Raw genomic sequence first — 51,983 nt, 5'->3', positions numbered from 1 at the left:
AGGCTTAGTTGCTCTGCGGCATGTGGGATCTTCCCGGACCAGGGCTCGAACCCGTGTGCCCTGCATTGGCAGGCGGATTCTTAACCACTGCGCCACCAGGGAAGCCCTGAATAGCTTTTAATGTCCCTGTCATCTGTGATCCACCCTTGACCGCTCCAAAAGGATGCTGGGCAAAGGTTCTCATTGGTATGTGACCATCACAGAAACAACAGAAGAGGTGAGAACAGCACCAGCCTTTTCTAGTCATTAACAAAGAATACAGTGTCACTGTGTTCTAACCTTACAATCTGCTATTGGATGTGGGAGGTGTGCATTTTGGTCACTAATCAAAGGACGCTGGTTATTGAAATATCAGAAGAAGCCTGTCAGAAAAGCCCCACAGTACTGGACTTGAAGGCAAGGTTTTGATGCATTAGTTCCATGGCTATGGAATCCAGATAGCAGACTCGTTACAAAAGCTTTCAGAGCAAAAGTATATTATACGAGGCACTGAGACTATAGAATCAATTAAGGCAGATTTGGTTTCTGCCTCATGGAGCTTACAGTCCAGCAGGAACAAGAATTATTGAATGAGTAACTTGAAGTGTGATGAGTCTTTGGAATGGGAAATGCCAGGGGGTATAAGAGGATATTACTGGGGAGTCCAACATAGCCTCAATGTTCCGGAAAGGCTCCCGTGAAGAAATGGTGTTAAACTGAGACCCAAAAGATGAGTAGTTGCTAGCCAGGCAAAGAGGACAGGGAAAAGTGTTCTAGACGGAAGAAACGGCATACACAACGCAAGGCCTATGGCTGGAGAGAACCTGACCTATTTAAGGAACTCAAAAGAAACCCAGAATAGCTGGAACAAAGAGAGGTCTTGGGAAGGTAGTGAAAGAGGGATGTGGAGAGGTAGGCAAGGCCCAGACTAGGGAGGGACTTAGGTCACGTTGAAGATTCTAAACTTCAGCTAAAGGACAATGGGAAACCATCAGTTTCCTTATCTGTAAAGTGAGAAGTAATAATCTCAGACTTACCAGGAAACAAAATGAGAAGAATGCAAGTGAAAGCTCTTGTAAGTTATAAAGCATGATAGGAATATTACTAACATTATGATATTAGTAGTAGTAATAAGCAGTGCTGCTTTCTTAAGTAACAGAAGTAACAGTTCAAATCTTCTAAGTGCAAATATGAAATTGTCTTTTTTTTTTTCTGACCGTGCCATGCAGCTTGCAGGATCTTAGTTCCCCGACCAGGGATCAAACCCGTGCCCCCTGCAGTGGAAGTGAGGAGTCTCAACCACTGGACCGCCAGTGAAGTCCCTGAAATAGTCTATAACATATAAAACTCTGACTTAAAGGAACTGATGGAAAGGTCAGAAGTTTATTTCAGTTGAAACTTCCAGTGTGAGGTTCATGAAGCCAGGCATGAGCTGAGCTGTTTGGATCAGGGTCATGCCATTTATGGCCACATGTATTTCTCAACTCCGCACTGACTCCTCAATGCCACTTCCAGGAAAGATCAGTGTTCTGCCTCCTTCTCAAACCCACCAGAGCACAACAGCTGACACATTCTTTCCCCTTCATTTCTTCCAGCCACAGCTGGGGCCCAGCATCTCCTAGGTCAGCTTTTGTAGAAGCTGTTCCCAAAACATTACACTCTTCTGAGCTCTTCACGGCAAGATAATTATCCCAGTAAGCACCTGCATTATATTTTACGAGAAATTCCTTTACGAGAACACCTTTTCAAATCTGTGATGTTTTATTCTTACAGCGGTTCTGTGAAGTAGGCACAAACGAATCTCACAGAAATGATGCAAAACTGGGGGCCCTCCTCTCCTGTCTGACCGGCACAGATATGCTACCAGGAGAACTTAACTACCATAAATGCTCCACAGTACCACACACCAGAGGTTGCAAACTTGTATTTTGTCTTTGACTTATACAATGCCTTTTACATCTTTTTGAAAATTTAAATGCCAGCTTTAAAAAATCATGATATTTCACATAAAAATCCAGATTTCCAGCTTTTCTTTTTTTAAAAAAATTTTTTATTGGAGCATAGTTGACTTATGATGTTGTGTTAGTTTCAGGTGTATCTAGTTTTTCTTGAAAAATCAGAAGATCTGACATCAATGTCTGGAGCTGAGTACAGACTTATGACCAGCATACTCTACCACAGTCCCCACTCTGACTAGATCCTTTATGAAGGTCCCATGACAGGCCCGGAATATCTGAGTTTGTGCACCCACCCCTGTACAGACCAGGTATCATGAATACCGAATCCCTCCTTTGTGACCCTTTCATATGCACAGAGCTTACTCTGTTTGAATGCAACTTTGGGAATGTTTTGGAGACCTTTATGTAGATGAGAAAACAAGCCTTGGCCACTCCAGTCCATCTCTGGTGGATCTTAATTATTTGCAGCTACTTCCCGAGGGTAAAGGTAAAAAGCTTTTTTCTACCAGACTTCTCATAGGCCACTCCCTTCTGTTGTCTCCTCTGTTCCATTCTGGCCCCTTTGTTCGTTCATTAGAAATTCAGAACTTTTTTTTTTTTTAATACTTATGAAGGTGCTGGGACAGTGGCCTCAAATCATTTTTGGAATGAGATGGAGAATTTAAAAAATGCATTACTGGAATCCCACTTCCAAGTATATATCCAAAAGAACTGAAAGCAAGATCTCAAGGAGATGCGTGTATAGCCATGCTCAGAGCAGCATTATTCGTAATAGCTAAAAGGTGGAAGCAACCCAAGTGTCCTCTGATGGAAGAATGGATAAACAAAATGTGCTACAAACAATGTAATACTGTTCAGCCTTAAGGGAGGAAATGTATCAACCTCGAGGACATATGCTAAGTGAAATGACAATCACAAAGAGACACATACTGTGTGACTCCACTTACAGAAGGTATCTACAGTACTCAAATTCATAGAGACAGAAAGTAGAATGGTGGTTGCCAGGGGCATGGGTGAGGGGAAAGTAGAGAGTTGTTGTTCAATGGATATAAAGTTTCAGTTTTGCAAGATGAGTAAGTTCTAGAGATTTGTTACACAACCATGTGACTATACTTAACACTACTGAACTATACACTTAAAAATGGTTGATGGTAATTTTTTTTAACCAGTTTTTAAAAAAGTATTTTAATGCATCACTGGGTGTTAGGAGACCTGAGTTCTGCTAGAGGCTCCAACGCTGACTTGTGCGACCTTCGGCAAGGCACTCTCTGGAACTCAGGTCGTCTGCAAAATGCGAGGGTAGAAGAGAGAATACTAAAAACACCAACCTCAGTATGGGGCAGACGGATGTGACAGTGCTGTGTGAGCAACGGAACGCTCTGCAAGTATTAGATGTGGTCATCAACTCAAACTGTGGTCTCTTGTGGTGACTTAAAATTAGATTAAAAAAAAAAAAAAGTCGAAGGTCTGTGTCAAGTGCCAGAACCTTACAGAGGAAAGAACGAGAGCCTGCCCTCAAACTGCTCACTAGTGGAAAAAATAAAAACAGAACTAGAAAAAAATTTACAATATAATGTGTCACAGGTCAGCCTAACATATGCCAGATTCAAATACATACAACTTAACTTCCCTATTTAATGGGATGAAGGTTGGGTATACACTACATGTTGTTTGGGTAAATCAAAAGTCTCAAATTAGTTAGAACACAAGTTTAAAGCCTGATAATCTTTTCAAGGTGTTTAGTCTAAAAAAGAAAAAAAATGTGTGTGTGTATTGCTTAGACTCATTTTTTACTGATATTTTAATTCAACAATTAATTTAATCTATTAATGTATTAATTTACTAATTGAATTTAATTAACTTAACTCCCATTTAAATGAAAGAAGCCCTGGGTAGTTGGAACAAAGAGCACTCCTGCTGGCCGGAATGCAGTCTACAAGGAGGAAAGCCCATAAGTGCTGGGGTTGGTGGAGATCAACATCCATGCTCTGTTGACACAATTACGCCTCCATAAATATTATCCACAGCCAAGCTAGTCTACTATGATTAAGCTTTGTTTCTTTCTCAGTTTTTTAAAACATTTTTTTCCTGGAGTTAATCATTAATTCAAAACAAAACAGAACAAAAAAATTTTTTTTTTGCTTAGTTTTCCATGTCCCTATAATGAATTTATTCTCCACCATCACCAGAGGTGTAAATTTTTCCTCTATTCATTTCATCTGATTTCTTGGAGACGTCCCTTCTGTCCTCCTGCCCCAGTCCTGATTACTCTCAAAGGCCGGCAGCCAGGTTATGTCACCCTGGGATTTCCTTTCATCATCATCTTGAAGATTCTCTTCATTTCTCACCTCTGTTGAATATCCTGTTTCCAGGATCACGTCTTCCTGTTTCTTGGTTTATTCTCATTTTGGTGTACCACATCCTCCAGACGTTTCCTGAGAAAGGGCATATGGGTAGGAAGCAAAATTTTTTAAGATTTCACGCATCTGAAAATATGCTTACTTTACTGAATTCACAATTTGGCTAATTCATAAAGTTATAGGTCATAAATAATTCGAAAGCATTCCTCCACCACCTTCCAGCATGGCTGATGGGAAGCATGGTACCATTCTGACGGCTGTTCCTTTGAATGTTAACCACTTTTTCTCTCGGAAGTTTTTAGTAACCTTCCTCTATTTACTCGATGACCTGAAATTTCTGATTTCTTTTCCATCCATTATGTTGGGAACTCAGTGGGCTTCTCATTCTGGAGATGTAGGCCATTTAGTTTTGATTTGATTTTTTGAATTATTCCTTCAATGACTGCTTCCCCTCCACTTTTCTCTATTTCTCTGTAACTCCTCTTAGTTGAATGTTAATCCTCCTGGGCTACTTCTAGCTTTCAAAAATCTTTTCATGCCAATTTTCCAGGTTATTTTTTCGGGGAGGGCCAGTCTGCGCAGCCTGTGGAATCTTAGTTTCCCGACCAGGGATCGAACCCGGGCCCTTGGCAGTGAAAGCGCAGTCCTAACCACTGGACCGCCAGGGAATTCCCCAGCGTTTTTTTTAAAAAAGGATATATTCTCAATTTTATCTTCCAACCCTTTGATTGAAGTTATTGGTTATCATATTCTTAAGCTCTGTCTTATTCCTTTTTTTTTTTTTTTAGGAATTCCTTTATTTTTATTATTTATTTATTTATTTCTACCTGTGTTGGGTCTTCGTTCCTGTGCAAGGGCTTTCTTTCTCTAGTTGCGGCAAGCGGGGGCCACTCTTCATCACGGTGCACAGGCCTCTCACTATCGCGACCTCTTGTTGCGGAGCACAGGCTCCAGACGCGCAGGCTCAGCAGTTGTGGCTCACGGGCCCAGTTGCTCCGCGGCATGTGGGATCTTCCCAGACCAGAGCTCGAACCCACGTCCCCTGCATTGGCAGGCAGATTCTCAACCACTGCGCCACCAGGGAAGCCCCTATTTATCTTTTTATAAATTTATTTTTATTTATTTATTTTGGCTGTGCTGGGTCTTCGCTGTGGCATATGGGCTTTTCATTATGGTGTGTGGGCTAAGTTGCGGTATGTGGGATCTTAGTTCCCCAACCGGGGATCGAACCCGGGCCCCCTGCATTGGAAATGTGGAGTCTTAGCCACTGGACCACCAGGGAAGTACCTATCATCTTTTTTTTTTCTCAATATTTACTTATTTTTGGCTGCACTGGGTCTTAGTTGCAGCATGCAAACTCTTACTTGTGGCATGCATGTGGGATCTAGTTCCCTGACCAGGGATTGAACCCAGGCCCCCTGCATTAGGAGCTCAGAGTCTTAGCCACTGGACCACCAGGGAAGTCCCCTCTTTTTTTTTTTTTTTTTTTTTAATTATAGGGACAGGAGATGGATCAGCAGGGGTGAGAAGAGGGTGTTTTAATTAATTTATTTATTTATTTATGGCTGTGTTGGGTCTTCGTTTCTGTGCGAGGGCTTCCTCTAGTTGTGGCAAGCGGGGGCCACTCTTCATCGCGGTGCGTGGGCCTCTTCACTATCGCGGCCTCCCTTGTTGCGGAGCGCAGGCTCCAGACACGCAGGCTCAGTAATTGTGGCTCACGGGCCCAGTCGCTTCGCAGCATGTGGGATCTTCCCAGACCAGGGCTCAAACCCGTGTCCCCTGCATTGGCAGGCGGATTCTTAACCACTGCGCCACCAGGGAAGCGCCCCCCCCCACCCCATCATCTTTTTAAGTTATACTTTGTTTTGTTCTGGTCTCTGTGCTGTTTCTGTATCCTCTAAGTTCCTTTGTTCTTGTTTATTTGTTTGGTCTTTGTCTTTCATGTTAGAGATTTTCTTCAACTACCTGGTAATCTTTGACAGTCCATTCATGTTTAAGACTGAGGCACTAAAGTTTTCTGGAAGCTCTGTGTTCTGAGACAGAGCTTCGCAGTTGGACATTACTATAGCGAGCTGACTTTCACTTGGGACTCTCAGCTCTTAGTGGGTTGAATAGTGTCCCCACCAAAAGATATATCCACATCCTAATCCCCATAATCTGTGAATGTGACCTGATTTGGAAAAAGGGTCTTTGCAAGTGTAACTAAGTTAAGGATTTTGAGATAAGACCACCCTGGATTATTGGGTGGGCCCCAAACCCAATAACAAGTGTCCATAAGAGATACACAGAGGAGAGACAGCGAGAAGAGGAGAAAGTGATGTGAAGGTGGAGGCAGACTGGAGTGATGATGTTACATGCCAAGGAACACCTGGAGCCACCAGCAGCTGGAAAAGGCAAAGAAAGCAATGCTTCCTAGAGGCTCCAGAGGCGATGTGGCCCTGCCGACATGTTTTCAGACTTGATGGATTTCAGACTTCTGACTTCCAGAACTGAGAGAGAATCAACTTATTTTGTTTTAAGCTACCAAGATTTTGGTAATTTGTTATAACAGCCCTAGGAGACTAATACAGTATCTATAGGTATTTCTTCTTGAGCTGGTCAGTTTTCCCAAAGGATCCTCCAATCTACTGATTGTAGGGTGTTAGCCTGGCTAGGAGAATCTTAGGGCCAAGTGTGACAAGGGGGCCAGGTCGCACCATCTGTCATGTAGGTTTGTTTCAGCTATGCTTAGCATCCCAGAGTTCAGATTCTTTCTAGATTAGTTTAACCTTTCTTTCCTTCTTCTTTTTTATAAATTTATTTATTTACTTCTGGCTGCGTTGGGTCTTCGTTGCTGCACGCGGGCTTTCTCTAGTTGCGGCGAGCTGGGGCTACTCTTTGTTGTGGTGCGCGGGCTTCTCATTGCAGTGGCTTCTCTTGTTGTGGAGCACAGGCTCTAGGCATGCAGGCTTCAGTAGTTGTGGCACGCGGCCTCAGTAGTTGTGGCGCACGGGCTTAATTGCTCTGCGGCATGTGGGATCTTCCTGGACCAGGGCTCGAACCTGTGTCCCCTGCATTGGTGGATTCTTAACCACTGCACCACCAGGAAAGTCCCTAGATTAACCTTTCAACAAGGTGTATTAATCGTGTTTTCAAAAATTTTCTGTATTTGACATCTTGACATCTTGGGGCTTTGCTAGCCCTGGACAGACTAGCCCTCCCAACACTAGCCAATTCTTAGAGATAGTAAACCATTCTCCTGCCAGTGCACCTTTTATGTATAAACCAACCGATCCAAAACCCTTACTCCAACCACCTACTTTACCAGGCTCTCACAATCAGAGTCACTATTCCTCTGCCCTATCAACCCAGGGCCAGATACCAGACAACTAGAGACAGTCCCTATGCCCACTGAAATTATTAAACTAGCCAATCCTAAGCCTGCTTACCCAGCTTCACCTGTTCCTGCCTGTGGAAACCAAAATAAAGGCTCTGGCCAAGCTGTATATCCATGCAATGGAATACAATGAAAAGGAATGAACTATTGCTATGTGCAACAATGCTGATGAATCTCAAAAAATAAATAAATAAATAAAACACTGAGCAAAGGAAGCTAGGCACAAAAGAGTATATGCTGCATGATTTTATTTATAGCTTTTTTTTTTTTTTGGCTACGCTGAGCGGCACGTGGGATTTTAGTTCCCTGACCAGGGATCAAACCCGTGCCCCCTGCGTTGGAAGCATGGAGTCTTAACTACTGGACCACCAGGGAAGTCCCTAGAATCCTTTAAAAATGCAAAAGAAAGATGGCAGAAAGCAGACTGTGGTTGTAAGATGGAGGGTTGACTGCAAAGGGGCATAAGCTGTGGTACTGGTAAACTGGTTCTAAAAAAATTTTTTAAAGCCCTGATTTGTGGCGCTTTACCAATTTTTGTGGTGTAAATATTCCCACCATGGTCAATTTTTTTTTAAATAAATTTATTTATTCATTTATTTAATTTTTGGCTGCATTGGGTCTTCGCTGCTGCACGTGGGCTTTCTCTAGTTGCAGCGAGCGGGGGCTACTCTTTGTTGCGAGGCGCAGGCTTCTCATTGTGGTGGCTTCTCTTGTTGCAGAGCACAGGCTCTAGGCGCGCGGGCTTCAGTAGTTGTGGCACACAGGCTTCAGTAGTTGTGACTCGTGGGCGCTAGAGTGCAGGCTCAGCAGTTGCGGCACACGGGCTTAGTTGTTCCGCAGCATGTGGGATCTTCCCGGAACAGGGCTCGAACCCATGTCCCCTGCATTGGCAGGTGGATTCTTAACCACTGCGCCACCAGGGAAGCCCACCACCATGGTCAATTTTGAGCTACTAATGTGATATCACTAAATGTAGATTTGAGAAGAGATGTACATAAAATTGGTTCTCCTGAGCTGGTACTAGGGTACTAGCCACCTTCAGCAGGCCACTACAGAAAGAAACAAAGGCGATGAAAATGTCCCGTATCTTGTTTTGGTCATAGCATGGGTTTATACCTTTGTCAAAATTTATCAAACTATACCCTTAAAATGGATGCACGTTATTGTCTGTAAATTATACTTTAAAAATTGATTATAATGTTTCAAATGAAATATCCGCAATAATCAAAATGCCCAGTAAGAAGGGACTGGTCATGTTATTATCTGTCTTCTTGACAGAATATGATGCAGCCATTCAAACAACTGATAAAATTTTAGCAACATGGCAAAATGCGTTGCTATATTATGTTTTGTGAAAACGGCAGAATAGAAAATTTCATTTTTACCATGTGTTTGCCTATGCAAATTCTGTGGGCAGAGGGACAATGTTCGGCTGTTTTTTTCTTTTGGCCACGTGGCATGCGGGATCCTAGTTTCCTGACCAGGGACTGAACCCTTGCTCCCTACAGTGGGAGCGAGGAATCCTAACCACTGGACCGCTAGGGAATTCCACCCCCCCTTTTTTTTTTCTTTTTTTTTAATGAGTTAATTTTTTTCTTTGTATTTATAAGCAGTAGATAGCAAAATGGTTGAGAGCCCAGAATCTGCAGCTGGACTGCCTGGGTTAGGCAAATCCCAGGTGTTACTTCCCAGGTGGGTGACCTTGAACAACTTACCTAACCTCTTTTGAGTCTTAGTTTCTTGACTATAAAAAGGGCATAATAATAGTACCTATCTCATAGGGTTGTTGTGAAGATTAAATGAGTTAATATATGTAACGAGCTTAGAACAGTACAAAGAGTAAGGGCTTTATAAATATTAGCTATTATTCTTATGAGGCAATGATACTGTTTGGACAATAAACTAACTATGTGGAACATAGGAATTTATAAAACATCTGACCTCAAGGAGCAGTGGTTCTCAACTGCAGGAGTAGGAGAGTGATTTTTGCCACGAGGGGAAAATTAGCAAGGTCTGGAGAGATTTTTCTGGGTTTGAGGGGGTGTGCTATTGGCAAGGATGCTGCTAAAGAATCCTGCAGTGCACAGGACAGCTCCCCACAACAAAGAATTATTTGGTCCAAAATACTAATGGCACCAAGGTTGAGAAACCTTGAGTTATAGCCTAATAGGGGACAAAAGATACGTGTATACAAAATGTACAAATGTGAGATAACAGAAAAAACATATATATATTAATCTCTGCCCCCGGTTCCTGGCACATTTACCCCATCCCTGACACAGGGCTCCTGAAACCCTTGTAAATTTCAAGTGCTAATACTAGGAGCATCTTTTGTTCTAATAAGGTGACTCTGGCTGGGCTCCTGGATGGCAGCTGGTCACCAGAAAGACCAAGCCATAATTAGAAGCTTGGAATTTTCAGCCCTGCCTCTTACCCCCAGCTTCTCTAAAGAGGGCAGAGGGGCTGGAAATGGAGTTAATAATTGATCATGCCTACATGAGGAAACCCCTATAAAAATCCTAATAGTACGGGGTTCGGGAGCTTCCAGGTGAGTGAACACCTGGGGGGTGATGCACCCCAACTCCATGGGGACAGCAGCTCCTGTGCTCAGAGCCTCCCAGACTTCACCTTATGTATGTATCTCTTCATCTGGCTGTTCATCTGTATCCTTTATCATATCCTTTAATAAACTGGTAAATGTGTTTCCCTGAGTTTTGTGAGCCACTCCAGCAAATAAATAGACCCCAAGGAGGAGGTCATGGAGGCCTCAGATTTGTAGCCAAGTCAGACAGAAGTTCTGGGTCACCTGGGGGCCTGCTACTTATAATTGGCATCTGAAGTGGGGGGCAGTCTCATGGGACTGCGCCCTTAACTTATGGGATCTATCTCCAGGTAGACAGCGTCAGAATTGAGTTAAATTGACCCTCAGTATCAGAGAATTGCTTGGTGGGGGAAAATCCTCATATATCTGATGTCAGAAACTGTTGTGAGAATAAAGGAGACACACAACAGGAAGAGAGCTGGGTTTTCCCCAAAACAACAAAGCAGGTAATCAAAATTGAGTATGTACTCAATTAAATAAAGAAAAAAAGAACAGAAGATTAGAGGAGCGCTGGCCCAGAACACAGGATTCCCTGTAACACCTGGCCAGGAAAAGAGGCCTCAGTGATCCTCAGGGTTTGTGATCCACTGGGCGTACTTCAATGATTTTCAATTTTTACCTTATTCTACTGGTACTTTTTAAAAAGCTTAAGTCAACGTTAAAAGGCTTCACTTACTTCTCCATTGCGCTACCAGTATGAAAACCCATTCAGAGCCGGTCCAAATATGTTTAGTTCATACTAATTTTTAACGCAACCTGACAATGAGCTGAACCAATTTAAAATTCTTGAAAGTACATTTTTTTTTTTGGGGGGGTTGACAAAAATGTTACATAGTAATACTTCAATTTTCATTTAAAATTGAACTACGTTGAGAACTATGCCAGTATTTCAGTGGTGGATGTAATTTGGGATTACAGGTGATTTCTGCTTAACTCTTCATGCTTTTCAAACTTCTCCAGTGAGAAGCATGTATTACTTTGATAATTAGAAAAAGAACAAAGGAAAAAAATAAAGGAGGACTGAATAAATGAAAGGAGAAAACGGCTGAGGGTGTCTGGTCTGTCTCCAGACTCTTTGGCAAACACAGAAGGGGGCAGGGGTAAGACTAGACAATCTGCTCCACTTCCTTCGCATCTCTTGGAGGCCCTCCTAACTCAGGATCCAGGAAGCTTTTATCTCTATATTGCCTTTTTTCTTCTTCTTCTTCCTTCTCTCTCTGTCCCCAGTACTGAGTGCCTTTCTGCTTTGGGGTGGGGGGGATACAATTTTTAAAAAAATCACCTATTGGGACTTCCCTGGCAGTCCGGTGGTTAAGACTCCGCGCTTCCAATGCAGGGGGCGAGGATTCGATCCCGTGTCGGGGAACTAAGATCCCACATGCCATGCGGCATGCCCCCAGTACCCCCGCCAAAATAAAATCACCTATTTTCAGAGAATTGTTTATAGAGGCTTGGTTGTGCCAGGTGCTGCAGGGCCCTTGCCCTTGAGCTTGCAAATCCTTCTCCAGACTTTCTCCTTACCCCTTTCCCTTGATTTTTAAAAACTAATTTTTTAAATATATTTTTTGATCAAAAAAGTAATACTTGTTCGCTGAAGAAAAATCGGAATGTACAGAGAAGAACAAAAAATGAATATAAAAATCATCTGTAATCCTACCACCCACAGACAGCCATTATTAACATTTGGTTTATACATTCCCAGTCTTTTCCCTATTCATGAATACACAGGTATAATACATGATTCCCTTCTTTGAACCAAACAGGACATCTATGTGCAATCTGCAAAACTTTTTGAGGTATACCATACATACAGTCAGTGCAAAAAATGCATGACTCTTAGGTGTACCTCTTGATGAAATTTTCACATAAGTACCTACAATATTTTAACTTGTTTTCTGTACTTGGCAAGCTACTATGAACACTTCCCACACGATTAAATTATCTTCTACAGCATAATTTTTAATGGCTAACTACAATTATAACAGTCCATCACACTAATGTATTGTAACTTATTTAACCAATCCATCACTGTTAGGTATTTAGGTTGTTTTCAGTTGTTAACCACTGCAGTAGTTTCCTATCACTACTGTAACAAATTACTACAATCTTAGTGCTTAGAGCAACACAAATTTATTCTCTTACAGTTCTGAAAGAAGTCTAAAATGGGTCAGCAGAACTGTGTTCCTTCTGGAAGCCCTAAGGCAGAATCTGTTCCTTGCCTCTTCCAGCTTCCAGAGGCTGCCAACATTCCCTGGCTCATGGCCCCACATCACTCAGGCTTTTACCTCTGCCATCACATCTCCCTTTCTGACTCTCATCCTCCTGTCTCCTTCTTCTAAGGACCTTTGTGTACACCGGGTCCACCCAGACAATCCAGGATAATCTCCCCACCGCAAAATCCTTAATTTAACCACAGCTGCAAAGGCCCTTTTGCCAGGTAAAGTAACATATTCTTGGGTTCCAGGGATTAGCACGTGGATATCTTTTGGGGAACATTATTCAGACCACCACAGCTATGAACAGTCCACTCTCCCACTTCTTTTTCTACCTCTGCTGTTCCTTCTTTTCTCCCTCTCACTTTTAGTGTCTACTAGTTTGTAACCCCATTTCCAGTTCCAAAATCTTTTGCTTTTCTTTCTCTCTTTATAGAATGTTAAGACATAATTTATCCTTGGGAGCTCAGTGATTGTTTCTGATCTATTGACTTCTAACTTCTTCTTTCCCAAGCACCAGCCTTTCTCCCAAATCCCAATCAAGAATGTAGTTTCTGGGAATTCCCTGGTGGTCCAGTGGTTAGGACCCAGAGCTTCCACTGCCGGGGGCCCAGGTTCAATCCCTGGTCAGGGAACTAAGATCCCTCAAGCTGGGCGGCCCAGCCAAAAAAAAAAAAAAAGTACAGTTTCCCTTGATTGTCCCCTTATGACCTGAAAGACTAAATGTTTCTAAAACTGGATACACACGACCCCTCCCCCAACCTCTACCCCACCTTTCTGCACCAACTCAGCTCCTATACATGGTCTTGTTTTTAAAATGATTACTCTCAAAAATACTCAAGGCTGTGAGGATCCTGTCAGAAGAACTGATGTAGAAAGTATATGCATATGGGCTTACTTTATTCAAGTTAACGTCAAGGGCCAAGAACCAGGACTGCAGCTCAGGTCGTGCTTAATATGGAATGAAAATCGAACCAGAGGTAGAAGGGTGTATCATCTGCCTGGTTCAGTGCAAAGCAACAACCACTGCTTAAGCATTTTCACCGTGAGCCAGGCACTGTGCTAGGCACTGGAGATGTAAAGGTGAGCAAGACATATCTCTGTTCTTCACGACTTCTCATTCAGACGGAGTCCTTTTTTCCCGTCATGTACTCTGTGTAGCGGCCTTATATGTACTGGAAAATATTTTTTAGGGTTTATTTGAAACTGTGTAGATGAAGTCTTGAACAAAAATAGCAAGGTCTCTGACTTCAGTAAAAGGTTTTGGTGTTCCTTTAGACAAAGTGGAAATTTCCCATTTCCTGGTGAAATTTCTTAAGAAGTGGCATTTTCTTATTTAATCCATTTGAAGTAGGTACCTTCCCTTTATTATTCCAAATTCTTAAAATTATACTTTTTATAAATTGTACAGTAGTTAACATTTGGTAGTATTTGTCTTTTTAAGGTTACTAGTGTACATGTAAGAAAATTATAGCTTATTAAAAACTTTATGAAAGAGTTAAAAAAAAAAAACAAAAAAAAACTCAAGGCTGGAGACCTAGGACTCACCTTTCATTCTTCTCTCTCCTCTGTCTCTAATCAGCCACTAAATCCCATCAATTATTTTGTGACTTAGCATTCCTCTAATATTCACCTAATATCTTGGCTGTTGCTAGAGTGTGTAATCAGAGGATTTTCTCCCCATCCAAACCATACTGGTTGTATGGGGGTGGATTATCCTCTCCTCCAGGAAGCCCTCTTTGACTGCCCCTTCCTGGGATACCATCTCCTCCTTCTAGAAAAAAAAACCCATAATTAAGTGTCCACTATGTGCTCAGCTTTTCAACCATCTTAAAATTTAATCTTTAAAGTATGGTTTTAATGTTTACAAATGAGGAAACTGAGAAGCTAAGTAACTTATGCAAAGTAACAGAGCTAGTAGATGGCAGAACTTGAACCCCAGCCTGACCAACTCCAATGCCAAGCTTTTTGCCTCTATTCCACATGACCTCCCTGGAGTTAACGCCCGTGGTTTAAAAGTTGCCTGTTCATTAAAATCACCTGGCGCGGGGGGGGGACTTCCCTGGTGGTCCAGTGGTTAAGACTTCGCCTTCCAGTGCAGGGGGTGCGGGTTTGATCCTTGGTCGGAGAGCTAAGATCCCACGTGCCTTGTGACCAAAAAACCAAAACATAAAACAGAAGCAATATTGTAACAAATTCAATAAAGACTTTAAAAATGGTCCACATCAGAAAAAATAAATAAATAAATAAAATCACCTGGGGGACTGATTCTGAAGCCCCACACCAGAGCTACTAAGATTCTCTGAAGGTGGAGCCCAAAAATCTACTTTTAAAAATTTCTATACTCATCATATGACATATTTCATTATTTATTACTGATCAGTATGCTTAAAATACATGCTTTATTCCACCAACTAGGGGAGGAGGTACTGTCCTATTCATCTTTGTGACCCATCCAGTACCTTTATAGAACAGGCACTCAAAAATATCTGTTGGTTATTTAAATGCTAAATAAACTATGAGGTATACTGTGAGCTACACTGTAATAAGAGTTCAGAGGATAATAACAATAATAACAGCTAGCACTTACTGAACCCTCATCATATGCCAGGCCCTCACTGTTCTAAGAAATTTACATGTATTAACTTCTTAGGACTTTGCAATAATCCTACAAGGCAAGAACAGGACACAATTTGCAGGACCCCTTGTTCAAAAATTATTAAGAATTTCAACATGGTGACAGCAGAGCATTAAACCAAGTGAGGGGCCAGCATTTCTAAGCACCTGTGTGACTGTATAGGTCTCACACCTATAAGCCAACTCTGGCTAAAACTATTACCTCCATTTTACAGCTGAGGAAACTGAGACACAAAGATATCAAATAAGCATTCCCAAGATCACACTGTTAGTAAGTGAAGATATAAATGTGCACTACCTTAGTTACAGAAGGCTTCATTGCAAACTCTATATTTACATAGTTCTCCAATCCTTCAAGGTTCAGCTCAAAGCCCCCTTGTCTACTAAGTACTCTCACAAGCCAGGAAAAAAATCTCTCCTCCTCCTCCTCTATTTTAGCTCCATGACAGCATTTGGTTTGAACCTTTCTTATGGACTTTATCACATCCCCATGTTATACCTGAAATAACCTGGGAGGTGGGGGTACATCTAATAAATTCATGTAGTTGAATGAATGAACAAAGAAACAAACTTGTGCATGACTTGAAGACTGGGAGAGACGAGGAGGGAACCTAGGCAGGGGACAGGCCTAGGATAGTGCTGAGCACTCATGCAGGATGAAATGATATGACTGGCTTGATCTGACCAATGGTACACATGGGCGCTAGTGTGGATAACACTGGAAAAGACGGTGAAGTTAAGTTTTAAAGCGGCTTTTACAAAGCTAGACCATCACTTCTCACGGGCCATAAGGAGGAGTTGCATGTACCCCTCTGAGGTCAGCCAGCTTTGCTCAGGAGGAAAAGGCATCAGGTCATAGCGTGATTGCTTCTCCCCTCGCAGACAGTCTCCTCACACATAAGCACCATGGGTTAGTGGGGGGACTGAGCTGGAGAATGCCATCTGATCTCATCCATTCACCAATTCATTGTTCAACAGATAGTGGTGAACAACTCCCGGCATAAGACACTTGCACCCGAGCACTTTCACAACTCCCATTCATGCTCAGATCACCCAATGGTGTGGCAGAGATTCTCCCATTTCACAAGACTAAGAGGTTAAGTAACTTGCTCAGGCTCAGACAGCAGGAAGTGGCAGAGTAAGACTGAAATCCACTTTCTCTCTTTAATTTCAGAATTTGTTCATTGGACATGAATATTCCTGTTATAGAGAATAGCATGTTAAAACCCATGGACTCCATACACAGCTCAAGAAATACAACCTGAAGCCCCAGGGTACCTCTCCACATTCACTAAACCACATGGCCTCCAATTCCTCCTACTTGGGAAACACTGCAAATGGCATCACCATCTGGAAATCTAGCAGGCACCAGTGACACCTCCCTCTCCTCCAATCAATTACCAAGTTCAATACCTATCTCAATTTCCACTCTTCCTTCTACCTTTCTGCTTTCTACAAGTATCAGCTCATATCTGGATTACTGCAATGGCCTCCTAACTGGTTTCCTTGCATCTGCTCTTCCCTCGTTCCAGTCTTAATCTTCACATTGCAACCAACGACCTTTTTAAAACCTTTGAGTAGCTGCCCTCTGGTCTTAGGATACAGACAAAAGCATCTGCATGGCATGCGAGGCTCTCACATGGTCTTTCCCTTACTCAACACTCTAGCTTTATCTCAATCCCTTGTTCCCTGTATTTTGGGTGTGCTGGCTTTCTTGCAAGTTTCTTATAATCCCCGAGCTCCCTCCCACCACAGGGCCTTTGCACATGTTTGTTCGTCCCTTCTCCACCTGAATAACTCTTCCCTTTCTCAAGTACGTTTTCCCTGAGCCTCCTGGCTGGGTCATTCTTTGGTGGCTCTCACTTTTACAACTTTACATCTGTTTGTGAGATTAATTGATTAAAGTCTTTCTTCCCTAATAGGCCAAGGGCCAAGAACCACTCGCTTCGTACAAACTACATGCTAAATAGATAATAGCCAATGTATATACAACATATACAAGATGCCAGGCAGTGTTACTAGCTCTTAACATGTATCAACTCACTAAGACCTCCTAAAAGTTGTGTATGAGACAGGTACAATTATTAGCCCCACTTTACATAAAGCAAAGAAAATCACACAAGCTAAGAAGTGGCAGAGTTGGGTTATGAACTCAGGCAGTCAGTTTCTGGAATCTGAGTGCTAAGCACTCACATTATAGCGCCCAGTAGCATCTGCTGAATGCATGACAGTGTTGGCTGTTTTTGATAGGGACTACATAGCACCTATCTTACTTAGCTCAACTAAAAAATCATTTTAGTTGGCTGTGGTGAGGACCTTATGTTTGACTAGAACTTTGCTGCAAAACATTTATCTTCCCAGCATTTTATTCCAGCTACTTTAAAAATCCATTTCCCCTCACTGGTAGTATCATGACTGATGTTGAGCAGAGGAGGTGTCTCAGCAAACTGATAAGAGGACAGGAGAAACTTGGCTTGGAGTGAAACAGACTTGCGGATCATCTGTAGTATGGGTAATCCTCATAAAGACAATACAAAGATTTTGATGGACGTCATCTCACTTAACCTTCATTGATTCCTAATAAAGTTACACACACAGGGCAGTTCTTCATCAGCTGATAGATGAAGCAAAAGGCTGAGATTAAAAGGACTGCTAAACCACAGGAAATCAACTAGTCACAGGATGGGTAAGGAACGGTGTCCCCACACTTCCAGCTTTAGAACTCCAGATATTTCTGGCAGAGAAAGATCTCGTCTTCCTTTAAGGAATAAAGGTAGGTGGCCAACCTTTCCTAATTCTTTTTTTGTGTGTGCGCTGCGTGGCTGGCAGAATATCAGTTCCCCAGCCAGGGATTGAACCCAGGCCACGGCAGTGAAAGCGCGCAATCCTAACCACTAGACCACCAGGAAACTTCCTAACTTGGTTGGAACTTCTCAGCAAGGACAGAGTTGCTCTTAGGCTTTCCCAGTATGGCTAGAGTAGGGCAATTTTTCCACAAGCTGAAGCTATACAGTAAAGAGCTCTATAAGCTAGCTGCATCCAATTAACCCTAGATCAATATGGTGAAAATGTAACAATTCTGGAAATTCTTCACCTGGAGCCCCTGTACCAATGCAAGGGGAAGTCAAGAAACTGTACGCACATTTTCTTTATGTGCACTTTGCTAAGGAAAAGCTTTCATTAGTTTCTTTGAGGGCTTATAACTAAAAAAGGCTAAGAACCACGATCCTTTATGCCTGTACACACATTATTTCTGGTTCACGGTTGCGCCTTTATAAAAGGGCCACCTTCGCAGGATGAAACATTTCTATTCTTTCAAGTACCTGATAGCTAAGAATGAGGGTGTAAGAGGAATCCAATTGTCCAAACCACATAAGTTAGACCTAATAACAGCACAGGCCTCAAACTATAAATAGGTCTAAAGGAACTGCATTAGCATTCACCTCCTTGGAGGAGATGCGTGTAAGGCCAAGAGCAGTCAGGAGCGCTTGAGTCCAGTCCCAATAAGGCCACTAACCGGCTGAGTAACCTTGGACAAGGTGCATACCCTCTCTCGGCTTCAGTTTCCACATCTGCAAATTGGAAGTTGAACCGCATGGTCTTCAAGGTCCTTCCCAGCCGAGAGCCTGGTACCAAGTAGGCCTAGCCAATAAAGCAGCTTCCTGTGGGCGCGGTGCAGGGTTTTAACGGTCCCCCTCCCCCGCTCGAGCCCGCGAAACCCTCTTCAACACGCCCCTCGGAGTGACGGCGCTTTCCCAACCGCAGCCCGGACACGGCTCCGCCCCTTCCCGGGGGCGTCCCGTCGTGCACTGCGCCGGGCTTCCAAAGCGGCGGGGCACCTCCCGCCTTTCCGACGCCTCGACCCCAAACTCCTCTCCCCAGTATTTTAGGGTGCCCTATCCTATCAACGTCTAGTATCCCAGCCAATCACACGGGTCCGGAGTCTTGCCTTCGGTCCACTCTCCTCCCAGCGCCCAGACAGCCTCAGCTCAACGGCCCTTACCAGGCCAATCCAATCAGCGGCCGGCTCTGGCCGGCCTCACCCCAATCTCCCGCCCCTCGGCCAATCCGCGCCCCCATCCCGCTGCCCGCCCAGCCAACCCCGGGCCTTGAAACCAGTGGGCGAATGGGCGCAGGGCGGCCCTTCAACGCTGACCGCCTGGCCAATTGGGGATTCCGCGTGGCCACAGCGGCAGCCAATCGACATGTAGCGCGGTGCCGCCGCGGAGAGGTCCGGCCCGAATATCCCTCCGCCTTCCTCCCTCCCCCTCTCTCCCTCCCTGAGAGCCGCCGTTCACTCACCGCCTCCCTTTCCTTCTTTCTCCCTCCGCCACCCGAGCACCAGCCGCGCTCTGAGCTGCCCCCGGGGTACCTCCCCCGCCGTCAGAGGAGCAGCTGCCGCCGCCGCCAGTAGCAAATTAGGAGGGAGGAAAGACGGAAAGGAGGAAGGAAGGGGAGCTGGAGCGACTACCAAGAGGGAGCCGGTGAATGGGCTTGTGGTGACCCCCGCCCCCCACCCCACCCTCCCTTCCCACCCGACCCCCAACCCCCATCCCCAGTTAGAGCCGCCGCCCGAGAGGCCGGGCCGTCGTCTTAAGAGGAGTCGCCGCCACCACCTCCGCCATGGAGCTGATCACCATCCTCGAGAAGACCGTGTCTCCCGGTAGGACGCGGGGGCCGGGGGTCGAACTGAGGTGATTGGGTGGGGGGAGGGGAATCCCTGGCCCTTCTGACCCTGTCCCCTTTCCCACTTTCCTTCCCCCCAGATCGGCTGGAATTGGAAGCGGCGCAGAAGTTCCTGGAGCGTGCGGCCGTGGAGAACCTGGTGCGTGCCACCCCGCCGTCCCCCATCCCGCCGTCTCCCCATCCCCTGCATGCGGGCCTTCCCGCCCTCCCGGAGGCCCAGGCCTCTGGAACCCACCCCGCCCCATCCCGTCCCCCTCCCCCCCGTGCAACCTAACCCCGCCGTCGGGAAGCCGGTGGGTGTGTCCCGCCCCGGGCCCGGCAGCTGGCCAATGGCGCGGCGCGCCGGGGTGACTACCACCCAATCGGCGTGCAGCCTGAGGGCGGCGGTGCAGCAGGAGGGAGAAAGAGGGAGGGAGGGGAGGTTAGGTTGCGCGGCGCTGCGTGTTCAGCAAGGGTGGGGGTGGGGGAGCCGGGCCTAGGGGCCATGTGGAAGCTACGAACCCCGCTGCCCGCCTTGTTCGTACCGGGGCCGGCTTCTCCTTCCTGTCCCATGGCCCCTGTGATTGTCCGCCTACTTCCCAGAGCTCTATCGTTTCCAGTCTCCCTTGGTCTGTGCTCATGGCCAGGCCTGCACCCGAATGCCTCTTAACCCATTTCCGGCAGTGTTTCTCTCTTTCTTGACTGGGTATTTCTCACCCGGGTTTTTGTATTTACCCCCCTCGCCCCCCCGGATCAGTAGAGACTAAATCTGCACCCAGATAACAGGCTGAGGCTCATCCTTGAGATCGGGCCTGTTTCCAGAGGAAAGTTCCTCGTTTTTCATATTTTCAAATTTAAAGGGTTCAGAAGAAGTGAATGTGAAGTCCCCTAGAGACTGGACCTCTGTATAAAATCGTGAGATGTATTGGTTGAAACAACCTATGTGCCAGTAATGTTTCTCTTTGGATTCCCTCCTGTTGGGGGGATGGGGAGCAGAGAGAAGGGTGAATGATACTAGATATCTTTTAAAGGTAATAGTTCTAAATAACACTGTAACCAGATGTGTTCTTTTGTGTTACCTAGGCAAAATAACGCAAGGAAAAAAAGTGACAAGGCGTATTTTTATTTTATCCAAACTGCCTTTGAATGGTTTTTGGGTTTTTTGTGTTTTGTGGAGTTTCGTGTTTTTTGTTGTTGTTGTTTTTTTGCCTTTCCATGTGAACACATTTTGCCTTTCCATGTGAACACATATTTTTATCCTTAACTTTCCATAGAAAAGAATTTTATCCACTAGTATAGACTGATAATATTTCCACTTGGTATATATTCCTCTTTTCTTCTTTTGCTAAACTTGCAAGGAGCCTTTTCTCTTATTTCTAACATTTTATCTTATTCCCAACATTCCTAACATTCTTTAGTGGTACATAATTAATAAAACTTTTAAGAATTATTTTCCACTGTGATTGCAGAACTTGTTAGTGGTAAACTATCTGCTTTTAGTTTTTCCTGTTAGCTTTTCCACTGGAGAGAGCTTTTTGCAGGGAAGACTAATGTGTGTTAAAATTTTTAAACCAAATTTTTAAACCAAATTTTTAAACCAAACTGAGGACCTGAGCAGTACAAAAGATTGAGTATACTTTTCAAGAATCTACAGTAATGTTTAAATAACCCAAGAATAGGAACAACTCAAGGAATAGGAACCTTCAGTGTGTTAACTGTTGCTTACTAAACATGAAGTCATTTTCCTTGACATTTTTATCTTTTAGTTGCCCCCTGTTTCTAAATATTTGTTATCACTTTTTCCTTATAAATCTTTTTTCACTGTTACCATTTTGCTGAAACACTGAAAACTAAACTAGAGAACACTAGCCTCCTAAGTCTATGTTTTACATTTAGAAGGACTTCCCTCTCTTATACATGCTTCCGTGAGATCAAAAGCCACCCTGGGTATCGTTCTTTTTGGACTAAGATTTTTTTAATGTAAATTTTAAAAGTAACAATTTTACTTTCTACCCTGTCATAACATATTCATGTAACAAATATAATTTACTGAGTACCAGGTTTTGTTCTAGGTATGAAGAAGAATCCTCTACCAGATTGTCAAGCTTGCTTTAATTCTGGGGGACCTAATGTGAAGATTTGGGCACTCTTAGTTGATGTTGATAGGAAAATCTGTAACTCCTTGTTAAATGCTGAGTCTGTGTGAGAAGATGGATGACTTCCTCATGTACCAAATAACATTTTTATAGGAATCTTGAAGTAGATGTTTTGGCATTTTCCGAAATATTATGATATGTCCTAAAAATTTCAGGTTTTCCCCAGTTTTTTGGTGCTATTCTCAATTGGTGAAATTCCTAAGAGGTATTTTCATTCACATCTTAACAGCCCACTTTCCTTGTGGAACTGTCCAGAGTGCTGGCAAATCCAGGAAACAGTCAGGTTGCCAGAGTTGCAGCTGGTCTACAAATCAAGAATTCTTTGACATCTAAAGATCCAGATATCAAGACACAGTATCAGCAGAGGTGGCTTGCTATTGATGCTAATGCTCGACGGGAAGTCAAAAATTATGTAAGTAGCTTTCATCTCCTTTTGGTCATACTAGCCTGGGGAATGTCAGTTCTTTTGTCGTCTACATGGGAAAGAGCTGATAGTGCAATAGATGTCTGGGATCTAAACTTAACTTGAAGGTATAAAATGTGTTTGATATAAGTCTTCTTTCTCAAACTGTCTTTCTCCAAGTGATTCTTCCTTAGTTAACTAGCACTTAGCTCTTGCTGAACTTCTGCTGTAGATAGTTCTCATTGTTTGGTGATTTAAGCATGGCACTGTGTGGAGTCAGAAGGGGAATTAAATGATCTCCTGGGCTTTCAAGCCCAAAGAGTTTGTGAAATAAGATTATGACATTAATCGTGTTTTTATCTACTTAGCAAATAATGAGAAACTTCTAGAAACATCTGGCTTTTTGTCAAGGTGTTTATAAAGTGAGCTGATGGATTTTTAGTTTTTATTTATTTATTTTTTTGAGGAAAATTGAATGTCACTTGTTGCACTGCATTATGGAGTTCTTGTGATTTGCTTGCTGAATTAGAAATCCATAATTCTTGCTGCAGCAAAGAACTCAGAATATATGGACATATATGGTTGTTTTTTTTTTTTTTAAATTGGGTTCTTTAGTGGCCTTTGTTACATGGATAAGGCACAGAGGGTAGTAAGTCAAACATGTGTGCAGTCATCAGCTGGTCCTTGGTATTTGAGGAGAAACCAGTGGGGGGATTCCTGCGTCTGTACTTGTGCTAGTCGTGGTTCTGCACATCAATCTTCTGTTTCCTGGTTCTGGGTGTCAGCATTAGGTAAATTAGTGCTCTTTATGGCAGTAACTTCTCTTTCTAATTATGTACCTCCTTCCCTCTTCGCTCTTGCATGGAGGAACTCATGACAGGAAACTAGGTTACAAAAGCCAACTTATTTTGAATCTTCTTTGGAATATGTAGAGCTATTTCTATCCACATTGGGTTTCCTTATATAATAACATTTTAATTCTCCTTTCAGTAATTTGATATAAATGAAGTTTATTCCATTAATCACTGGAAATCTTTTGTTGTTTGTTTGTTTGTTTTTGTTTTTTTTGGCCGTGTGGCGTGCGGCATCTTAGTTCCCCACCCAGGGATTGAATCCATGCCCCCTGCAGTGGAAGGGTGGAGTCTTAACCACTGGACCACCAGGGAAGTCCCATAATCACTGGAAGTCTTGATACTTAACTGTATTCATTCAATTTCTCGTTTTCCTCAAATTACACAATAGTAAATGAGAGAAGACATGATTGGAACTAGTTGACTTTGGAGGGGGGCACATCAATCTTAACATCAAATTTTTTTAAATTTTTGAGTAAGAATTTGTATAGGCATTATTGAGCTTTCATGCATGAAAAAAAATAGCAGTTATCTTGGGCTTTTTTCCCTTTCATAGCACATCTGGTAATACTTTCTCAGTGCTGGTGGTTATTTTTTTAAATGTGGGTCTGGACACAGTTGAGAGCTAATTTCTTACTCCTCTTATTTCTGATAATTGACAGTTATCATTAGGATCACCCCTAGTTTTAAAAAAATAACTTTCAGTACTCAGGATTTAGACATTTGTAGTCTCTAAGTCACCTCAAGTAATATTAATTAATGGTCTTCTAGAAGCAATTTAAAGGAGAAAAGCTAAAGATAGAATGGGATTCACTGTGGCCATGTATGTACTAGGAGATGGTGCAATATAGTATAAAGGCACCCTGGATTTCTTAGTCAGGCTTGGATTAATACCTGTTCAGCCCCTGCCCTTTTGGACAATTCATCTCATCCCTGCTCCCTGCCCCCTTCCCCATAACAGTTTTTGTTAAAGTCCAGTCTAGCTCTGGTAGCCCTAGGGAGCAAAACCTTCATTTAGAATCAATCAGAACTGTTATTGGGTAGAGCTGTTGGGAGTGGGCAGGGATGATGATATACCCTATAAGGGGGAAGGATGGGGATTTCATTATTATTAGCTACAAAGCAGGATACTAAGTGACCTGACCTAGTCAGCAGAGCTGGCCTGAATATCTGGCAGCTACTCTTTGTCCTGTGTTCATGCCAGGAACAGTTAACTGTTTGCCTTTTGAGTGGACTGGTGATTCTTAGTGAGTTCATTGACTGAATTAGCTGATCATGGTAATGATTAACCCAGGGTCAGTTGTGGCTTCATTCTTTATCTGTACCTATGCTTTTGCTACTTTCTTACCTTGTGGTGAACACTGAGGTGAGGTATCTGGCTTTGGAGATTCCATTTGGAAGTAGGAGATAATTGGTTTCATTTCTAGGCTCTGGGGCAGTGTTGATTGTGCTGCTGTTGGTATTCAGGCTGGCTGTTTTCCCAACAGGTGGCCTATACTGCATATGCCTTTTCCTACTTTTCTGTATTATAGAAAATTCAGAGACTGATGTAAGAGGTATGCTGGTAGGCAAAATATATTCAAGTAGTATTAAAATTGGTATCTTTTGTCTTTTTGTGTGTGTACCTGCGTACAGGTTTTGCAGACTTTGGGCACAGAAACTTACCGGCCTAGTTCTGCCTCGCAGTGTGTGGCTGGTATTGCTTGTGCAGAGATCCCAGTGAACCAATGGCCAGAACTCATTCCTCAGCTGGTGGCCAATGTCACAAACCCCAACAGCACAGAGCACATGAAAGAGTCGACATTGGAAGCTATTGGTTACATTTGCCAAGATATAGTAAGTGCTGTATCTAACTTATATACCTCTGATTCCCTCTAGTTGTAACATGCATGGTATTAGAATTATTCTTTATCGTCATGAAAAAAACCAAGCTATTGCAGAGTGTTTTGAAAGTAGGGCTGCTTTATTTGTTATTTTAGACTTCTGTATTTAGATAGTTAATTTATTCTCATATTGCTAAGCATGCCCTAAAGGAAAGAGACTCAAGGTTTACAAACTCAAGATGGAAATCCCTGTATGGAGGGGCATAGATATTCTCTCCTCTCCTTGATCTGATCACTTTCTGTAGATCCTCAGTGTACCAAGGATGCTGTGTTACTTTTTCAGTTACTATTTTACAGAAACAGTTTGCCAGCTTTTGCTGTAGTGGTTTAACCACTGGAGCCACAACACAGTATGTTAAATGCAGCCCTCCTAGGACTGTTGTTGCTGCTGAGGTTACTACTCTTGGTGTCTGTTTTGATATACAGATTTGATGAAGCAAAGAAGTCCACAGCACTTGACCTGGACTTAGACTCCATAGATGTGCCCAGGTGTTGATCCTTGGTCCTCAGATGTTCTGAAGCTTTACTTCAGTTGGTACAGATGGCCTGGAAAAACACACCAGACTGCCATCTCCATTTGCACAGAAGGGGAAAAAAAAAAGCCAGCATTACTTCATGCCCAGAGTCATTATGCTAAGAAGCAGAGATGAAGTTGATGAGTTTAACTTGTTTCAGTTCAATTTTGGACTACCAGACCCTGGGATATTTTGCAGGTGGTTTGTCCCTAAATGGAAGTGTGTGGGAAAAGATCAGGAAAGTCTCATGATACTCTCTCAAATAGATTTTACAGTTGAAAGGACTGCTGATTAGTCATGAGCTCAATTATTATATTCACTGCACTTCTCTGCTGTTTCAGGACCCAGAGCAGCTACAGGATAAATCCAATGAGATTCTGACTGCCATAATCCAGGGGATGAGGAAAGAAGAGCCTAGTAATAATGTGAAGCTAGCGGCTACTAATGCACTCCTGAACTCACTGGAGTTCACCAAAGCAAACTTTGACAAAGAGGTAAGTGTCTCTTGATTAAAAGGTGTAGGTTCAGAGGGTGAGGCGTGAGAGTTAAATAAAAGTTTTGTTTTGTTTTGTTTTAAGTTTATGACTTAGAAAGTACCATCTTGTTTAGAAAGCATTTGTTTCCCATCTAGTTAAGATGTGTGTTGTGTGAAACGGCCATGGAGTAGGTGTTTGTCATTTCTCATCAGGCTTTTGGGAATAATGTGATCTAAAATGTTTCTAGGTTTAGGTTTTCCCTTTTGCAGTCCAAAGTGTGAGTATGCTTTGGGATTTTTTTTTAAATGTTATGCAAATTGGGCTGTTTCATACTTCCTTAGAAAAGTGCTTTTGAAAATTAATATATATATAAAGTTTATTTTGCCTGAAAGTATTTCCCCGATTATTAATTTTTAGTTGTGTTAAAATGTACAATAAAATAAAGTTTGCCATCTTAACCATTTTTAAGTGTAAAGCTCAGTAGTGTTAAGTATATGCACATTGTTTTGCAACCAATCTCCAGAACTTTTTCATCTTGCAAAACTGAAATTATATAATTAACTCCCCATTTTCCCCTTCACAATCCCTGGCAACCACCTTTATACTTCTGATTCTATGAGTTTGTTTACTCTAGACAGTTTATGTTAGTAGAATCATACAGTATTTGAATTGTCTTTTTGTGACTGGCTTATTTCACTTAGCATGTCTTGGGTTCATGCATGTTATAGCATGTGTCAGAATTTCCTTTTTAAGGCTGAATAATAATTCCATTATATTCGTTTGTTGATGGGCATTTGGTTTGCTTCCTTCCACCTTGTGACTATTGTTAATAGTGTTGCTGTGTACATGGGTGTACAAATACATCTTTGAGAAGTTGTTTTCAGTTCTTTTGGATATATACCCAGAAGTCGATTGCTGGGTGATATAGTCTGAAAGCATTTCTGCGTGTTTGTTGATGCTTTAGTTGGGCTTTTTGCCTTTTCTTGGCCTTAGAGTGGACAAAGTAGGGAGGTCTAAGAAACCAAAGCAAACTGCAATTCTAATTGCTTGGAAAATGTAGTTCATTAGTCTTCTCCTGCATCTTAACCACATTTGATCTGGGTTTGTTTGAATTCTCTTAAATTTTATTTTTTTATTTTTAATTTTTAAAAAAATATTTATTTATTTATTTATTTATTTATTTGGCTGCATCGGGTCTTAGTTGCGGCATGTGGGATATTACTTGTGTCATGCGTGATCTAGCTTCCTGACCAGGGATTGAAGCTGGGCCCCCTGCATTGGGAGCGCGGAGTCTTAGCCACTGGACCACGAGGGAAGTCCCTCTCTTAAATTTTAAATACAAGGAAGGGGGTTTTCGTAATGTAGGGGGGTATTTTGTTTTGTTTTAACCATCTTTATTTAAATCCTGTGACCTACATTTTCCTGTCTGCTTCCTTCCTCAAGTCTTGTTAGTGAAGGTCATTTGGGGGATTAAAAGATTAAGGACCTCCTTAGAGGGCAGGTCATATAGTAGACACTGGGGGCAAACTCTGTAGAGCCTTCATAGTCCCATTACTGTGTCAGGAAAACCTGCTTGATTGGTCCAGGGTTGTGTGGGTCCCTGAGAGAGTGAGAGGTTTTCTTTGAAGGGATAGTCTAGTAACCTTCATGTATGTGGTTTATACTCTTCTCCTTTTCTTTATTTTTATTCTTTTGCAGTCCGAAAGGCACTTTATTATGCAGGTGGTCTGTGAAGCCACACAGTGTCCAGATACAAGGGTAAGTGAGAGGTCATGTGAAAAATTTGTCTTCTATCTTTCCTAGGAAATGCTAAATAACTCTAGCATAGTAGTTTGAAATGTTGGAATCTGGTGACTTCAGAAATAGGTTTGACTAATACTGTTATTAAATAAGAATTTTTCTTCGCTGAATTGGAGAAGAGGGAAGAATAGTTCTTGGAAAGCTAACATGATGGAAGTTGCCACCCTCTTAAAAAAGATTTAAGGGAGAAATGGTTTTTGATCAACCTTGCTATTTAATTGCTGTAGGTTGTTCAAGTGATTGTTTTCCATTGTAGCCATTGAAACAGCTTTCCTATTGCAGTAACCTAAACCTTGACCCTTGAAGCCGGTGGGAGTAACGTCCAGTCTGAGGGCGTTAGTGAGTTTAGTCCTGCCAAGGGTTCCACGATATCTTTAAAGTAAAAAAGAAGGAGAGGAAATACACTTCAATTGACCCTATAGATTATTAACCCATTTGAGTGAAGTGGTTATTTCCCTTTGTCAGATTGCATTGTTATTAAACTAAATAGTAAACTGTTTAATCTGATGTTTGCAAAAGGTACGAGTGGCTGCCTTACAGAATCTGGTGAAGATAATGTCCTTATATTATCAGTACATGGAGACATATATGGGTCCTGCTCTTTTTGCAGTAAGTATTTCTATTTTATGTAGTTGAGCATAGAGCTAATTGCAAAAGTCCATTATTCTTAGTTGCTGTTTCGTCAGTTCTGTAATTTTTTATTTAATGTTGTGAAATCAAGGAAATTCCCTGAGCCTGCGTATTAGATTTAAGTTCATCAGCAGTGTGCCAAGAAAACTTTTGCTACCTTTGTACTAATAAGAAGAGTACATTTTAAAAATCTGTTTCTTTTTCCTACCTTTCATTTCAGACCTAGCTTTCATAAATCTACATTTTTGAAACTTGAGTAGCTGTGGTTATAGGAGGGGTCGAACTTGAACCAGCACTTATTTGGGGCCTGGGGTGTCATGTTTTCTCTCTTAAGATCACAATTGAAGCAATGAAAAGTGACATTGATGAGGTGGCCCTACAAGGGATAGAATTCTGGTCCAATGTCTGTGATGAGGAAATGGACTTGGCCATTGAAGCTTCAGAGGTGAGCCTGGGAGAGTCCATGTGGTGGGAGAGCTGTTATTCTGACTGGGCTTTGGGACTTACCTCTTTTGTGGATATTATTTTTCCTCTGGGAGAGCTTTATTGTGACCGGGCTTAGGGGGTATCTCCATTTGTAGAGATTTTGGGTTTTCTGCTAGCCAAAGGCCCTCATGAGGGAGACAGATCAGGAATGAAGCATCTCCTGTTTTTACCAGTCAGGATTTGTTGAAAATACTAGTACTGTGAACACAAGGGGGCAGCAGGAAGTCACATTTTAACCAGGTGACATCTGATGCTGAATTATTTTCTTTTGGAAGGCCTAATGCAAGCATGGGATGTATAATTGATAGCTTACTAACTCTGGTGAAGGAATTAGATACAGAGAAAGGGGTTAATTCTGCACTCGCAAATTCGAATTCAAGCTTTGTTTCCAACCTTGATTGTCTTTATGTCCTACAAAAAGCACAATCTTTGGCATCTTTATGTAAACTTCATACATCTCTTCATCCAGAGGTCACTTAGTGAAAAAAGAATATAATTCTTAAGGTTGCCTTGGTCCTTTAAGGTAGATTATATGTGTGGCCTAAAAGAATCCCATTGAAGTAGCCCAAAAATGAGCGCCTCCAAAGACCACACACACTGCACGTAGCCATGTGCTCCATGTATTTCTGTGCAGACCTGTGGGCAGCTCTCACTGTATGCCTTTAGTATCATAGCTTGTTTGCTGCTGTCCAGAATTTGCTTTATGTTTCTCCTCAGGCAGCAGAACAAGGACGGCCCCCTGAGCACACCAGCAAGTTTTATGCCAAGGGAGCACTACAGTACCTGGTTCCAATCCTCACACAGACACTAACTAAACAGGTGAGTTACCTTCCATATCTAGCCAGGTGAGCTGTGAAGCCTTGTTAACGGTTGGTTTGCTGTGGAACAGTTGCCACGAAGGAACTCAGCAACTCTTGAACCTAGTTGATGTTCTGTTATAGATGCCTCGGGAAGAGCTGAGCTGGATCTATAGGATCCTCTAGGCTCTGCGTAGTTTGTGACAAAATAAATGTAGCAAGACTTCATGAGGGATGTGGGTTTAATGAGTAAGTAGAGAAATTATCTTATAAGAAGTGTATCTTGGTTGCCATTGTTCCCTTTTGGCTTTATGCATCACAGTTTTTCTCGGTATGGTGTTTGGAAAGATTCTTTCTGTCACCTCATCTCTTCTGGTGCATGTGAAATATTATCAAAGAGCTGGCAGCACTTTGAGGAAACAGCTGTAACTTTGAGCACTGCAAAATTTCTTCGTACACAGGAATGTAATTTGTTTTTAGGGAAGTACATGACTCTTTTAATATAGCAATCTTGAAAGATAAATAGAGATATACTTAGTTTGAAATGGACTGGGTGTTCCCTTAAATTTTCATCTCATCTTTTAGTTTTACAGTTGCTATTTTTCTATCTTTGACCTTAGTATTTTCACTTTTGTATATTTTTGTTGTGCTTTTCTCATTTGGGAACAAATCATTCTTTAGGTATATAATTTTCTGAAGTTGCATAAGCAGCCTGCCTTAAATTACTCTGGTGTGAACAGCCACAATAAGAAGGATATACCTTGAATTCTAGTTTCAAGGGAGATCTGAATGGAATCTTTTTAAACTTTTTATTGAAATCATAATTACTAGCACACCAGAACCACACTCCCCACCCCCATCCCCCCAGTGTCTTCTTCCTGGTCGTTAACTCCTCCCTCACCTTTAACTGCATAGATTTTGACTGATTTTGAACTTTATATAACTAGAATCATATAGCATGTATTCTTTTGTTCTGCTTTTTACTTTATGTGTTCAAGACTCATCCTTATTGCATGTAGTTGGAGTTTGTTCATCTCATTGTATAGTACTAAGAAGTATTTTCCCTCTATCTGCATCTTGTTTAACAAAGGCTGTGCTGTGATGAATCTTTGTGGAAGGGATAAAGATATGAAGGTTTTATATTTTATTTATATCCCCAAAGCTTAAGTTGTAATGATATTTGGGAGTAGTCAGAGGACCTTTTGAGTTAAAGTGATTCTTTGAACAAAAACTTAATTAGTGCCACATTCTTGCACTAGGATGAAAATGATGATGACGACGACTGGAACCCCTGCAAAGCGGCTGGGGTGTGCCTCATGCTCCTGGCCACCTGCTGTGAAGATGACATTGTCCCACATGTCCTCCCCTTCATCAAAGAACACATCAAGAACCCTGATTGGCGGTACCGGGATGCAGCAGTGATGGCTTTCGGCTGTATCTTGGAAGGACCAGAGCCCAATCAGCTCAAACCACTAGTTATACAGGTGAAGCTGAGGGAGTTTGTGGGTGGAAAGTGGGATATTTATTGTTTATTTAAACTTTTTGCTTGAAGATTTGCCTTTATTTTAAGGACAAAGCTGTAAATAGTCATCCACAAAGGTTACTTCTAGATAGCTATTTGCTGTCAATGAGGCATAAAATATATTTCTTTTTTTATTACAAAAATCACATGACTTGAAAAATGCAGAAAAGGCCAAAATGAAAAAGCTACCTTTAATCCCATTGCCCAGTGAATAACATTATTAATTCTTGGTATTTATCCTTGAATGTTATTTCTGTGTGCATGTATGTGCAACAGGATGGAGATCTTACTGTACAAATAGTCTTAAAACTTGTTTTTTCACTAAATGCTATATCATAAACAATTCTCCATAGTGTTTTTTTTTTTTAATAAATTTATTTATTTATTTTTGGCTGCATTGGGTCTTCGTTGCTACGCATGGGCTTTCTCTAGTTGCGGCGAGCAGGGGCTACTCTTCGTTGTGGTGCGCAGGCTTCTCATTGTGGTGGCTTCTCCTGTTGTGCGTGGGATCTAGGTGCATGGGCTTCAGTAGTTGTGGCTCGCGGGCTCTAGAGCAGAGGCTCAGTAGTTGTGGCTCGCGGGCTTAGTTGCTCCGCGACATGTGGAATCTTCCCAGACCAGGGATCGAACCCGTGTCCCCTACATTGGAAGGCGGATTTTCAACCACTGCACCACCAGGGAAGCCCAAGAGTACATTTTAATTGAGCTTAGTGTATGTAGACCTCAACCTTTCAGGAATAGCTAAATGCCATCACAGCTGTATCCTGGGATCTCTGCCTGAGTAATTCAGTAAAGATTGCTGAAAGTATTCATACCAAACTCTTAATAAAACTGTATACTGGGGGCTTCCCTGGTGGCGCGGCGGTTGAGAGTCTGCCTGCCAATGCAGGGGACACGGGTTCGAGCCCTGGTCTGGGAGGATCCCGCATGCCGCGGAGCAACTAGACCCGTGAGCCACAACTACTGAGCCTGTGCGTCTGGAGCCCGTGCTCCGCAACAAGAGAGGCCGCGATAGTGAGAGGCCCGCGCACCGCGATGAGGAGTGGCCCCCGCTTGCCGCAGCTGGAGGAAGCCCTCGCGCAGAAACGGAGACCCAACACAGCCAAAAATAAATAAATATTTTATTAAAAAAAAAAACAAAAAACTGTATACTGGGATTTGGTGAAGAGAGGCAGACTTTTTCACTTTTCCAGTTACTTTTATTATATTGTTGGATATTTGATAAGCATGTCTTATAAAATGACAAAACCATCTTGATACTTTGAGTTAGATTCCAAACATCAGTATTTCCTCTTCTGAGGTATCAGTCAGCATGAACTTTAATCTTTGTTTCGCTTTGCCAATAACTGTTGTATTTTCAGGCTATGCCCACCTTAATAGAATTAATGAAAGACCCTAGTGTAGTTGTTCGAGACACAACTGCATGGACTGTGGGCAGAATCTGTGAACTGCTTCCCGAAGCTGCCATCAATGATGTCTACTTGACTCCCCTGCTGCAGTGTCTGATTGAGGGCCTCAGTGCTGAACCCAGAGTGGCTTCAAATGTGTGCTGGGTGAGGGATTTTCTTCCTGGTGAGATAAGGAGGCTGGCCAAGCCATTGGCAAGGAAGTAGGAGGTGTGGGAGAGAAATGGGTCTACCTCACTAGAAGGCTTTTTCTGAATAGCATCTCCTTTCTAATTTCTTCAATTAAAATGTGGGGGAGATGCGAGCTGCATGACCCAGTGGGAGCTGTTGACTCATGGTGACTGGTTCCCGAGCCATTTAGAACAGTCATGTTAACCCAGTGGGAAAACTATCTGGACTTGGTTTTTTTTCTTCAGTTGCTTGGGGACAAGAAATTTTGATTAAGGTAGAGAGTTGCTGGCTATGAAAAGTAACCATTGCTGAGAAGAGGGTATGAGGGAAGGAAGGTAGGCAGCTCAGTGTTGAGTCAGTATAGGCTGAATGTAGTTTGTTAGGGACCTTTGGGGTTTAGGGGAGGAAGGTAAAATAAGGAAGGAGTGGGGCAAAAAGGCTTTCTGTGAATGGAAAGAGAAGAAATGAAGTGGCAGGCATTCGTGGTAGGTGAAAATACTCTGCTGCTTAGAGAGTTGTGCGTAGATTATTAGGCAGGAGAAACAAAATATAAATAAACATATACATACATACATTTATTTAATTTTAAGGATAGCTGTACATGTTAAGTTGTCTTGAGATGACCTTGATAGGAAGAATTGAGGATTCACTGCCATTGGTTTATTCTTAGATCAGTTGGAAAGGAACTCTGCCCAAGGTATCTTAAGGGAAAATGAGGCAATCCTGGAGTGGGATTCTTTTCAAGTTTAATTAATATTTACTCTGTCTGGGTTTAAGGCTTTCTCCAGTCTGGCTGAAGCTGCTTATGAAGCTGCAGATGTAGCTGATGATCAGGAAGAACCAGCTACCTATTGCTTATCATCTTCTTTTGAACTCATAGTTCAGAAGCTCCTGGAGACCACAGACAGGTAACTGATACTACACAGAAATGAGTGAAATGAGTGGTGTCTTTGCATCCAACTCCTTTTGCCTCGTGTGGGGACTGTTTAACCTAATCATAGAAACATTGCAATAGGAGAAATTAAAAGAATCCTGTTGTAGATTGTTTAAATAAGAGTGAGAAAAGAAATGTAGACTTTTGACTACCTTAGAATTGTACAGTTTATAATTAAGTCAGAAAATAGTCTCATTTCTCTACAGGTAGAGAGTAATTGACCTAGAGAGGTCCCTTCATTTTGCAGTGTCTACAGTTAATAGGGGTATTTGATTATGGTATAAGAGAAATAGTAGTTCTCATGAATTTAGTTGCCATACCAGATTACTAACCACCATTTATGATATTGGGTGAGGAACTTGGCATTAAACACAGTTGTTTTATAAATGAGCTTTGGAAATGTAGTTTGAAGGGGTTATAAGTTGGGGACAACTTTTAATTATTGTGATTTTGGGTAAACTATACCTAAAGCCATGCTCAAAAGAAACCATTAGGAAGAGGGCTGGGTATCAATTCTTCATGCTTAACTAGTTCATTTCTTCTTCTCTATTCGAGATTGTATATAAAGGCGTCTCTCGCAGATGAATGAAGAAAATTGATATAACCTTTTTTTTTTCTTTTTTCCAACCGCACCACGCGGCTTGTGGGATATTAGTTCCCCGACCAGGGGTTGAACCCAGGTCCTTGGCAGTGAGAGTGCCAAGTCCTAACCGCTGGACCGCCAGGGAATTCCCAAGTTGTCTTTTTCATAGCTGTTTGTGCAACCTCTTCAATTGTCCACATGGGTTCTTCAGCATTTTTAACTATTTTTCCTACAATTTTAGCCCATTTCCAAAAGGGCCGTTGTAAAGTTTAACCAGGTCTGGAAACCATATTGAACGTAGTCATTGGCTCAGAGATTCAAAATTTGGTTCCAGGCTGTACTGTGTTTGCCAAACTCAGATCAGGTCTGCAACCATATTGGTTTCTGGGTTATTTTCAGTGAGAGAGTTTCTATATTATAATGACTTCTCTGTCCTTTCTCAGTTAAGGCTTTACGAATTTTGCTGTGTGTTCCTTACAGACCTGATGGACACCAGAACAACCTGAGGAGTTCTGCATATGAATCTCTAATGGAAATTGTGAAAAACAGTGCCAAGGATTGTTACCCTGCGGTTCAGAAAACGACTCTAGTCATCATGGAACGACTACAACAGGTGCTCCAGATGGAGGTGAGACTGAGGGCGTTCCTGGTTCCTGGTGGGAAGGGTGTGGTACTTAACACAGAGCTCCGGTTTCAAGACTGTTCTCTTTTTTTTAGTGTTTAAGCACATATGTTCTCAGAAAGATATAAGGCTTATACAAAAAATGTTGCAACTTAAAATTGTATTGCTTGCTACAGTTTATTCATACATGTGTAACACCATATACGTATATAAGCTTTTTATTTACTTTCCTGCATTAGCACCAGTAAAGATTATTTAATGGTCCTGGTAAACCCAGCAAAACTGGAAGCATTGAGGGAGTTTAGAGTCCTTTCAGAAGGTGTTTATTCAGAACATGATCTTTTTTTTGTAGTCACATATTCAGAGCACATCGGATAGGATCCAGTTCAATGACCTTCAGTCTTTACTCTGCGCAACTCTTCAGGTATGATGGTGCCTTATCACTTAATAGCTCCAGGGAAGAGAATCATATCTCAGGATGACAAGTTCATGTACACACAGAACTCTGAAGATGATGTTATAGATGATGATGGTCAGAAGCTCTTCTCAAAAGGCCTTAGTCTGATTCATTAGGAGAGTAATTTCCCATTTTCCTTTCTTGTCTGTCCATAAAAATGCAGTTTGTCTTTTGTACAATGTAGGGAAGGAAACTACTCCACTTGTGATGGTCCTCCCAGCTGTGCAGCTATTTTGTATTAACAACTTTTAGTCTGGTTTTCATTGGGTTGTCCAAGTGTAGCCCAGTCAGATTTGGTTCCCAGCTATGGTTCACTGAGCTAAAAATATAGCCTTGTGTTCTTACCATCATCTTTTGAAACAATTGCTGTTGGAAACTTTATTATAATTTATTTATAGTATTTGGTGTTCACAGTAGACTTTTTCTGAGGAGAGACTGGGAAAATTAAACCGTTAACTCCTTGCTCGTGACTGGAGTCATGGCGTGGCTGAGGAGCTATTCCCTTTTTTAATCCAAGAACAGGAAAACCTTGGAACTTGTCTAGTGCTTAGGTGGGTACCAGGTTTTAGAATTGAGTGATGCTGACTAGTTCATCTTACCTATGACTCCCTTCTCTTTTTCACTCCAAACTTAATTTTTTAAAACATGACTGTTAAGAGGTCTTTACTGATCCAGTAACATTAGCTGAAACAAATTAAAGGGTAGGGAGGGAGGTTTGAGGAATATTGAATTGGGAAAAATCAGATTGGCTTCAGTTTATCAAGACAATTTCTTGACCATCATCTGTAAATGGCTTAGGCTATAGAAAGGGTTGCTCTTTTGTTTTATGAGTAAGAACTCTAATATGACATGTCCTTCTTCAAAGCTGAAATAATTTAACTGCCATTCCAGTACAACTAGATTATGGAGGCTGCTGACAAGGATTTGTCAGACTTAAATGAAACACAGAGGAGATGACTTTTTGCACCATGGAAGATCATCTTGTGTTTGTTCTGAATTGGGAAATAGATGAGATATTTAAATGTATGTTTCATTGCAGATGATTTGCACTGTCAAAACTTCTGAGCATAAAAAGCCTTCCCCCCCAAAAAAAAAAAAATTCTTGGGACTTAATTGATTTAAAAAAAAAAAAAAAAGTATGGTGTTCTGATTGAAGGGTTTGGAATCAACAGATTCTGAACTCTTATTCATTTCACAGAATGTTCTCCGGAAAGTGCAACATCAAGATGCTTTGCAGATCTCTGATGTGGTCATGGCTTCCCTGTTAAGGATGTTCCAAAGCACAGCTGGGTCTGGGGGAGTGCAAGAGGATGCCCTAATGGCAGTTAGCACACTGGTGGAAGGTCAGTGAGCCAAAATTGGGCAGGGAATGTCTTTAGAATGCAAGTGTATCAATGGCCATGAAGAATTTTTGACTGCAAAAAAGCATAGTCCCATCTTCTCACTTATTGGGGTATTGAGTCAGTTCAGAGCTGGATTGAACATAAGTGTAAATTTGTGTATTAACTGCCTTGCCACTCTCCTTGAAGTGAATGGGGAGCCAATTTGCACATCAGATTGGAAACCTTTCTGGGGGTGGAGGGAACTGTTACCTACCTCATGTTCATCAGGTTCTTTTTTCCCCTAAAGTCTACTTGCTTTATTGAGGTTTGGCTCCTGTAAAGGATGGAGGAAGTAAAGGTTTCTGTTTTCTTTCCTGGCACTTGGTACCTTCTGGTTTGGGTTGTAACGCTTTGGATTCAGGTTGACGCAATATGGTGCCTGGTATGGAATGGAATGAAACACATCGAGTTCTAGGAATTAATTGATTTTCTGGGTGTTACATGTCTAACTATGCAGAATTGCTTTGGGGAAGCCATATCTGACTTAAGGCTCTTTGAAAGGCCATTAAAAGCACATTAAAGAGCACTTCAGAAACCTGGAATGCTTCTTCAGTGGTGGTCTGTAGGGTGTTTTTTTTTTTTTTTTTTTAAGAATGTATTATTTATTTATTTATTGGCTGCGTTGGGTCTTCGTTGCTGCACGTGGGCCCCTCTCCAGCTGCGGCGAGCGGGGGCCACTCCTCGCCGTGGCGCAGGCTTCCCACTGCGATGGCCTCTCCTTCTGCAGACACGGGCTCTGCAGTGAGGCGCGTGGGCCTCAGTAGTTGTGGCTGGCGGGCTCCAGAGCGTAGGCCCAGCAGCTGTGGCGCACGGGCCCAGCCACTCCACGGCATGAGGGATCCTCCCGGACCAGGGCCCAAACCCATGTTCCGCGCATTGGCAGGCAGATTCCCAACCACTGCGCCACCAGGGAAGCCCTGTAAGGTGTATTATTATTATTATTATTTTTTTTAAACTAAACTTTTTTTTATTATTATTTTTTATAAATTTATTTATTTATTTATTTTTGGCTGTGTTGGGTCTTTGTTTCTGTGTGAGGGCTTTCTCCAGTTCTGGCAAGCGGGGGCCACTCTTCATCGCGGTGCGCGGGCTTCTCACTGCCACGGCCTCTCCCATTGCGGAGCACAGGCTCCAGACGCGCAGGCTCAGTAGTTGTGGCTCACGGGCCTAGTCGCTCCGCGGCATGTGGGATCCTCCCAGACCAGGGCTCGAACCCATGTCCCCGGCATTGGCAGGCAGATTCTCAACCACTGCGCCACCAGGGAAGCCCCGTAAGGTGTATTATTAAGGCAGACCCATTTCTAGCATAAGGAGCCTATGTGCAACTGGTCTGGCAGGGCACAGAAGTTGATTTTGGTTCCTGGAATGGCTGATTTGGATATGAAACCCAGACAGCTTTTCTTGACTGGCTTATTAAGTAAGTCCTTGATGGAATTGGCTAGAGACCAAGCTGGCTTCCAGGAGTTCCCTGGTGGTCTAGTGGTTAGAGTTCGGCACTTTCACTGCCGTGGCCCAGGGTCAATCCCTGGTTGGAACTGAGATCCCACAAGCCGCCCGGCGAGGCCAAAAAAATAGCTGGCTTCCAAAAGAGGACATGTTATAATCAGATGAAGAGGTGGACAAGAGGCAGTATCACTAGCTCAGGCAATTCATAATTAACCTTGACATTCCTTGGGGGCCATACCACTTGGTAGTTTCAGCCAGAGTGAAATCCCACTCTGTGGAGATTTGGCATTATCTCCAGGGTATAAGAGTTAGGCCCTTTCAGCAGTTCTGAATTTGGCTTGTCCAAGGCAGCCCGAAGTCTTTGTGATAGAATCTGTAATTAACTCACATTCTACTTAACTTTTGACTGGAGTGCATACATTTTGGGAGAGCTAGGATGGTTATTTTTGCTCACTTCTGCGATATCCTGTGGTACTAATAGTTTGTTTCTTTACAGTGTTGGGTGGTGAATTCTTAAAGTACATGGAGGCCTTTAAACCCTTCCTGGGCATTGGATTGAAAAATTATGCTGAGTACCAGGTAAGCTATGCTTTTCACAATAATACATTTATATTCTCATTTATACTTGGTAGTCATTGTAGTACAAAAGTCTGGATCCTGTAGCCCAGGTAGTATTTCCCTGTGTATCACCCTTAAGGGTTGAGCTACTTTGTTGCCCTGAGTGTCTGAACTAGAAATAGTCAGTGAAAGACAGGATATTAGACACATCAGAGTAGCACCCTAAGAAGGGGTTTTGTTTTGTTTTCAATAAACCATCCACCTCTGCCACCACCACCCCTGGTGAATATTGTCTTTTCTGTCCTTTCTTAATGATAGCTTAGATAGTCCTAGTTCTCTTCCTGCCATATTGGTTGTTAAAAAATGAACTAATCTGAGAGAGGAAGGGTGTTTTCTTCTTTGACTCTAGGTTCAAGTGATAAAGGACCAGTAGCTCGGTAAAAAATCATGCCTTACCCCTGCAGGCAGCCTTTTCTGTTCTAGAGGTCATTTTCTTGATTCTTTGCAGGTTTGTTTGGCGGCTGTGGGCTTAGTGGGAGACTTATGCCGTGCCCTGCAATCCAACATCTTACCTTTCTGTGATGAGGTGATGCAGCTCTTACTGGAGAACTTGGGGGTGAGTGTCTATACACACAATCTAATTTACCGTTGGTTAGAAAGGTGGTTAAACATCAAGATCCGTGACAGGGAATGTATATGTCCCAGAATGTTGGCTGTGGGCTTATGAAGGGAATTGTTCATTTTCACAAGATGATTCTAACCTAAGGATGTGAAGTTAATTAAAGGAACGCATGGTCAATGCATGGAACTTGAGTGGGGCAGGTGGGGACCAGTAAAGTACAAAGGAAAAGTAAATATATAATTTCTCTATCTAGAGGTAAGCCTTGCTAATTTTTGTGTATGTCCCTTAAGGTCTATACCCAACATATCAGTAGTTGCTTATTTTAAAAAGCTTTTTGAATCTTTGGACAGAGCTAACTTTTTTTTTTTTCTCTTTGTCAGAATGAAAATGTCCACAGGTCTGTGAAGCCACAGATTCTGTCAGTGTTTGGTGATATTGCCCTTGCTATTGGTGGAGAGTTTAAAAAATATCTAGAGGTTGTATTGAATACTCTTCAGCAGGCCTCCCAAGCCCAGGTGGACAAGGTAAGTTTAAAGCTATCTTTAAGTCCAGCCCTGACTGGAGCAGCAGGACTTTTGACAAATATACAACTAAAGGCCATCAATATGATGGAGATTCTGTTCTTTTTCTCTTACAGTCAGACTATGACATGGTGGATTATCTGAATGAGCTAAGGGAAGGCTGCTTGGAAGCCTACACTGGAATTGTCCAGGGATTGAAGGGAGACCAGGAGAACGTACACCGTTGAGTATACAACCCAGTTGACTTAGTCCAGTGTGCACTTAGCCAAATGGGCTGTGTGTTCATTGTGTAGTTTACTTGTAAACTAACACCTATTGCTTAAAAGAAGGGGAGAAGGAGGAACAGTGCTCTAATGAAGGGAGTAGCTTTGGAGGAGGATATAGACTATTATTTCTGATCCCTGCTTCTTCAGCTACCTTGCTTCACGTTTCTTGAGCATTGCAAGGGATGGGATCCAGCAAGGCTGTTGCTGCTGGTTGCATATGTACCAACCCTGAGTGGGAGTTTCCTAACCTCCACCATGCATCTGAATTGAAGGATTGGGGGGATTAGATTTCCTCTATCACCTGATGTTTTTGTTACTGATTGGGGAAATATTTGTACTTCACTCCTTTGGTATTACAGGCTTAGAGGAAAGGTTCCATTTGTGCTTCTGCAGATATATATATCTGCTTATAAGAAGAGGGGTATCTGCCTCTTCTGTTGACTTGAAGAATGACATCTTAATCTGAGGAAGAATAATTTGGTATAACTGTATGCAACTAGTTCTCCAGCCCAAAACCTGCCTGATGGGAGTAGAGTATTTGGGAATTTTGAAACAGGGTGTAGTCCTGCCAAATGTGGGACAACCTCATCAGACCTCTTTCTTTTATAGCGGATGTGATGCTGGTACAACCCAGAGTAGAATTTATTCTGTCTTTCATTGACCACATTGCTGGAGATGAGGATCATACAGACGGAGTAGTAGCTTGTGCTGCTGGACTGATCGGGTAGGTTATACCCTGCTTCTGATAGCTGAATAGAACATGTCACGGAAAATGAGAAGACGTGTAGTAAAGAATATTGAGAGTAGCCTGTGGATGGCAATTACCCACCTTTTTGGCACAGGGGGGATTTCTTTCTTTAATAGAACCCATCATATCCTGTTTTGAGTTCTCAGATAATAATTCATTCCAGAATTTAGCTCTAATCTCATTTCAGACCCTCCAGATTTCTAATTTCTCCCCACCAAACTCTATGAAGTGAGCTCTCAGAGGTATAGAAGCAGCATCAGATCTATGTCCATCCCATATTCTGATGTTGGTCAACAAATTGCCTCTGTTTAGCCTCCTCTACTGAGGGTTTCTGAGGTATCATTAGAAGAAAGAACATTGGTTTTGAGCAGCTCAAAGACCTGGAGTCTAGTTCTGATTTTACCATGAATTAGCTGTGGAACCTTGGGTAAGTTATTCTACTTTTTTAGACCTCATTTTTTTTAATCTGTTGAGGGCAGGTGTTAGACTTAACTTACCTTTAAAATTTCTTCCAGCTTTAAAAAGTAGGTAAATACCAAGAAACCTATATCTAGCTTAGCACTGGTTCGGAAGGTTCTAAATATGATCTTGTTGTAGGTCCAGGAGCCCATTTTCAGGTGTGTTTACTTTGTACAGGGACTTGTGTACAGCATTTGGGAAGGATGTACTGAAATTAGTAGAAGCTAGGCCAATGATCCATGAACTGTTAACTGAAGGACGGAGATCGAAGACTAACAAAGCAAAAACCCTTGCTACATGGGCAACAAAAGAACTGAGGAAACTGAAGAACCAAGCTTGGTAAGAGCTTGTCGCCACTGCCCTCTTTCTTCTACTTTCTTGGGGAGGAGGTACATTTTCTTTAGACTGTTCTGACGAGGGCTTTCTTTAGGTGTTTTGTTTTGTACTCTTTCCCATATAAGTGCTTCTGAGCCAGGCCTTTGTTCCTCAGCCTTGTACTAGTGGAAGGGTCAGGCAGCCAATCTTTCCTTGAGCCAAATTTTTGGTTCCTCATGGTGATAAAGAACAGAACTTACATAACTAGAATTCACTGAAGTCCCCAAATCATTTTGGGACCTTAATAAAGTCATCGATAACGGCATTTTCCCAAAATCCTCTTTCTACTCTTTATTTCTTTCCTCATTTTCTTTTCTTTCTTTACTGCAGTGCTTTGAGACATTTCTTTCTTTTACAGAAGATATCCAAAGTCGGAGTTGTCTGACCTCTGCTTTGAAATGTAGTTTTAATTTATTTTCCTCTCACTTACTGAGTTATCTTACAGCACAGATCTCAGTAAAATTGGCTATTTTGAGTTTTATCTTTTCAGTTTCCCCCCCTTCGTAAGTGCTAATGAGAGCAGGTAGATGGCACATAGCAAAATAATAAAAATAATCAGTCCTTGAAAAGTTGACAAATTCCATTCAGGTCTATAAGCACTTAATTGTAGGAATCAGAGAGGTGTTTGACTCTACTGGCTATATGGGATCTCAAAAATTGACCTTTTTTCCAATCTGTTTTTAGATCTGTTACCATTGGGATGATAACCTGAGACCCCCACTGGAAATCTCCAATCTTTTGAGAAACCCGGAAGTGAGGAGTGTGCACGGATGCTGAATGTTTGGGAATGAGAGGATGAGTGAGTGAGGCTTGAAAACACACCACATTGAAAATCCTGCCACAGCAGCAGCTGCAGCCATCAACAGCGGCGCTGTTAGTGAGCTAAGTAATCACTGACTTCGTAGAAAACCATAATGTCGGCCATCTTGGAAAAGAGAAAAATGGTGGATTTACTTGCTTAAAAAAAAAAAAAGAAAGCTCTCTCTTCCCAGGAGAGGCTAGAACTAGCTTTTCTGTCTTTTGGCCGGTGCCGAGTGGAATGACTAGTTTGGGGGAGAGGAGGAGGGACTGGGTTCAGCTGTGGTGCTTTGTTGTAAAAGGCATCCTGGCCTTTGCTACTGATGAGAAAGATGGAGCCTGGGTCTCAAGCCCACCTTTGGTGTACCTTTGCCACATGGTACTGGTACTGTATGTGTGCTGGCTGAAAGGAGGGTGAGGGATTCTTTACAGTCTGAGAATGAGTGTGTGTGAGTGAGGCGGTATCCACATTCTCAACTTCAAGTCATTGCAGTTTCTTTTTCCCAGAAAAAAAGGGGTTAGGATGTTGCATTTCATGAAACTAACTGAAGTTCTGTCTACTGATGCAGCACAAGAGATATAAGAGAAAAAAAAAGGAAAGACGCTCTTAGGTTTTGTTTTTTGGGTTTTTTTTCTTTTTTTTTTTTTTTTTTTTTAATTCTAGGGAAAACACTGACGAATGGTCAGAGCTCCCACCCTGATCTTTTCATCAAGGCGCCTTTCCTAATAATATGGTTCAACTGTGAATGTAGAAGTTGGGGGGGGGAACTCTGGAGTTAGAGGATATAGAAAAAATAAAAATACAATTGTTACAAATAAAGAATGCAGACTTCGAAAACAAAAGAAAGCCACAACCCAAACAAATCAAAATTTAAATGCTCATAATTGGCAGCACAAAAGAAAAGTTCTCTCCTGACATGTATCTTGGCAGTCTGAACGCCCCCAGAAAATTGTGCCAAAGAGTTTAGAAAACAAACATACCATAAAAGTAAACACACACAAACAGCAAATTTCAGGTAACTATTTTGGATTGCAAACAAGGATAAATTTAATGTTTAAACAATCTGATAAAATAACCATTTGGAAACTGCTTGGCCTTCTGTTCTCTTTTATTTGATTGATTATAATGCGGTATTGGTCTCTTGCTGCACTTCAAAACCAAGTAATCAAAACAAAGGAATATATATGTGTGTATATATATATACACATATATATATATGTTAGAACTCTTGTGATGAAAATGGCACTTGAAAAAGGTTATATTTTTCCACTGAAGTTGAAGATTAATAAAATGGTGTCAAAACATTCCCCTGGTCACACGCTGTAATATTTTTTTTAAAGTGTGATGTGCTATGATAATGATAAATCAGACTTAATTATTTTCCCTTTTACAAGGAAACAGGGCACCCTGAATTTTGGTTTTAGACTTTTTCAGCAATAAGGAGGGATGTTGGTAAGCTTTGATCCCCTTTTGGTTTTGCAGTTATTAGGAGTTTTTGCTGGCATTTTGAATATGCTTTCAAAAGCACCAAGGAAGATTTTTAAATTGCTTCCAGGTATTTGGAGGATTAAAAAACAAGACCTTAATTTCCCACTTTCATTTCCATTCTAGCAAAAAATATGGGCTTACATGTTTCTCTTTGCCAACTCCCTGTTCAAGCCTTCCATTCATAAGTGGGATTGGCTCAGTTTTGCCCATCCATACGGCAGCATCTCTAATAGCTCTTGTACAGGGTATCAGATATTGTGCCTTTTGGTGCCAGGTTCAAAGTCAAGTGCCGATCTATGAACCAGTGTACAAAAAAAAATCCAGGTGTTTGAAGGAAAGACACTTCATTGTGAATAAAGAGCTCACACCAGCTCCTAAGCCCTCTGAAGAGACCTGGCCCTATAATGCCTTGTTCAAATTTTAGTTCTTGAGGGAAAGGATGATATACTAACCATTCCTGGTAAGGGTTGGTCAGGGCTTAGGGAGGGGGCAGGAATATTGGGGAGAAAAAAAAATCTGATCATTCCTCAGTGCTACCCATTTCTGTCCTGTGTGGGCTGCTTAGCTAGACAGCAGGAGAATAAAGTACACCGAGAACCATAATGAAAACAAAACCTTCCGTGTGTTTTGTCATGTTTTGTTCCAGGGAAGCAGTTGACAAATGCTGTTATTAATGCTTTCTCCCAGATCCACTCAGTGATGGAGAGGAGGAAAATGGGCTGGTTGGACTGTGGTCTTGGTGCCTCGCAGTTACCCTGCACTGGTTATGCATTTATTACCCTCTTTTCTAGTTACCTTTGGCTAGTGGGTCTTCCCACTAGGTATTTGTCCTTAATTGTACCACCTAAGGCAACTGGATGCAAAATGCATTCTGCCCATTCACTGTCTGGGCCTTCCCCACTCTAGTCTTGGCACATTCCTTCAAGAATGTAGTTACCATCTGGTAAGATGTCAGTGCAAATGTGAAGAAAATAGGCATCGGACTAGGCTTTGGTTTGCCACAAGTGGCAGCTGCCTATATCAATTACAATTACATTTATTAATTTTGCTTTTCATTTTCCCAGTTCCTCTCAGCTCCCCTGTTGAAATGTTGAGATTTTGGCTGTCAGAGGCAACTGCAACATTGCCTTACGGACTTGTGGAGGAGGGGAATTGCTCAGTGTAGTGTTTTCATTTTCAGAACCAAGTAATCTAGTCACTCATATATAAGAAGTGTGTCAGTCCAACTTTAAGAAAAAATTCCAAATCCAAACTCCATCATCAGCTTTTGACAGCATCTTGGATTTTGAAACAACTTCAGTCTGTAATTGGCATTCAGAATGCCCTTGGCATGCCAGTCTGTGATGGCAGTAAAGACCTGTTAAAACACTTGAGCCCAACTTTATTAACCAAAACTGATACCACCACCTTTATCTTCTAAATAAAGTCCGCTTTATTTTTATTTTCAACATTTTGCTGCTTCATTTTTGGTTCCAGATGGTGTCACCTCCTCGGAGGTGAAATGAGTTGTTTGAAAGAAGCTGGTGCGTGTGATGACAGATGTGTGAGTTGGGGAGAGGAAGGACACATCTGTCTTAAAAACTAACTCTACGTAGTACAATGGGAAATGAATGAAAGTTTTCTACAAATGAGGTAGTGAAAAATGACTACGTGGAGGTGGTTTCCTGTCCAGAGAGAGATCTGAAACTGCTGGAGATTGTCCTCTGTCTTGTGCATATTTTTCAGGCGAATGATCTAGTCTGTTTAATGGCTTATCCAAAGGTTGGATTTTTACTTAGTTTGCAGCGTGTATTTAATTTCTACTTCCACTTTTCCCCCCCCTAGAGACTTGTAGAGGAAAGAACACTGACTTGAGATTAAGAAACTGGGTCCTTTCCTTCACCCTGCTGTTTATTAGTGCAGTGAGATGCCTGCAGGCTACTTTATGAAAAAATGCACTTTCTTAGTTTATGTTGGGCAAGTAAAATGAGGGCAGACCTTCATTTTCCTACCTTAGCCTCCATGTGGCCTTTCACCATTTCTAATTGCACACCCCTGCAGTAAGGAATTTTCGATCATGCGTACCCCCATGTGTTGATAAATTATATACCTGTACTACTGTACCCATATATTGTGTAATAAGACACAAAAATAGATAATTAAAAAGCAATTATATGAAAAATAAATATAAATAGGAGTTCTAATATTTTCTTTCTGTACCCAAATTTGGAGATTACTGGGTTATAGAGGGTAACTTGTAATTCTTGACTAGACTGCGTTAAATATTTCTCCATTGAAGGTATACTTAGAGGAAAGAATGGTATCGGTTCATTATCAAATGGAAAGGAAGAACTGCTTCTCCTAAGAATTTTTTTTCCAGCAGTCCTCCAGGTAATTCCCTGTTCCCATATACCCGCCTCCTCAACAAACACTAAAAAAGGGACATACAGTACAAGGCTACAGTGCCACCTGGCCTCATCAAGGATTCCAGCTTGACCTGTCTGATGTGAAAAACAGTAAACACAGAGAAGATTTTATGTTTTATTATATCTTAATTCCCACAGCAACCTTAACAGTCAGATTTCTGTATAGGGGAGTATATAGGAATGAGGAGCAGAAAGATTAATTTATCAGACCAAGGTCACATGGAGCTCGAATTCAAACCCAGTTCTGTCATACCAAAACCCAAGCTTTCCTCACATTTGTCCTAGACAGATGCTGTCGGTATCTTCGTAATACAAAACAAGGAGCCATGCCGCACATAGTTATGCTATGCCATCCATTTACAGCACTAAAGGTAGATTTGTTGCTTATTTATTGCCAGTTTTCCCAACTATAATGAAAGCTCCCGAATTTGGTGACCTTGACTGTCTTTCCCCAGCTTAGAGCAGTGCCTGATATACAGTAGACCCTCACTCAGTAAGTTATTTGTTGAACTAATGACATGTCAGTACAGTTCAGGGAGTTTCTGAAATGGCATCACTTAGCCTTTGAAGGGCAGAGCATCCAGAAACCTGGGAATGGCAGAGCCTCGAGAGACTTGGGCTCCTAACTCTTATCCTCCTCGTTTGCTGGATGACTTCAGGCTAGCCTCTTAACCTTCGGTTAACTGGAGGAATGGGAACAGGATTAGTCAATAATTAGTGTTGATTTTATGCACTTACCAGATGCCAGGCTTGTAATAAGCATCTTATATAGAATAATGAAAGTAACCCTCATCAACCCTTTAACAAAAGCACCATTTTAGTCCCCGTTGACAGATGAGGAAGGAGAAGCACAGAAGGGGCAAGAATCTTGCCAAAAGTCACGTGGGCTAGCCAAGCAGTCCCGACTCCATAGGCTGTGCTTGTCCTGCTGGGCTGTTGCAGACTGTGTGCTGTGCGGGGTTAGAGGATGAGCAGATGAGCCTCTGCACCCAGCAAGCTTCCAGGTAACAAGCAGGGAGAGCCCTGGATGAAGGGGCTTTGGAATTAAATGGCAAAGTCATTTTGCCGTAATTCTATAGTGAGGTCCATTATTAACCTTTGTCAACTATCAGACTCAATTCAAGGATTGGTGGGAGGTGGCATATTTCCCTAAAGCCAACTTTCCTCCCAACTGGGATTTGAATCATCTCCCTGCACTTCTGCTTCATTTTCCCTCTGAGCGAGAAGCTTTTGGGAACCAGGACTGGGGGGCAGGGTGGATGTTGGTGCCTGGTGGCCCAAAAGGCCACAGGCTGCTGAGTACGCACCACGTCTGAATTACCCCTGCGCTGTCAGCCGACCCTGGGCAGTGCCGTGTGGGTAGGAGGCCTGAGCTGTTCTGTCTCCCAGGTGCTCCTAAGCCATAAGTTCCTGAGCTTAGCTGTGTGTGTGAAACATACCTTCCTGTTAGAAGGCAAGGTACATCTCAGCTTTGGTGCCCAGCCTGAGCTCTGGATGCAGAGGGGCAGCCTATCACTATCCTGAGGAAAAGAATTAAGACATGGCTTTGGGGCTTCCCTGGTGGTGCAGTGGTTAAGAATCCGCCTGCCAATGCAGGGGACACTGGTTCGAGCTCTGACCCGGGAAGATCCCACATGCCTTGGAGCAACTAAGCCTGTGCGCCACAACTACTGGGCCTGCGCTCTAGAACCCGTGTGCCACAACTACTGAGCCCGCGAGCCACAACTACTGAAGCCCACGCGACTAGAGCCGGTGCTCCACAGCAAGAGAAGCCACTGCAATAAGAAGCCCGCGCACTGCAACAAAGAGCCCCCTGCTCACGCAACTAGAGAAAGCCTGCACACAGCAATGAAGACCCAACACAGCCAAAAATAAATAATTAAAAAAAAAAATTCAATACAGGCATACCTCAGAGATACTGCAGGTTCTGTTCCAGGCCACCGCAATAAAGTGAATATCTCGATAAAGTGAGTCATGCCAATTTTTTGGTTTCCCCTGTGCATAGAAAAGTTATATTTAGGGACTTCCCTGGCAGTCCAGTGGTTAAGACTCCACGCTTCCAATGCAGGGGCCGCAGGTTCAACCCCTGGTCAGGGAACTAAGATCCTACATGCCTCGTGGCGTGGCCAAATTAAAAAAAAAAAAAAGGTATATTTACTATAGTCTATTAAGTGTGCAAAAGCAGTATGTGTAAAAAAACAATGTACGTACCTTAATTTAAAAATAATGCTGTTGGGGGACTTCCCTCGTGGTCCAGTGGTTAAGATTCTGCACTCCCAATGCAGGGGGCCCAGATTTGATCCCTGGTCAGGCAACTAGATCCCACATGCTGCAACTAAGAGTTCGCATGCCACAACTAAAGATTCCACGTGCCACAACTAAGACCCGGAGCAGCCAAATAAATAAATATTAAAAATAATAATGCTGTTGGAAAAATGGTCCCAATAGACTTGCACAATGTAGGGTTGCCACAAAATTTCCATTTGTAAAAAACGCAGTATCTGAGAAGTGTAATAAAGCGAAGCACAATAAAACAAGGTATGCCTGTAGACTAATTTTTAGTTGTTTGGGAGAGAGCAGAAATGAACATAGTCGTGGAGAATATGAAGCACAAATAGTTATAAACTTTCCACCCAAGCCTCGCAAATTTGATTGGAGGATGTGCATTACCTCCACAGGAATTGGAGGATCTGGGGAAGGAATGAGACTTTCTACCACTGCCCAAACCTCTGATTTGATGGAAGACTAGCAGCTACAGTTGGAATCCCAGGATGGTTCCGCAGCAAACCCTAATTTTCTAGGACCTAGAACTGAAGGGCTAAGGTGGCAACCGGATCCTGCATTGTCACATGTGTCTAATCAATTTTTCTGCCTGCCTGATTCTATTTGAGTCATCTGTGTTTTATTTTGATTCAATTTTTTGCCAGCTGCTAACGCCACCTCCTCCTACTCTTTTCAGGCAAGAATGGGACAGGAAGGTTAAAGTGTTTCTCCAAAGCAAGGGTCCTGGGAGTGGGAAACAGTCTCCCCCTGATGGTTTCCAAGGAGGAAACATGCAGGGGTGACTTGGCTCCTGCTTCTGCACTCTCTCCTACCAGTAACTACTGGAGGCAGGTCCTCTCACAGCACCTGTGAATGCCATTTACAAATGTCGCACAACTCGAGCCTGACCAGCTGTCCACCACATTCCCTCTTCTCTCACTTCCCTCTACCACCCTTCCCCTTTCACCAGGACCCTGGGTTTTACCTTTTTCTGTCTCTATCATGATGAGCCCTGATAATATCATGGGTTCTTAGAAGGAATTCAGACCAATCTCCAGTTTTCTCAGATGAAGAAACAGGCCTACAGAGGTGAGAGTAACTCATCCAAAGTTACACAACTTCATTCACTTATTCATTCAACCAGGAACACTCCTTCCTACCCTTTAAGATTTAGCTTAAACATTACCTCATCAGGGAGAACTTCTCTACTTTATCTAAAGCAGATACCCCCCTCCGATTCTTCCCTATTGTTGCCCCTTGTGTCTTTTTACTTTTTAATCACAATTTATAATCGTTTCATTTATTAATCTCTTTCTTTTTTTGTCTAAATCCTCTACTAGAATATAAGCTCCAAGAGGGCAGGAGATACATGTTTGTCCTTCAGAGACATGCTCATCACTGTATTCTCAGCATCCAGCACATAATAGGTGTTCAAGAAATCTTTGTTGAATAAGTAAGTGTATAGTGAGCAGATACTATCTGGGCACCTGGGGCTATGAAGACAGATGGGATACAGTTTCTGTTCTCACAACTGTCTGTCCAATATGAGCAACAGAACCAGAAACAGGGAGAATGCAATGAGATCAGGTCTAGATTCCAGGGAGGTATTTTGGGGCACCTGAACCAGGCGTAATCTCTGTTGGGCTTTTGCTACCAACTGCTTAGAATCCCAGATAAACCACTGGGCTGTGCCTGGCCGGATGACTCAGGCCTGTACCCTGAGCAGCCCAGCAGCATCAGGACCTGACAACTCATCCTGTAGAGTGTGTGCTTAGACGGTACCTGGACCCATTACCCTTTTCAGTGAGGGAAGGCTTGCCAGTCAGTTTCAGGCCAGTTGATGGCCAAATCCACACTCATTGAGGCCTCAGAGACAACCCCACTGCCTTTAAGCCCAGCCTCCAATCTTTTGCCTGGTCTTCTAAGTTTTAGAAGAGAACCTGTGCAGCCTTAAGGGAGATGACACCTGTGGGTAGCCTTTATATCTAAAGGGCAGGTGGGTTGTCCCACATGGCTCAGAGAAAGCTAGTGTTCTGGACTGTAAAAGGCTAGCAGGAGCAACTGGAAGGGAACCCAGCAGGAGGAGGAGGAGGAAGGGAGCCAGTGAGAATCCTTCTTTGAAAATAAAGAGTACACAGCCCCTGCTGGCTCTCCTAGGAGGAGGAGCTCACCCTCCAGCCCAATCTTCTCCCTACAGTGGGACAAAATGGGAGCTGCTGCTGCTGCTTCTCAAAGCTCACAGCAAGCAAGAAACCTTTTCTCCTGCCCCTTCCAGATTCAACACCCACCTCCTCCAGGAGCCAAAAAGATAGGCTCAGGTTCCCAGCAGCCTGAACCCTCTCTCCAGATGGGAGGCTTCAAGCTAAATTCTGAGCCTACCAAAAGCCCCCTCCTTAGCCTATACTCTCTTTCCAGGGTTGGCTTGTTAGGGGTTAGCCAGAGTCCTCCAGAGTTTCCCTTGATCATTCCCTACCTGCATCCAGGCTGACCATGCCTCTGCCCATGGTTTTTTAATCCATCAGGGAATAACCAAAATGACTTATTAACACCCCCCTGAGGATTCACAGAGCACCTTCAGTTCTGATCCCCATTCCTCTCCCACGGTTGCCCAGGTCAGGAATTAACTCCATTTTATTTCAGAGATGTTAAGTAACTTGCCCAAGGTCACACAGTGGGAAAGTGGCAAAAACTTGTGACTCCTGCCCAGCAGTTTGGCAGGTGCTCAAATAATCTTTGTGGAAGGGTGAAATCTGTTGTTTGTTCATTTCGCTGGCCTGTGGGTGCGTCTGTGTGTTGGGGGGAGGGGATTGTGTGTGGGAGAGGAAAGCTGTCCCCCTTCCTAATGAACTTTGATCTTCTTAGCTCACTCTCACTTCCAAAGAAGTTACTGATTTAACTCTCATCTCTCCGACTGGACCCTAAGGTCATTGTATTCATTATCAGTGCAATGCCCCCTCTCCCAAGAGCTATGAAGAGTAGGTCTAATATTCCCTTCTCAAAAGATCAAAGACCAAAACAATCCAAATAAAGAACCTCACTTTCCCCAAAACATACAGCCCCAAAGCAAATTCCAAAGCACCACCTGAGCCCCGGCGCTGTCCGCAGACTCCCCCACACACGCCGCCACGCCACACTGCGTTGGGAGGCGTCGGGGAGGGGGCGCGGAGCGT

The 51,983-nt window shown here is 42.6% G+C and overlaps 1 protein-coding gene and 1 long non-coding RNA gene across 2 annotated transcripts; one reads left to right on the top strand and one right to left on the bottom strand.

Annotated features, from left to right (window-relative positions):
- Window positions 1-1,742: 1,742 nt before the first annotated feature.
- Window positions 1,743-18,904, bottom strand: LOC137755423 (uncharacterized). The gene is made up of 4 exons (XR_011072014.1): window positions 18,673-18,904; window positions 14,529-14,635; window positions 4,286-4,372; window positions 1,743-3,221 (listed from the first exon to the last, which is right to left on the bottom strand). It is a non-coding gene; the product is annotated as an uncharacterized lncRNA (long non-coding RNA).
- Window positions 18,905-19,398: 494 nt separating this feature from the next.
- KPNB1 (karyopherin subunit beta 1) lies at window positions 19,399-45,594 on the top strand. The gene is made up of 22 exons (XM_068531693.1): window positions 19,399-19,788; window positions 19,892-19,950; window positions 22,176-22,358; window positions 24,836-25,036; window positions 25,940-26,092; window positions 27,773-27,832; window positions 28,394-28,483; window positions 28,839-28,949; window positions 29,708-29,809; window positions 31,047-31,271; window positions 32,671-32,862; window positions 33,664-33,794; window positions 34,884-35,031; window positions 35,378-35,449; window positions 36,681-36,825; window positions 38,807-38,889; window positions 39,377-39,484; window positions 39,871-40,014; window positions 40,128-40,233; window positions 40,887-41,001; window positions 41,662-41,823; window positions 42,544-45,594. Coding segments are annotated over exons 1-22 (2,631 nt in total). The 5' UTR covers window positions 19,399-19,748; the 3' UTR covers window positions 42,545-45,594.
- Window positions 45,595-51,983: the final 6,389 nt, after the last annotated feature.

This window comes from Eschrichtius robustus, chromosome 20 (assembly GCF_028021215.1).
Source record: "Eschrichtius robustus isolate mEscRob2 chromosome 20, mEscRob2.pri, whole genome shotgun sequence".
Taxonomy (NCBI): Eukaryota; Metazoa; Chordata; class Mammalia; order Artiodactyla; family Eschrichtiidae; genus Eschrichtius; species Eschrichtius robustus.
The sequence above is the reverse complement of the archived record's forward strand: the minus strand, read 5'-3'. Positions and strand labels throughout refer to the sequence as shown.

Coding starts and splice junctions, on each gene's coding strand:
- KPNB1 (XM_068531693.1), top strand. CDS start 19,749: ATGGAGCTGATCACCATCCTCGAGAAGACCGTGTCTCCCG. Junction 32,863..33,663: donor TGGCTTCAAATGTGTGCTGG/GTGAGGGATTTT, acceptor TCTGGGTTTAAG/GCTTTCTCCAGTCTGGCTGA. Junction 33,795..34,883: donor CTCCTGGAGACCACAGACAG/GTAACTGATACT, acceptor TGTTCCTTACAG/ACCTGATGGACACCAGAACA.